Raw genomic sequence first — 60,948 nt, 5'->3', positions numbered from 1 at the left:
GGGATGTATTTGGTGTTAGGGTATGTTCACACGTAGTCAACAAAAACGTCTGAAAATCCAGAGCTGTTTTCAAGGGAAAACAGACCCTGCTTTTCAGACGTTTTTTTACCAACTCGCATTTTTCGCGGCGTTTTCACGCCGTTTTCGCTGCGTTTTTTACGTCCGTTTTTGGAGCTGTTTTCATTGGAGTCTATGAGAAAACAGCTCCAAAAACGTCCAAAGAAGTGTCCTGCACTTCTTTTGACGAGGCTGTATTTTTACGCGTCGTCGTTTGACAGCTGTCAAACGACGACGCGTAAATAACAGGTCGTCTGCACAGTACGTCGGCAAACCCATTCAAATGAATGGGCAGATGTTTGCCGACGTATTTGAGACGTATTTCCAGACGTAAAACGAGGCAAAATACGCCTCGTATACGTCTGAAATTTGGCCGTGTGAACATACCCTAATGGTTGTTTTATATCACAGCGGGCGGTATTAGAAGGGGAGTTACCTACATGTCCTTGGGATAGGCAGGCATACTGGTTGGTTATTGACCTTTGTTAAGGTCATTTAGAGTTATAATTGTTGAAAAATGTTATTTAATTTTATATTGTATTAATAAAGCTGTGGCCGACCCCCGGGTCAACCCCACTTTCAAAGAGATTTATGTGTCGGTGGTTAATTGATTCTGAGATAATGGGGAGGAGACTAGTAGGGGTACATAGGTTGCTATATGCATACAGTCAATAGTAGCAATAGTCTGCATTGTGCAAATCTGAAGGAGCTAAAAGCTAAATCAAAATGGGGCCCCCTGCTGCTCATTCTCTCAATCTACAACAGTTTTTGCATGTGAGAAATAAGGACTCGTGCATGTTGCACTATGCCTCCTTGTACTCATCTGTATCACAGCACCTATACAAATGGCCTCATATTGTACCGTATGAAATCAGATGCATACAAAGGATGTTGTCTTTCTACACAGATTCATATGGAATCCATAAGAAAAACAATTGTAGGGGATTGTCATCACATAACGAAATTGCTGCAGAAAATGTACACAGCATTTACGCGTCAACTAGCAGACAATCCGCTGCGGAAAATTCGTACCATTTCCGCAGCGGATCTGCACCATAGTTTTTCAGTGGCTGTGTAATGGCGATATTTCTTCCTCCTTTGATGTCATTTCCACCCCTTGTAAGAAATTCGGCAGCATTTCCGCAGCACATCAGAAAAAGGCAGGAAATCAGTCTACCTTCCGCAGCAATAATTGACACGGAACTAAAATGACGCACCGCAGGTGAATTTTCTGGACTGAATTTTTCCACACCGCATGGGTGACATTTGTTAAATCACACCCACCTTGATGCTACCGTATTTCGCTATTCCGGACGGAAAATATACAGCAATTCCGTTACGTGTGGACCCTCGAATGCTGTACTACAGGCACCATATGGCAGCATACAGAGTGCTTATGTTTCCTTAATAAGGACTTAAAGATTCTGTGTCCTGCCATACAAGCTACATGGTTTTCCATAATACAGCTCTGTGTGGGAGGCGAATATTAAGTGCCAAGAACTGGATCCTACCTGGACAAAGCAGGGAAACCTGATATTCCACTGATATATCTTATCCGTGGCTACACGTGCCGTATTAGTGAATAGAAATGTCTTGACTCCCATACTCACACTGCATTTGTGACGCCTGAAGTTTCATTACTTTTCTTTCACATTTAGAAGGGTGCAGGTCACACGGTGTATAGAGAAAGCAGAATAGGTGGTATGAACTCACCTATTACAGTTGTGCTATAGCGGGCACAACACTGGTACAGGCAATGGATATGTGATGCAGCTGGAGCTAGGTTCAAAAGCGAATCCGCTGGAAAGAGGATCGCTTAAAGTAACAGATAAGGGAATAGAAAAAATTGGAACTACAATAAAGCGCTGCTAACATCAGGATGGAGTAGTGGAGAATTTATGTTAAAAAATCCATTTATTGATAAGGACTATGTGTTTCAACACAGCACCGGCGTGCGTTGAAACACGTAGTCCTTATCAATGAATGGATTTTTAAACATAAATTCTCCTCTACTCCATCCTGATGTTAGCAGCGCTTTATTGTGGTTCCAATTTTTTCTATTCCCTTATTTGTTTTATATGTAAAATTTATACTATTTATATTATGGAAAACAGTACAAATAAATGGAAAAGTATGCCACCAGATTAATGAGGCAGATTTATTAAAGTATTTACACAAGTTTTCTGTGCCACTTTGCTAAGTCCGTTTGCCACTTTAGAGCTGCGCCAATTTATCCACATATTCTGCTGCTTTTCTACTTAGAAATACTGGCAAGTCCTACTTATGTCCCACTCCATGATATATGGGGCCCAACAGTGGCACTCAAAGCTGGAAGTGCAGCGAGTGGATTGTTTGTACTCCCCATGAAGTGACATTGCTAGACCTGGTGACATACTAGGCTCAGCCCAGGACATATTGTAAATAATTAGGTGCAAATTGTTGCAAATCTGTGATTACTTTATATCCTATAGAAACAATTGTAATCTATCAATAGATCTGTTCTTTTATTAAAGGGGTTGTCTCAAGACAGACATGTATGGCATATTCACCTCTGGGACCCGCAGCTATCTCAAGAATAGGGTTCCTTCCGACTCTGTCCCTGTTTGGAGAGCCGGCCGCTGTTTCCAGAATCCCGACCACCTCCACCGCCCCCGGATGCAGCGGCCTCCTCACCAGACAGGGACGGGGGCTGTGGACACCCCTTCTTGCGATAGGTGTGGATCCCAGAGGTGGGACCCGCATCTATCAGACGTTTCTGATCTATCCTGTGGATAATCTATAACTATCTGTCATGAAACACCCTCTTTAGCGTGTTCTACCATCGATAGCACAGCTGTCCACAGGTTTACAGAATGCTGTGAGAAAAGCAAAAATCAGAATACTTCTCGCACCTGATATTCTGTTGCAATTGTCACTTTAAGTAAAATGACAGACACACCCCATCGTTCATGGAATATAAACTGGCAGTAGATTTGCAGATGTCTCGAGAAAAGAAAACATTGCGAAAACTGCCCATGACGTTAGCAGAAGATGTGTAACCATCTTTCGGGAAGCCACTCTCAAAAACAAACAACTGGTTACAAGGTTCGTTGAGCAGGGCAGCCTGAGAAGAAGCTAAACAGTATTTGGTACCAGGTACAGGTTGGCAATCTGTACAGAATCCAGATTGGAAGCTCCTTAAATTCAGGATCACACACAAACTTTTGGTGCAGTTTTTGGCTCAGTTTTATTAGGCTGTGTACACACAGAGTTTTTTGCAGGAGGAAAATTCCTCCTGCAAAAACTGCTCCAAACGTTTTTTGCACAGTGGTTTGACAAAAACGTGTCAAAACACTCGTCGAGGCTTTTTTTTCCTCTTTCTGACTGATTGAAATGGGGTTTTGGAAGCGGAAACCGCCTCAAGATGGATCATGTCGCTTATTTTTACCGCGACGCAGTTTTTTTACTCACGGTAAAAAAAACTCGTCCAACTCCCATTGAAATCAATGGGAGGCATTTTCGGGCGGTTTTTGACGAGTTTTTCGGTGCGGTTTCCGCATCAAAAAACTCGTAAAAAAAACTCAGTGTGAACAGGGCCTTATGAGCCAAATACAGGAGTCGATATGAAAGATAGGAGATGTTTTAGTCTTGTATACCTTTTCTTCCTTCTGGATCAATGCCTGGCTTTGGCTGAAACAAAATATCAAAAACTGCACCAAAAGCTGCATCAAAAACGGCTTGTGTAAATTCAGCAGGAAAATGTTGGTGATCTGGTCAAGGGTGCACCTAAATGTTGAGCAGTAGTAACCATGTGCATGAATGTTCATACTAGCAATCGTAGCCATGTGTAGGTGCCACTAAGGGTATGTTCACACGAGGGCGTCCGTAACGGCTGAAATTACGGGGATGTTTCAGCCTGAAAACATCCCCGTAATTTCAGCCGTAACGGCATGTGCAGGCGCTAGAACGCCGCGTCCATTACGGACGTAATTGGCGCTACTATTCATTGGAGTCAATGAATAACGGCTCCAATTACAGCCAAAGAAGTGACAGGTCACTTCTTTGACGCGGGCGTCTATTTACGCGCCGTCATTTGACAGTGGCGCGTAAATTACTCCTCGTGTGAACAGACAAACGTCTGCCCATTGCCTTCAATGGGCAGATGTTTGTCAACGCTATTGAGGCGCTATTTTCGGATGTAATTCGGGGAAAAAACGCCCGAATTACGTCCGTAATTAGTGCGTGTGAACATACCCTAAAACTGGCAGACTGTTTAGTGAGCTCCTCAGAGAGAATTAGCCCTCCTTCACGCACAGAATTTTTCTGGCAATTTAAACTGCATCAAAAAACGCTTCTAAAAACACGTTAGAAAAACATTTTTATGGCGTTTTTCATTAGTGTAGAGAAGCCTATGGGAAAAACGCCTGAAAAAAACGCCTTACCCAGCGCATGCTGCTATTGGAAAAAATGTAATTGACCCCAAAATTGCCTTAAAAAGCTTCACAAACCAAACACAGTTGTATGTAGTGCATTTTATATTTTACTATAGACTTTATCGTGACAGCTTGCACCAAAAAAGCAGTTAAACGCGCCATTAAAAACAATGCAAAAAACACACAAAACGCGGTGTGTGTGTGTGTATCCAGCCTAAGGGTATGTTCACACGGGCTATTCTCAGCCGGCTTAAAAATTGGAAGCAGAGCGCCTACAAACATCTGCCCATTGATTTCAATGGGAAATACGGCATCTGTTCCGACAGGGCGTTATTTTGCGCCTCCTTTTCAAATAACGGCGTGTAAAAAGACGCCCCTTAAAAAGAAGTGCAAATCAGGAGCTGTTTTCGCCTGAAAACAGCTCTGTATTTTCAGACGTTTTTGCTCACTGCGTGTGAACATACTCTTAAACCAGTGGTTCCCAACCGGGGAGCCATTAACTTTGTGCAGGGTAAGTATTTTTTTTCTTTAGTTTGTTAGCAGTTTTGTGAGAAATGGAGCCAGGGGAATGCCGGAAGTTGTAGTCCTCTCCTCTTATACCTCCTCTCTGTAATGTCCTCTGATATCCCATAATAATGTCCTGGACATGCTGCTAGTTGTAGTTCTCTCTTTTATACCTCCTCCCTGTAATGTCCTCTGATATCCCATAATATTGTCCTGGACATGCTGGTAGTTGTAGTCCTCTCCTCTTATACCTCCTCCATGTAATGTCCTCTGATATCCCATAACAACAGTCTGGACATGCTGGGGGTTGTAGTTCTCTCCTCTTATACCTCCTCCCTGTAATGTCCTCTGATATCCCATAATAACAGGCTGGACATGCTGGTAGTTGTAGTCCTCTCCTCTTATACCTCCTCCCTGTAATGTCCTCTGATATCCCATAATAACAGTCCGGACATGCTGGGGGTTGTAGTTCTCTCCTCTTATACCTCCTCCCTGTAATGTCCTCTGATATCCCATAATAACAGTCTGGACATGCTGGTAGTTGTAGTCCTCTCCTCTTATACCTCCTCCCTGTAATGTCCTCTGATATCTCATAACAGCCTGGACATGCTGGAAGTTGTAGTTCTCTCCTTTTCTACCGCCTCCTCCTGTAAACTTTCTCTGATATCACATAACATCCTGGACATACTGGGACTTGTAGTCCTCTCCTCTTATATCTCCTCCCTGTAATGTCCATTGATATCACATAATAATAGCCTGGACATGCTGGGAGTTGTTGTTATTCTTATACCTCCTTATTTATTCCTTCCCCAGGAGTAAGCACACTTTCTCTCTGTGATGGTCACTTTACTAGAGGGACAGATGGTCATTTTATCGGGGGGGGGGGGGGGGGGACTGAGGCTGATGGTGGCTTTACTGGAGGGGTCTGATGGTCATTTTAATGGGGGGAAGACGGAGGCTGATGGTGACTTTACTGGGGGGGGGGGCTGAGGCTGATGGTCACTTTACTGGAGGGGCCTTATGGTCTTTTTACTGAGGGGTCATTATACTGTGAGTAGGGGGCTGATGGTCATTACTGTGAGTGGGGGGCTGATGGTCATTACTGTGAGTGGGCGACTTATGGTCATTTTACTGTGAGTGGGGGGCTGATGGTCATTTTACTGTGAGTTGGGGGCTGATGGTCATTTTACTGTGAGTGGGGGGCTGATGGTCATAACTGTGAGTGGGCGACTGATGGTCATTTTACTGTGAGTTGGGGGCTGATGGTCATTTTACTGTGAGTTGGGGGCTGATGGTCATTTTACTGTGAGTGGGGGGCTGATATCATTACTGTGAGTAGGGGGCTGATGGTCGTCGAGTGGTTTCCGCCTCTGACCTCCCATTGAAATTAAAAGGAGGCAGAAAAAACCTGCGGAGAACGTTTGGTGCTTTTTTGTCAGCGTTTTTTGCATTCGCTTCAACGGCTAAAAAAAATGTGGCCAAAAAAAACAGCAAAAAAAAAAAGTCAAACAACCCTGTCAATTCAAAATCTGCCTCAAAATTCCTAAATGAATTTGGAGGCAGATTTTTAGTTCCTGCCTTACAACGCGCGTGATTTTCACGCGCCTCGCACGGACCTACAGTGAAGGAAAAAAGTATTTGATCCCTTGCTGATTTTGTAAGTTTGCCCACTGTCAAAGACATGAACAGTCTAGAATTTTTAAGCTAGGTTCATTTTACCAGTAAGAGATAGAATATACCGTATATATCGGCGTACAAGACGACTTTTTACACCCTTAAAAAAATGTCAAAAGTGTGGGGTCGTCTTATATGCCGGATATTGTCTACATTAGGGATGCACGTTGCAGCCGCACAGCTCAGTATAGTGACACATGAATGTATGGGAGCGTGGCTGCGGCTGTGTAATTCAGCCACAGCCCCGCTCCTGAGTCATGATAAGTTCGCGGGGTCAGGATGATGCAATGCGGCCAGCGCTGCACTAATGAGCGGCGGCACTGGAGACAGAACATGGCGGGCGCGCTACAAAACACCCCCATGTTCTGTCTTCAGTGCCTGAACTGCCGCTCATTAGTGCAGCGCCGGCCGCATCACCTCATGCTGACCGCGCGCGCACTTCCTGTCAGGAGCGGGGCAATGGCTGTATTACACAGCCGCAGCCCCGCGCTATAACGGCGGAGATCAGAGAAACCTCTCATCTCCGCCGTTATTCCCCTGAATGCTGCGATCACAGCTGACTGCAGCATTCAGGGGAAAGTGAGAAGGGGGGATGCCCCTGGATCGCGTCACAGGGAATTCCTGTGACGCGATCGAGGGCCATACCATATATGGGCAGACAGCCCAGGGTCTATTGACGGACCCCAGGGCTGTCTTACCATATTTCATGTTGTTAGGACATACCCAAGTATGTCCTAACAACTGCCTGTGTATTATCCGTCCACAGGTTAATGTACTGGCATATATCTGATATATGTCAGTACATTAAAGTTTAAAAATAAAGTAAAAACAAAGTATTGTTAAATTGTAAAAAAAATACACCTTCACCTTTTTTACAATAAACATTAAAATAAAAAAATGAAATAAACACGGCTTTCATTCACTTATTAATGTGAGGCATGAGGTGCGATGAATTTACCCTCCATGTTCCTCACATTAATAGTAATTAACCCCATCATGTACCTCGCACATTAACCCAATATGACTGAGAAACATGATGGGATTAATTACTATTAATGTGAGGCGCGTTCAAAATTCATCACACGTCGCGCCTCACATCAGAAAACGGAAGAATTTTTTTTTATTACTGTTGGCAAAAGTATCGAAATTGGTATCGAAATCGCAATACTAAACGAAGTATCGGTATCGAAGTCCAAATTCTGGTATCGTGACATCCCTAGTCTACATATTGTCTACACACAGGTTGTGTGTTACCTTGTGAGCCTGCAGTCCGGTACACAGGCTCCCGGGATGCACGGAATCCGCCACGGATCTGAGGGAAGCCGGTATTAGCCGCCAGGGAACATCTCTGTAAGATGCTCTGGCCCGCCCTTTCCTCTCATTCCCTGCCTCTCAGATCTCGCGCGATGAAGCAGCCTATCTGCGCATGCGCGAGTTCAAAGAGACAGAGAGTCCTGGGTCCTGCCGCCGATGGCCATAGTGAAGCGCTCCTGCACGAAATGGTGAGTATATCTTAAATTCTATATTTTAAGGGTAAAAGTTGGGGGTCGTCTTATACGCCCAGTCGTCTTATACGCCGACATATACGGTATATAAAAAAAAAAAAAGAAAATCACATTGTCAAAATTATATATATTTATTTGCATTGTGCACAGAGAAATAAGTATTTGATCCCCTACCAACCATTAAGAGTTCAGCCTCCTCCAGACCAGTTACGCGCTCCAAATCAACTTGGTGCCTGCATTAAAGACAGCTGTCTTACATGGTCACCTGTATAAAAGACTCCTGTCCACAGACTCAATGAATCAGTCTGACTCTAACCTCTACAACATGGGCAAGACCAAAGAGCTTTCTAAGGATGTCAGGGACAAGATCATAGACCTGTACAAGGCTGGAATGGGCTACAAAACCATAAGTAAGACGCTGGGTGAGAAGGAGACAACTGTTGGTGCAATAGTAAGAAAATGGAAGACATACAAAATGACTGTCAATCGACATCGATCTGGGGCTCCATGCAAAATCTCACCTCGTGGGGCATCCTTGATCCTGAGGAAGGTGAGAGCTCAGCCGAAAACTACACGGGGGGAACTTGTTAATGATCTCATGGCAGCTGGGACCACAGTCACCAAGAAAACCATTGGTAACACATTACGCCGTAATGGATTAAAATCCTGCAGTGCCCGCAAGGTCCCCCTGCTCAAGAAGGCACATGTACAGGCCCGTCTGAAGTTTGCAAATGAACATCTGGATGATTCTGAGAGTGATTGGGAGAAGGTGCTGTGGTCAGATGAGACTAAAATTTAGCTCTTTGGCATTAACTCAACTCGCCGTGTTTGGAGGAAGAGAAATGCTGCCTATGACCCAAAGAACACCGTCCCCACTGTCAAGCATGGAGGTGGAAACATTATGTTTTAGGGGTGTTTCTCTGCTAAGGGCACAGGACTACTTCACCGCATCAATGGGAGAATGGATGGAGCCATGTACCGTCAAATCTTGAGTGACAACCTCCTTCCCTCCACCAGGACATTAAAAATGGCTCGTGGCTGGGTCTTCCAGCACGACAATGACCCGAAACATACAGCCAAGGCAACAAAGGAGTGGCTCAAAGAGAAGCACATTAAGGTCATGGAGTGGCCTAGCCAGTCTCCAGACCTTAATCCCATCGAAAACTTATGGAGGGAGCTGAAGATCCGAGTTGCCAAGCGACAGCCTCGAAATCTTAATGATTTACAGATGATCTGCAAAGAGGAGTGGGCCAAAATTCCATCTAACATGTGTGCAAACCTCATCATCAACTACAAAAAAACGTCTGACTGCTGTGCTTGCCAACAAAGGTTTTGCCACCAAGTATTAAGTCTTGTTTGCCAAAGGGATCAAATACTTATTTCTCTGTGCACAATGCAAATAAATATATATAATTTTGACTATGTGATTTTCTGTTTTTTTTTTAAAATATAATCTATCTCTCACTGGTAAAATTAACCTAGCCTAAAAATTCTAGACTGTTCATGTCTTTGACAGTGGGCAAACTTACAAAATCAGCAAGGGATCAAATACTTATTTCCTTCACTGTATGTTAGTCTATGGGGCCGTGCAGACTGTCCGTGAGTTTCACGCAGCGTGGGTCAGCTGCGTAAAACTCACGACATGCCGTTATTTGTGCGTTGTTCGCGCATCACGCACCCATTGAAGTCAATGGGTGCGTGAAAATCACACGCAGCACACGGAAGGACTTCCGTGTGACGTGCGTGATTCGTGCAACAGCAGTAAAAAGTATGAATGAAAACAGAAAAGCACCACGTGCTTTTCTGTTTACAAACATACAGATTGTCATCATGATGGCGGCTGCGCGAAAATCACGCAGCCACGCATCATATGCTGCTGACACACTGAGCTGTTAAGTACCTTTTGCGCGTGCAAAACACAGCGTCTTTTGCGCGCACAAAACGCACACGCTCGTGTAAATCCGGCCTAAGGCCTGATTTACACAAGTGTGTGCGTTTTGCGCACGCAAAAAACGCGGCGTTTTGCGTGCGCAAAATGCACTTAACAGCTGCGGGTGTCATCAGTGTATGATGTGCGGCTGCGTGCTTTTCGTGCAGCTGCCATCATTATGACACTCCGTTTGGATGTTTGTAAGCAGAAAAGCACGTGGTGCTTTTCTGTTTACATTCAGAGTTTGACAGCTGTTGCGCGAATCACGCAGTTCGCACGGAAGTATTTCCGTGCAACCTGCGTGGTTTTCACGCACCCATTGACTTCATTGGGTGCGTGATGCGCGAAAAACGCTGAATAAAAGAACATGTCGTGAGGTTTACGCAGCGCACTCACTGAATTTTTTTTTTCCTGGGGTGCCGAGTCTTTCCTGGGGTGCCGCACATGCGCTACTCAAAGACTAGGACATGTCTGTTTTCACATGTCCTAGTCACAGGCTGCAACATGCCTCACAAGTGCAATTCACAAGCTGAATACATGCCACAAATGCTCCACTGACCCACTTGTAAGATGTGGAAATTGGATTCCCAAGCAGATGGGGCCATTGTATCATCCCACTATACCCATGGCCTAAAAATGTCCTTTGATGATATATTTGGTACTGTATCTTTGTTATTGTATGATTGTTTTACATTTTGGAGTTGCTGCTGTATTGTATTCCCCCACAGTATAGGTGGCACTTTTATCTTGTATGAACCGGTCGAGATCTGATAATGATGGGAGTAGATGAGCTGCAAGGAGAACTGTGTGTCCGACAACGAACATTGTGTGAAACGTTTGATGTTGGCGTTGATATAAACTAAGGTAAGGGAGATACTGGCTTGTTGTCACTTTAGTGCCGGGATGTACGGCCCGGATAACATCTTAGGCTGCGTTTGTTAGGCTCTGAAACAAGGTGATGGTAGACGTGCGTGCGTAGGTGATCATGCCTGGGGGTGTCGCTGTGTCAATAAAACAGTGGTGATCCCAACAAACTGGGTTCAGTGTTGGGAGAGAGTTAGAAGTTACCCTAACTTCATACTGTGAAGAGGAGAGTGGGGTGGCTTTTAAGGGCATGAGAATCTTGACGTTTATCTTGCTGCGGTGCACCGGTCTAGAGAAGCGCTGAGTCTGAGGAAAGGAATGGAACTAAGTATCATACGAGTACTGGTGAGAACCAGGCTAGGCAATATCTGTGCTAGGTCCTGTAGATAGAGCAAGGTCCTGAACAGCAAGCAGTGGTTGGGGAGGTCGCCCACACTGTGAGAAGAGATAGCTAGGCGGTTAGAGGACGCCTTATTAGTTAGCAGTCAGCCACTACCAACTACCAAGGAGCGACAGGCCCGAACTACGAAGATGCAGCCACCATCTTGAGGCCTACTAGGCCCACACATTAAGAGAGGGGTACCCTTGATGCAAATACTGTAGGTCACACAGAACAACAAGCCAGCTATCTTGCCAGCCTGCTTCACCTGTATATAGTTGTAACCATGTGCTGTACCTCATACACTAGGAAAAATGTATATAATATTTGTGGCCTAGTGCACCATCAGAAGGGGCACACAAACTACACATGTTGTTCAAGTGAAAGTAAAATGCTAACTTCCCGCTTAATTTCATATTTTTCCATGGAATCCATGCGGGGGCTTCATCATTGTACCTCAGCTACCCCCACCTAACACACTGGACACATACTGCACATGCTTCACTCACCTGCTGGACACATCACTCACACGCAGCAATCACACGCTGGGCACATGCCACACATACGCTACTCAAACGCTGGACACATGCCACACATGCACAACTCACCAGCTGGACACATTCTGCACACGAACCATGCACATGCTGGACACATGACTCACACGCGGCAATCACATACTGGACACATGCACCACTCATCTGCTGGACACATGCGCGATTTACTTACTGGACAAATGCCGCACACATGATACTCACAGTATGGACATAGGCCATACATTTTCCACGCAGACATAAGACACATGCCGCACTCATATGTTGGACATATGCTGCACAAGTGCCACTGTCACACCTGTCAATCTCACCAGATTTGTTTTGTGAAGTGCTGATCCCTGGGGAAATCCCTGCAGACAGGAGAAAGACATCTCCCACCGGGAGAACGCCACACCGCTTAAAACTGAAAGTCACACCCACTCATCACCGCTAAGTCACCTCCACTTACACAAGCACTTTCCCAAGGAACAGCCAACTCCTGCTACAAGCTCCATTGTGGCCTCCCCCTTACCATGAGGCCTCTTGTGAAGCTGCATCGGCTGCACATGAGGTATGTCCACCCCATGGTGCTCACTCATGTATCATTTATATCAAAGATTTTAGTAAATTATTTACTTCTTCTCCAAGTGACATGGTAAAGCTGTAAATTTTTATACGACTTTCTCTAGCCCACTATACTTCAGTGATATTGGTATTTGTTTTGTGCTGGAGCTCTGGGACTCAACCTACTTTCTCCTTCCTCTTGTAAATCAGGCTGCAATGTACGTAACACATTTTATAGCAGAGATATGTAACAAAATGTCAAACCCTTTTACTATAATACTGGGGTGTAAAGTACCTAAACGTGTTTACCTGGCTGTCCCTAGGTCAATACCTTCTATTGACACCCACACCTTAGGCCTCATGCACACCGCCGAGCCCGTAATCATGGCCCGCGACGTCATCGCACCGCTGCGTCGTTCCGCTGTATGAGGCCTGGCATCGCTGGAGGTTGGCGCGGGAGTGGGACAGGTAATCATATAATATTTTTTCCATTTACAGTGGGCAGTGTTGGGGGCCCTATCTACAGGGGACTGTATAGGGGGCCCTATCTACAGGGGACAATATAGGAGCCCTATCTACAGGGGATGCTACAGGAGGCCCTATCTACAGGGGACTATATATGGGGCCCTATCTACAGGTGACTATATGGGGATGATATAGGGGCCCTATCTACAGGGGATGCTACAGAGGGCACTATCTACAGGTGACTCTATAGGAAACCCTATCTACAGGGGGGACTACCTACAAGGGGCCCTTTCTACAGCGCACTCTATAGGGGGCCTTATCTACAGGGGACTCTATGTGGGGCCCTATCTATAGGAGACGCTACAGGGGGCACTATCTACAGGGGACACTATAGGGGGCCTTATCGACAGGAGACGATACAGGGGCCCTATCTATATTGAACCCTACAGGGGGCACTATCTACAGGGGACGCTACACTGGGCCCTATCTACAGGAGACGCTACAGGGGGCACTATCTACAGGGGACACTATAGGGGGCCTTATCGACAGGAGACAATACAGGGGCCCTATCTATATGGAACCCTACAGGGGGCATTTTCTACAGGGGATGCTACACTGGGCCCTATCTACAGGGGACGCTACAGGGAGCACTATCTATAAGAACTCTATAGGGCGCCCTATCTACAGGGGATGCTACAGGGGACACTATCTACAGGGAGCACTATCTACAAGGGACTCCATAGGGGGCCCTATCTACAGGAGATGCTAGAGGGGCCCTATCTACATGGGACCCTACAGGGGACTCTATCTACAGGGGATGCTACAGGGGACCCTACTGGGAGCACTATGTATAGGAACTCTATAGGGAGCCCTATCTACAGAAGATGCTACAGGGGGCATAATCTACAGGGGCACAATTTACAGGGGACTCTATAGAGGGCTCTATCTACAGGGGGCACTATCGGGGGGCCCTATAGAGTCCCCTGTAGATAGTGCCCCCTATAGATAGCTACAGGGGGTACTATATACAGGGGCCCTATCTACAGAGGACTATATAGGGGGGCTCTTTCTACAGGGGACTCTATAGGGAGCCCTATCTACAGGGGGGGCCTTTCTACAGGGCACACTACAGGGGGCCCTATCTACAGGGGACTCTATGGGGGCCCTATCTACAGAGGACTACAGGGGCCCTATCTATATTAGGCCATATCTACAGGGGTCCTATCTACAGGGGACTCTACAGGGGGCACTATCTACAGGGAAACCTAAAGGGGGCACTATTTACAGGTAACTCCACAAGGAGTCACTATTTACAGCCTGTAGACTACAGGGGGCACTATCTACAGGGGGAACTATAGGGGCCCACTATCTACAAGGGGCACTGTGTGTGTGGTACATGACTTTATAGTGTTTGACACAATTTTATTCATGTTCACAGTGTATGGTACTATTATATTCAAGGGCACAGTGTATGGTACTATTATATTCAGGGGCACAGTGTGTAGCACTATTATACTTAGGGGCACAGCGTATGATACTATTATATTCAGGGGCATAGAGTGTGGCACCATGAAAATTTTATCTTCGTTTATAGGTACATAAATGTTGAAAAAGTGAGCTTCCGAAGACATCTGAGCTGCAAACTGCAGAAATGGGTTGTGGCCAGGCAGAGTCATCATAGAGGTCTGGACCAGATGGAAAAGAAAAGAGAAAAAGAATGACTCCAATCTGAGAAGACGTCACCTGTGAGTCACTAAATGTAAATGTTTATTATCCCTGACTGATCAGTACTGTAGTCACTGTATGATCTGCAGTGAGATGATGGGTGTATCGTTCTTTTTTGTGAAACAGCAACTCCCAGACTATCTTTATTATTGTTCAGGCTATACTGGGAGCTGTATGTAAAGGATTTGCCAGACACAGGTTCTGTGTCGACGCCCGTGGGCAATCAGTCTGCACCTGCTCCTATGTCTGTGAGACTGACTCCATCTTCCACCACTCAGGATGGCAGGCTTAGGAGTGGGAGAGCCTATCACAGCCTGGCCAGACGGAGCTAGTTCCCGCCCACTATCTATTTATACCTGCCTTTCCTGTTCCTCCTTTGCCTGTGATTCTTCTATGCTTGTTTCCTGGCTGGCTGCTGCTGCTTGTACTACTGATCCTCAGCTTGTTATTGACCTTGGCTTTCTGACCACTCTCCTGCTCAGCGTTTTGTACCTCGCTCTCTCCTGGTTTGACTCGGCTCGTTCACCACTCTTGCTGCTCACGGTGTCTCCATGGGCAGCTGCCCCATTTCCCTAGCTTCTGTGTACCCTGTCTGTTTTGTCTGTCTTGCACTTGCTGAGTGTAGGGACTGTCGCCCAGTTGTACCCCGTCGCATAGGACGGGTCATTGCAAGTAGGCAGGGACTGAGTGGCGGGTAGATTAGGGCTCACCTGTCTGTCTCCCTACCCTGTCATTACACTGTCGTTTTTATATCGTACACATTTATATATGCAGGGGTTAACATGAATTTGCAAATGATCTCTGTACTGAGCTATATTAGTGCTTGTGCTGTATATATGCACTGAGCTTGGTTCTGGTGCTGTATGTATATATATATATATATATATATAATGAGCTTGGGTCTGGTGCTGTAAATATGTACTGAGCTTGGGTCTGGTGCTGTATATATGTACTGAGGTTTGTTCTGGTGCTGTGTATATGTACTGAGATTGGTTCTGGAGTTATATACATCATAACAACCAAGCTCAATACATATATACAGCAACAAAGAAAAGCTCAGTGCATATATAAAACTCCATAACCAAGCCCAGTATATAAATACAGCACCAGAACAAAGCTCAGTACATATATACATAATAACAACCAAGCTCAAAACATATATGCATGTACTTAGTTTGGTTTTGGTGCATTATTTATATGCTGAGCTTGGTTTTGGAGTTATATATATGTACTGAGCTTCTCTTTGGTGCTGTATGTATGTATTGAGCTTGGTTTCGGTGCAGTATTTAAGTACTGAGCTTTGCTCTGCTGCTGTATATATCTACTGAGCTTTGTTCTGGTGCTGTATATCTGTATTGAGCTTTGTTCTGGTACTGTATATATGTACTGAGTTTTGTTCTGGTACTGTATATATGTACTGAGCTTGGTTCTGGTACTGTATATATGTACTGAGCTTGGTTCTGGTACTTTATATATGTACTGAGCTTGGTTCTGGTACTTTATATATGTACTGAGCTTGGTTCTGGTGTTGTATTTATGTACTGAGCTTGGTTCCGGTGTTGAATTTATGTACTGAGCTTGGTTCTATTGTTGTATTTATGTACTGAGCTTGGTTCTGGTGTTGTATTTATGTACTGAGCTTGGTACTGGTACTGTATATATGTACTGAGCTTGGTTCTGGTATTGTATGTATGTACTGAGCTTGGTTCTGATGCTGTATATATGTACTGAGCTTTGTTTTCTGGTGCTGTATATATGTACGGAGCTTTGTTCTGGTGCTGTATATATGTACTGAGCTTGGTTCTGGTGTTGTATTTATGTACTGAGCTTGGTTCTGTTGTATTTATGTATGGAGCTTGGTACTGGTACTGTATATATGTACTGAGCTTTGTTCTTGTGCTGTAATTCTGTACTGAGCTTGTTCTGGTGCTGTATATATGTACTGAGCTTGGTTCTGGTGTTGTATTTATGTACTGAGCTTGGTTCTGTTGTATTTATGTATGGAGCTTTGTACTGGTACTGTATATATGTACTGAGCTTTGTTCTTGTGCTGTAATTCTGTACTGAGCTTGGTTCTGGTGCAGTATATATGTACTGAGCTTAGTTTTGGTGTTGTATTTATGCACTGAGCTTGGTTCTGGTATTGTTTTTATCTACTGAAATTGATTCTGGTGTATATATGTACTGAGCTTGTTTCTGGTGCTGTATATATATATATATATATATATATATATATATATACTGAAGTTTGTTCTGGTGCTGTATGTATGTACTGAGCTTGGTTCTGGCACCATATCTGTGCATTAACCAAGAGATTTGTCGCAGATTACTGCGCACGCCGCACAGTTCTCCACCCTTCTCACAGTGCACAGCCTAACTAAATGGGCTAGGTATGCTTAGGCTATTGAATGTGCGCATATAGGTCTATACGTAATGGGTGAGTTAAATATAATGTGTGGGTAGGTAGGTATGTAGGTTTATGTAATTATATACATAGTGTGGAAATCCAGGTAAACATTCTGGACAGAAAATTTCTTTATTTAGAGTCCAAATTAATATAGGGTGTATTTGGAAAATTTTAATTTTTTTATTTGATTATTAGAATAATTTTCCCCGACGCGATACACCGCAATCCCCCCGTTGCATATGTCTTTGTTGGCAAAACAGAGAACCTGATGTTATAAATATGAATCCCACCCCTGACCCTAGGTGTGTATATATACAGTATACACACACACACACACACACACACACACACATACACACACACACACACACACATATATCTTGGCCTCTTTTTATTCATTCCTCACATATCCCATATTTAGAATGTCTGGTACATCATTTGAGCGATTGGTGGGGGTCTCAGTGCTCGGACCCCCACCAATCAGAAATTCTGACATGTCACTATGACATGTCAGAAGTTTGTCAAACATTTAGTTACCCTTTAAGTACAGACACCAGACCACCCCTAATAAAAACAGACCCTCTAAATAAATGCAGACCCCAGCCAAGACATCATATTGCACAGATGAATGTGCTAGCAAGTGGTGCAGAAGATAAGATGAATCCGTTTCCATTATTGTAGTATACAATTGATACATTTGCTCAATACTGCCATCTGGTGTTTTGCTTTTCCTCAACACACAGTGAAACCTTTCTAAAAGACGGCCTCGTGGGGAAGTCCATGCTCTATACTAGATTTTTCTGTAACCAATTTTAATTCTATCATGTGTCTAATATTCCCTTATATCATGTGTTTGACTGCCTTCTACTTTGAGAGGACCACTCCTCTAAAACACGAATGGAATTTTCAGTGGTCGGCTCAGAGAGGATTGACTTTATTTATGTATGTGGTATGGTACTGCGCCATTTTATGTGTGTTTTTCTACGATAATAAAAATATACATACTGTAGTTATATAGTAAGTATGGTTAAAAAAAGACATATGCCCATCTTTCTCAACCTATTGAACTCCACTTATGACACAATAATAGTATTAATGCATATACATTAAATGGAATCAAACTGGGGATAAAGGAACAAGAAAAGGACCTGGGTAATGTGGTTACAAGTAACCTAAGCAGCAGTACTCAATGTCAAGCAGCAGCTGCAAAAGCAAATAGGATTTTAGGGTGTATAAAAAGAGATAAAAACCTGTGATTGAAATGTAATATTACCCCCTATAAATCCCTTGTAAGGGCTTATTCAGACGAACGGGATATACGTCCGTGCAACGCTCGTGATTTTCAAGCGCGTGGCACGGACCTATATTAGCCTATGGGGCCGTGCAGACATGTGCGTGATTTTTACGCAGCGTGAGTCCGCTGCGTAAAAGTCACGACATGTCCATTCTCTGGGCGTTTTTCGCGCATCACGCACCCATTGAAGTCAATGGGTGCGTGAAAACCACGCATGCCACACGGAAGAACTGCGTGATTCGCGCAACAGCTGTGAAAAGGATGAATGAAAACAGAAAAGCACCACGTGCTTTTCTGTTTACAAACATCCAAATGATGCTGCCACACGGAGCTGTCAAGTGCCTTTTGCGTGCGCAAAAGGCACACGGTCGTGTGAATCCAGCCTAAGGGTGAGTTCACACTGAGATTTTTGATGCGTTAACCGCGCCGCAAAACGCGCAAAAAACTTCCGAAAATGCCTCCCATTGATTCCAATGGGAGGCGCAGGCGTTTTTTTCCCGCGAGCGGAAAAACCGGCTCGCGAGAAAAAGAAGGGACATGCCCTATCTTCAGGCGTTTACGCCTCTGACCTCCCATTGACATCAATGGGAGGCAGAGAAAGTGTATTTCGCGACGTTTTATGCCCGCGGCGCTCAATGGCCACGGGCAAAAAATGCAGCGAAAATCGGCGTGCAGGCAGAGGAAAATCTGCCTCAAAATTCCAAACGGAATTTTGAGGCAGATTTTCCTCCTGCAAAAAACTCAGTGTGAACCCAGCCTAAGGCCACATCTGGAATATGGAATTCAGTTTTGGGCTCCACATTGTAAAACGAACATAGTAGAACTGGAGGGGGTTCAAACGATGACTATATTATTAAATGGGATGGGATGGGAGGTGTCGCTTAGGGTATGTTCACACACACTAATTACGGACGTAAATCGGGCGTATTAACCCCAAATTACGTCCGAAATTACGGCTTGAATGCGTTGACAAACATCTGCCCATTGAAAGCAATGGGCTGACGTTTGTCTGTTCACACGAGGCGTATATTTACGCGGCGCTGTCAAAAGACGGCGCGTAAATAGACGCCCGCGTCAAAGAAGTGGCCTGCACTTCTTGGGGCGTAATTGGAGCCGTTATTCATTGACTCCAATGAAAAGCAGCGCCAATTACGTCCGTAATGGACGCAGCGTTGAAGCGCCTGCACATGCCGTTACGGCTGAAATAACGGGGCTGTTTTCTCCTGAAAACAGCCCCGTAATTTCGGCCATTACGGACGCTGTCGTGTGAACATACCCTTACAATGAAAGGCTAGAAAAATTGGGATTGTTCAGCTTGGAAAAAAGACGCTTTAGAGGTGATCTTATTAACATGTATAAGTATATGAGTAGTCAATACGAAGAACTAGCACATAATCTGCTCCTTCCAAGGACTCTACAAAGGACCAGGGGGCATCCATTGCATGTGGTAGAAAGACTTTTCAGATATCAATATAAGAAAGGGTTCTTTACAGTTAGAGTAGTCAGACTATGGAATGTCCTACCCCAAGAGGTAGTAATGGCAGATACTGTGTCAGCATTTAAAACAGGCTAGATGATTATTTACTGACAAATTGAGTATTAGAACAATCGAGCAATGAATGGCGTGTAATTTATTGAGAAAGGTTGAACTTGATGAACCTGTGTCTTATTTCAACCTACGTAATTATGTAAGAGGTAGTTTCCAATTATCCTCATTTTAGTGGAAAAACACTCCTTCCTAACTCAAAATATTTATAATTAATATATGGCGCCAACATATTTTGTAGCTTGTTACATTTGGGGAAATATCAAAAAAGTTAAATGATAAATAATCAACATAAATGAACAAAAAATTAGGCAAAAGGAGGAAAAACGCATCTACGCAAAGTTATCTAGAGACCCTGAAATATTATTTCTTCCTATAAAGACATTTAGACCACTTTTTTATCAATTTAATTAACCCTTATGCATACAGGGGTAGCCAGGAGAGAAAGTGTAAAGCAGGTGTTGGGAACTTCACTGCAACAAGCAGGATCATAGAATAGCAATCCCGCTCGTTTACCCCCATAGATGCTGCGGTCAAGAGTGATTGTGTCATCTAAGCCATTAGAAAGAGGGGGCGGACCCCTGCGACAGCGCATTGGCCCACCGCGATCGCGGGGTGCTGATGGTTGTCATAGTAGCCTGGGGGCCTAGGGAAGGTAAGAGGCAGGGCTTAAAAGGAGCCGCATCCGGAAAAGTCAGAACTATTACAATATAACATTAGATTACGCGCACAGTGAACACCGTAAAAAAAAAAAAATGCCATAATCACATTTTTTTATGGTCACTTTGTCTCGCACATACAAATGGATCAAAGTTTGCCCTGAAAAAACAAGCCCTCACAGCGCTCCATCGACAGAAACATGAAAAAGTTCTGGGTCTCAGATTATGGTGACACAAAATAAATTTTATTTTTAAAAATTATTATTTTTCCTTGTAAAAGTAGTAAGTTGGTATTGCCGTAACCACATTGACCCGCTAAACAAAGTTAACATAGTCTTTTTCCGGACGGTGAATGCTGTAAAAATGAAAAACAATGGAGGAATCTCTGTATATTTTCCATTCAACCCCACAAAGAACTTTTTTATTTAGTAAAAAAATTATGCATTTGCGTCGCTCACATTACTTGTTATGAAAAAGTGGGTGGAGCTTATCGGAAAGGGGCTAGGCTCTCCGCAGTCCAACACATTTACAATAATGTACCCCAAAAAGTTGTGTAGACTATAATTTAAATTTATGTCATCTCGTAGCTGGCATAAATTTCTCTTTTTGGCGCAGCAGAAGATGCGACAAATTTATTAACAGGCGTGTGTGCACCTTTTAATAAATTGGACCCAACTTAATTCTGCGGGCTTCATACCAAGTCTCGCAAGTCTTAGTAAATCTGCCCCTTTATTTATTAAATCACAATGGCCGCATTTATCAAAAGTAACTTCATTTTAGCCAATATCTAAGTTAGAGTTCGGCTTATTTCTTGATTTACGTTATGGCAAATTTATGACTGTGTCTGCCCTCTGATAAATCTGTCACATTATACATCACTGCCATTAGAGGGGTTTTCCGAGATCACAGTAAAATTCACTGACTGCATGAAATGGCCTAAAATAATAAAAGAAGATACGGTATACGTACCTGATTAACCGGCTGCCGCTCCAGTGCCGTTGCTCCGGTAGGCTCAGGTGCTCTTTAGGCCTCATTCCCACGACAGGGTTTCCCAGCCGGGTGCCGGCCGTTCATAAATCGGCCGGCACCCGGCTGCATTAGGAATAATAGACCCCTAATGGGGCTATTCACACGACCGATTTTTTGACGGCCTGGAAAACCGGCCGTCAAAAAATAGGACATGCTCTATTTTCGGCCGGATACCCGGACGCCTGGCTCCCATAGGAGTCTATGGGGCCAGGTAATACACGGCCATCACCGGGATGTGTCCCGAGTGATGGCCGGGTTTTCCGGCGCTTGCGCTCTATCTCCTCCTCCTCACAGCGCAGAGTGCATGTGAGGAGGAGGAGTTGATGCCATTCTGATGAATGGCTGTACACTGTGTGGCAGGGCCGGGGTGTACATCAGGTGGAAGGGAGCGCTGCGCTGGCTCCCTTCTCCTGCTTGTTTTAAAAGCGCCCTGGCCCGGCGACACCTTCGATGGCGCCGCTAGCAGCTGCTGCTGCTGCTGCGGCGGCTGCTACTACTGCAGCGACGCCACTATAGCAGAGCAGGGAGGTATCTCCCCGCTCTGCTATGTGCTAGCCACACTTTAGCTCCTTGAAGGAGCGGAATCCCCGTGTTTTCGGGGATTCCACTCCTGGACAGAGCGCTTGATGTCTCTGTCCATATCTGGGCAGTGACATCAGGGGAAACTCCTGAAGCGGAATCCCCGAACACATGGGGATTCCCTTTCAAGAGTTGCCGCTGATGTCACTGTCCAGATCTGCCCGGCCCGGCACGGATGCAAAACTTTATGCAAACCGGCCGGGCAAAATGGCCGATTTTACCGGCCGGCACTCGGGCGGGACCCGGTCGTGTGAATACCGCCTTATTTGCCTAGCCGCATTGATGACATGGCCGTACATCCCACGTGACTGCTGCAGCCAATAACTCATACCTGCCGACCATCCCGGATTCAGGACAGTCCCGGATTCTGGGTGGTGTCCCGCTGTCCCGGGCGGTCGGTGGTATGTCCCGGTTTCAACTGTACCTGCATCCTCAGGATTCACTGTGTAACGTGACCGGTTTGGCACAGACAGGCATGATGCAGTGACGTCATCGTGTCTGCCTGCGCCGAGTGGTAATAGCACAGACCAGAGGAGCAGAGGGATCTCCACTTATCATGGCAACGGGGCAAGGTATTGTGCATTGGGGCATTTATTGGTCATTATACTGTATGGGGCAGCTATGGGGGAATTATACTGTGTGGGGACAGCTATTTGGCATTATACTGTGTGGGGGGCACTATTGGGGATTATACTGTGTGTGGAGGGGGATATTGGTGCATTATTAGGGGATTATACTGTGTGGAGGCCACTATGGGGGCATTATACTGTGCGGGGGTTTTATGGGGGCATTATACTGTCATGTCTCTGAACTGGGTGTGTATGGGCAGGGTTAGAGGCGTGGCTTAACAGCGGAAACATTTGCCGCGGCACGCTATGGTGTTGTCCCTCTTTGCAATACTTGAAAGTTGGGAGGTATGAATCATTGGCCTCAATGGTACACCACTGGGGCCAGTTTGGCCAAATTCGGTGCAGCATTCATGTGGGGTATATATGGGCACGTCGTCGGTGCAGCTAGGTAAACAATGAGCACGGGAGCGGCAGAGGTTTAACAAGTAAGTATAGGTTCTTTTCTTATTTTAGGGCATTTCCGTCAGTCAGTTATTGGGATCTCTGAAAATGAGACCACTTTTTGTACCACGGTCTGTTGCGACTTTTCTAAAAAGTCGCATTCCATAAATGTGTCTGTATCGTGGCAAAGCTTTAAACCACGCCCACTTTGCGCTCCACTTTTACAAACGTGCATGGCGCAAATTGCAGTAAATTCTGGCGCAAATGGTCAATAGATGTCGCATAGCTGTTAAGACATCATTTTCAAGTAAACTGCACCAAGAAAAGGAGCAGATACATTGATAAGTGAGAGCCATTATCTACCATTACAAAATACTTCTGTTTCTCTATTCAACAACGCGCATCACACATTTCTGAAGTGTTTTGGGCCAGTTGGGACGCTGTAGGCTCACGCATGCGCGGAAGTGAGTCCCCGGCAGTGTCATGGTGAACTGCATCAGGTTGGGTTCTGTGCTCAGGGCCACCGGCCGGGCCCTAAGCACCACAGCGGGGAAGAAGCAACGACCGCTGGTGGCGGAGACGGCAGGTGAGGCCTTCCTCCTCGCGTGCCTGTACGATCTGTCATGTCTCTCGCCCTCCTGCCGCAGTGTCACAGTATGGAGGTCACTGCTGATGTGACCCACGTGTGGTCTCTATGATACCGGAGGCGTCAGGTCAAAGCTTCAATGTACATAACACTATCGTCCCTGCATGTTTAGACGAGCAGAGACTGCTGGGACTTGTAGTTCCTCACACAGCCCATGCTCCACCTGATTGGTCTCATGCTGGTACCATGAATAACACAATTTATAATTTTCTAAATTGTCTTTTGAGGAAAGGTGGGTGACAGCCCTTATGACCACCCTTACAGCACCAAATTTGATTGTCACCCAGCTTTCTCAGGATCCTGAATGGCAAATCTGCCTACTTATGTGTTTATCTCCCCAGCCCTATGTTGCTGCAAAACTGGGCAGATTTGCTATTCAGCAGTTTGGGAAAGCTGGGTGATTGGGGGAGGTTACATAGTCACATGTAATGCGGAATATTGCGCGCTGAGTCCTGAAAAAGGGGCGGGCCTAACAAATGACTGACAGTATTGTTACACGCCCTCATTTATTTTTCTCACAGCACTACTTTACCTGCCCACAGTCCATTGACTTCCACGTGTCGCTATTCCGCAATATTACTTTATTATAGCAATTGAGTGAGCAGCCGGAGAGGAACGTTTATGACAGACTGTAGTTTGTGTCCAATTCACAGACTACAGGCTGCCATAAACAGCAGCAGAACACCTGCTGACAGATACAGGATGATGGCTCGAAATTTCTATTCCTCATGCACATTGCACATGACCGTATTTTTGCATCTGCAATTTCTTTCCTACGGCCCCATGCACGTGACAGTGATTTACACGGATAGCTGCGGGGGGCGCAAATCCGGACCGCAAAACTAACTTGACTTGTTGTGGATTCGTGAGTCCGGATGACACGGATGCACGACGAGTGTTTTTTTTTGCGGTCCGACACACGATGGTCCTGTGGTTTTGCAGACCGCAAAACCAATAGGCTGGGTTCACACGAGCATGTTCGGCCCGTAAAGGACGGAACGTATTCCGGCCGCAAGTCCCGGACCGAACACACTGCAGGGAGCCGGGCTCCTAGCATCATAGTTATGTACGACGCTAGGAGTCCCTGCCTCGCTGCGGTACAACTGTCCCATACTGAAAACATGATTACAGTATGGGACAGTTGTCCCGCAGCGAGGCAGGGACTCCTAGCGTCATACATAACTATGATGCTAGGAGCCCGGCTCCCTGCAGTGTGTTCGGTCCGGGACTTGCGGCCGGAATACGTTCCGTCCTTTACGGACCTAACATGCTCGTGTGAATCCAGCCATACGGTGGTGTGCATGAGGCCTTACAGTCCTGCGTCTGGAATTCTAAGATCATTCTCTGTAAATATCGGTAAGAGAAACAAACCTATTAGGAATTACTATTCACGTCCTAATAAATTATTGTGAGGTTATAAAGAGGTTTTCCATTGTGAAATGAAACGTAATGCTACTTTTTAATATACTTTTTAAATGCTACTTTTTAACATTCAATTTCTCAATGTTTTCAAGATATCTGTTTGCGGTCAGTGAATAGGAACATTCTTTTTTTTTTTTTTTCATCCCCAGTTTAAAAACCCATACATACCAAATACTTCTCACAGCTGAGAATTTGCTATAATTGTATCCAGTCTAGAGAATCTTCTGTGGGTCAAGTACATTGGTAGTAATACGAATCTGTCCTGTGCGTTCACTACAATGTATCAGTTTAGGTAAAATGTATCAGCCTGGAGTCACACAATTGTAGCAAAGTCTTAGTTGTGAGAAGTGTTAAAGGGGTATTCCAGCCTCCAGCATTTTTCTAGATTGTGGGGTGTCTGACCCCTGGGACACCCACTGATTTCCAGAACAGGGGATTACAGCAACCCCCCCCCCCCCCAGCCGCAAAATAACAGGTAAGAGGAAGGGTATGTTCACACAGCTTATTTACGGATGTAAATCGGGCATTTTACGCCTCGATTTACGTCCGAAAATGCGGCTCGATAGCGTTGGCAAACATCTGCCCATTCATTAGAATGGGTCTTACGATGTTCTGTGCCGACGGTCATTTTTTTTACACCCCGCTGTCAAAAGCGGTGTAAGAAAAGACGCCCGCGTAAAAGAAGTGCCTGTCACTTCTTCAGACGTAAATGGAGCCGTATTCCATGGACTCCATAGAAAAACAGCTCCATTTAACGTCCGTAATTGACGCAGCAAGAAGCGCCTCAACATGCCATTACGGCTGAAATTACGGAGCTGTTTTCTCCTGAAAACAGCCCCGTAATTTCAGCCGTTACGGACGCTGCCGTGTGAACATACCCGAATGTGAATGGAGCGGAGGCCGGGCATGTGCGGTGCCGCTGTTTTCAAAGTCTATGGGGCTGACAGAAACAGTCAAATACAGTGACCTGGTCACAGCTATCTCCCCTTATCCTGTCCTCCTCTAGCTCCTCTTGTCACATCATTATACATTTTATATGCATAAAGGCTCAAATACTGGTGGGGTGACGGGTTTATGCAGCTTTATTTATATTCCCCTTTGTCACACAAGCGGCTGATTCAGCGTGCGTTTGGCCATGGACTATGGTTATGTGACATAGTCCTCCTTGAAGAAGTGAGTTTTCAAGGCATTCCTGAAACTGGGAATGTTAGTACAAGTCTGATGTGTGGGGGGCAGTGAGGTCCACAGAATGATTGGAGCACAGGAGGAGTGAGGAGGACAGGAGTGAGAGGATGTAATAAGAGAGGTTGAGAGTTGTAGGTCATTGGCTTAGCAAAGAGCACAAGTAGGTTGGTAAAGGGAGGTGATCTTTGTATGACCGTGCAGCATTGTGGAGAGCTTTGTACACTAGGAGAAGAGGTTTATTTTCACTTTCATTCTACAAGGAACAGATAACCAGTGTAATGAGTGACAGAGAGAAGCGGCGTTAGTATAACCGCTAGAGAGAAAGATCAACCTGGCTGCTGCATTCAGGATGGATTGAAGTGGAATGGCAATTAGCGGTTTACAGTAGTCTAGGTGAGAAATGATCAGGGCCTGGATTATAGCGGGTCAGTGGTGAGGAAGAAAGGACAGAGCAGAGTCCAGTCTTTCTCCTAGACATCGGGCCTGATGTTTTGGGAGGATGTAGGTTTTATAGACTGAGATGGAGACATCAGGCTTAGCTGAAGATGATAGAGAAAACAGAAGGAGCTCCGTTTTAGAGGATATAGAGAGATGGAGGACGTGACAGCAGAGACAGCCGGCAGACACCTACTGCTGTGTTTTTTAGTAGTCGGAGAGATATTCTTGGAGGATGTATATAGTTGGGTGTCATCCGCATTAAGATGGTAGTGAAAACCAAACCTGCTCATGGTCTGCCCAACTAGAATTGTTTGGAGAGAAAACAGGAGGAGGCCCAACACTGAAAATAAAGTTCTATTCAATTGCAGGTAACTGAGATTTTGAAAATGGCATATTTGCAGTGATGTATATTATATGATGGCGTCACGTGACCGCCTAGTCCAGTTCTTCTAGTGCTGTTCCCGTACGTGGGATGAGGTGGTCATGTGACCTCAGTGGGCGGATCAATAACACGGTCCTGGGTTTTTAGGAGTGGGAGACCATGCAGAAGCGTTGCGAATATCCTTTAGGGCATGAAGGGGAGACAAAGTGGCCGCATCTGCTTAGCGCTGGATTTTTCTCCTTGTGTGGCCTTTGCAGAGTTGTTTCCATTGTGTATTACAATTTACAAATGAACTCAGTTTACATTGACAGTCCTTTATGTCCTTCACAGATCAGCATCAAGTCACAAAAAACAACTTCTCCGATGTGCAGAGCGCACGACAAGAACAGGCCAGGCATTCAGTACTGATCGCGTGCTCACCGAAAATCAACGAAAACAAGTTTTTGAAGTATTTGTCACAGTTTGGAAATGTGGCCAATCACTTTTTCTTCGACAGTAATGTAAGTTTGGGCGCAGCGTTCTTCTGCTACATGCGGATTTACCGTAATTATGACACACAAAATATTATGTGGCCAATAAAGGAGTTGGCTCATGAAGACACTTGGTAAACATTAGCGAGCCCAGCGTGGGTCTGCCTCCCTAACCCCAGGCGATCCACTGCGATCAACGGGGGAGTCCGTGTCTGGTCAGATATTTCTCCTCTAGCAACTGATGCATGTATTACATTTATTTATGGCGGCCATTCAAATAAATGTCCGTCCATGTAAAGCATTGATGGGCCGGGTCCGCTAGTGCGGGAGCTGCACTTAGGCTCTATGTTCTGACTCATGGATGGGGGACACCCCTTTAAAAAAATTAGAACCCCTTTAAAGTTATGCAGCTTTCTAATAAACTTAGTTTCAATCTTCATTTTTAAGATGGTTGTTGGATTCTTCTTCTTCTTCTTCTTCACATATAGAGGCTGAAAACTTGCCCTGACCTAGTTTTAGCTAGTTTGTTACACTGTATCAGTATACCTTAAACCTCTCAGTCTGTAATCCAAGACAAAAGATTTGTCTTCCTGCTGAGTTTACCGCACATAGGATTCCCTACACTAATACACTGTAACAAAACCTCCGAGCTAGTAATAGGTCTGTATGAGTTTACAACAATGAACAATATTTCCATCCACTGATACAAAACGGGTACAAAGAAAAAGAGGAGCATTTAGTAACAGCAACCAGATTCCTCCTGAGAGAACCACTCTGGTTGCTGTGGGTAACTGATACTTTTTTTTCGTACACTAGTTGTGTTAAATCTCCCTAAAAGTATGTTTTAAAATTGGTGAAAGGAGCAATTGGGTATCCCTACATTGCGCAGACACCGCTGCAGTGGGATAATCCTCTGTGTCCTGTACATTGCGTAGACACCGCTGCAGTGGGATAATCCTCTGTGTCCTGATGTCCTCTACATTGCACAGACACCGCTGCAGTAGGATAATCCTCTGCGTCCTGTACATTGCGCAGACACCGCTGCAGTGGGATAATCCTCTGCGTCCTGTACATTGCGCAGACACCGCTGCAGTGGGATAATCCTCTGCGTCCTGTACATTGCACGGGTTAGGAGAGAAGGCAGAAGGTGATGTACGGGCTGAGCGCTGCTTTTTACATGCAGTGACGCTTCGCTCTGTCGGACGCCATCGGTAGAGGGATTTTTTTTTAAACATATGCAATCTAACAGCCCTCATATACTTAATGAGCAATAATTAAAAAATAATATCCTCGGGCAGCCCCTATAAGTTTTCGCTCTCAGCTTTATTTACATAAGACCGGAGAAGCCCTTTATCTTACACTTTACATGTCATTAAGACCTTATTCAGGCGGCCGTGTTCGGGCTGTGAGATACCGCGTGTCGGCCATATTTCCTGGACAGAACACAGTTTAGGGAGCCGGGCTTCTAGCATAGTTATCTGTGATGCTAGGAGTATCTGCCTTTTCCATGTGAATACGGTCCCATACTGTAATCATGTTTTCAGTATAGGACAGTCTTCCTGCGGGGAGGCAGGGACTCCTAGCATCACAGATAACTATGATACTAGGTGTCCGGCTCCCTGAACTGTGTTGGGTCCGGGAAATACGGCCGACACACGATCCAGATATAATGGACTGAACACGGCCGTCTGAATAAGGCCTAATTGTTATATTATAGGACTGACTTGTAGGGGAGACCTGTGTGAATTCTTAATATTGTCTCCACAGCACTAAGTATTTCTGCTTTTTTCTTCTTCTAGGGCACTCATGCGGTTGTGGAGTTTGTGGATCTTCAAAGCATAGAATCATTGCTATCGGGAACTAAAATCCCAAACGATGAGGAGCTGTTTGTAGTACCGTATAAATCTAGATATATCAAAGTCAAGACTACGGAAGTGGGTGGACAATTTCCTAAGTGCTGGCCACAGTCCTCTATCCCCATGAACAGTCTGATTGAGAAACTATGCACCGCCGAGAACGTGAGTTGAAACGGCTAAACGCTCATTCAGCTTTTTATTAGGCAATACGTTAAAACGAGCAGTGAACGGGGTTAATAACAGAACATTTTCTTGGTTCCCCATAGTAACCAATCACTTTTTTTCAAGAGCACTATAAGAAATGAAAGCTGCGCTGTGATTGGTTGCTTTGGGCAACAAAAACCGAACTTCCGTTAGATGGTTTAATAAATTTCCTTAAATGGACAAGTCTTCATATAGCCAGGAGTTGAGCAAAGTTCTTATATACATTGGAGGGAGATTTATGAAAATTGGTGCAAAAAAAAAAAAAGTGGAGTAGTTGCCCATGGCAACCAATCAGACTCCACCTTTAATTTTTAAGAGGCCCTTTCTAAAATAAAAGCAGCAACCTGGTTGGCTGACATGGTCAACTACTCCACTTTTCCTTTGCATTAGTTTGTCAAAAATCTCCCCTGTTGTTTCAATTTCAAACCCTTTTCAAGATCTTTGTTTGCTGTCCATGAATGAAAACCAAAAACCTGACCTGACCTTGTACTGCTCACACAGCTTAGTGCTTTGCTCAGAGGTTTTAGTCAGCACAAATGTCTCTCCTGTGCTGACGGGTTTTACCAATGGTGATACATTGTGAAAACTGCAATTGAGTGAAAGTAGGACAACAATTTTTCCATTCACTGATGAAACCAGAGATGTTCAATGGTGTTCGAGTCACTATCATTATTTTTTAAGATTTTTATTTAATAAATATGTCAGACTTTGTACATTTATCGCAATGATCGCATATTTGGTTAGCATTAAAGCTTTGCTTCTCAATTTCAAAGCTGAAAGTTATATGAAAAAACCGTATTTATACAGCTCCCACTGATAGAGGCTACATATGTTATAGACAATTTGTAGCTCTCCAGCAGATGCAAAACCCGCAGTATGCCCCGACTTCTACAGTCTCTAGTCTCACAACAGCTCGAGAGCCATAGGATGGAGACTACTGTCATAGATCAGAGTCACGATGAATACAGAAGCCGGGACCCCAGCTGAGGGTTGACTGGTTGAGATCTCCATCTTTATTGGATAGGTAAACGTTATATTGGATAGAAATCTGTCCTGGGTTCTCAGATCAGCTCTTTAATCACTAAAGCGTAAAGGGGTTGGCTCACAAAAAAATGTGATAAATGTCTGATCGCTGGGTGTCCGACCTCTGGGACCCCCTGCGATCACGAGAACGCAGGTACCAGAGTCCCTTGTGTGAATGGATTAGGGGTGCGTATTCATGGCCACCACTCCATTCACTGTCTATGGGACTGATTGGGAACAGTGCTCGGCTATCTCTGTCAGTCCCATAGACCGTGAATATAGCAGTGGCCAAGCATGTGCACCACGCTCCATTCACATGGGCCCTTTGCTCTGAGGACCACACCAGGTCGGACCCCCAGCGATCAGACATTTATCACCTATTCTGTGGACAGGTGATAAATACTGTTTGTGAGGAGAACCCCCTTTATTGGCTATCGCTGCACTTATGTTACATAAAAGTTTCCAGCCTTATCTTCCTGAAGCTTTTCTCCACCATTGTTTGTTGTGACTCCATGTTTTATGCGCTCATCTAACACCAGCCATAAAGTTTGATTCAGTTCTATGTTTAAAATGACCGGTCGGCTCTCCGGACGTGTCTGTTGTAGTAAATACTTGCATTCCACATTGGATAACCGTGTTGGAGCATTTCTATTGTTTTGCGTGGTGCTATTCCTCTGTTATTCCTCCTGCAAATGTGTGAATCATTTGATAACTGGGTATTACCATTTCCCTTATCAGTTTGGCAAGTCTACAGACTCTGAAACTGTCCAATCAGTGCTGACATTGTATAGGGGGGGGGGGTCTAAGAAAAGATGGATCTGCCATGTCTATGTAGACCAGGGGTCAGCAAACTTCTGCACTCTAGCTGTTGTGAAACTACAACTCCCAGCATGCACTGACAGACAAAGGCTTTCTTATTCCAGCCAAAGGCTGTCAGGGCATGTTGGGAGTTGTAGTTTTATAACATCTGGCGTGCTGAAGGTTGCTGACCCCTGATGTAGACAGACTGGCCACCGGTGCTTATATAAATGTTCGTTTTAGTTTGCTGACAATTCTGAATATTGTCTAATCACTCAGATCGAAGACCAGGCACACATGCTCCTGGAGGGACTCCAGCTAACAGAGGAAAGCATCAGACTGCGCTACTTGGTCAGCTCTTTAATAAGCGACATTGCCACCGCCTACTTCCCTGAAGCAACTGTGCATCTCTATGGGTCCAGTGTCAATTCTTTTGGAAAAATGGGCTGCGATTTGGACCTTTTTTTAAATTTGGATGATATAAAAGGATATAAATCTGGAAAGGTAAGTCCATGTTCTGTGTCCTAACGTCGCATTGTGTGTGTTTGTGTAGGTGCAATGTAGGTATATGAAGAGGCCAGGCACAAAGAAGCTGGTGATTTCATTATTTTTCCCTAGAAACTGTCCCGCTTTTCTTATTGGGCTGTGAATGGGCGCTGGGCTGCAATACCAGACACAGCCTATGGACAAGAGTGGGGCTGTTTCTGAAAAAAATCTCATCCAACCCATTTTTAGCTACAATTACAGGAGTATTCCTATCTAATGTTGTGGGATATCGATAGGATATGCCGTATCAATATGATCATTGGGGGCACGACCATTGTGACCCTCACCGATCTGGAGAGACAAAAACATTGTCCACAAACGGCACTCAACGGGAATGGCAGTGACCGTAAATAACGATTGTTTTGGTGGAGTCTGGTCTACAAGTGGTATGCAGTAAGGGAAAATGTTTTTTAGATGTTTTTATCTTTTGGAGGGGATCTGGTAAAACCGCTTTAACTGTGAGCAAGTCCCATGCAAATGCTTTTGACCTGCTACTATACATTGTATTTTGTACAGAGAAAGGTCCTATTTAGACAAGCGTTTTTCACGTCCGGGTGCTGTCCGAATGTATAACGGAGCGCACACAGACTGAACACTGGCACATTGAAGCCAATAGGCTCATTCACGTATCAGATTTTCTACATGGATTGTCGGTCCATGTAGAGAAAATCGCAGCATGTACTCGTTCTTTTCTTTTTTTTTTTCTAAATTCGATTTATTTAAAATGTTGCAAACAGGATGAAATGGTATACATTGATACATCCCAAATGTACAGTAAAATAAATATGTTCGGTCACAATACGATCTAATAATTAAAGTGCATTAGCAACATTCAAAATAGTTTTTTTTTTTTTTTTCTTTTTTTTTTTTTTATACAAAACCATCATTAAAAGAAAACAACAGAACGGGTTGTCTATGCCGCTAATAAGATACATGAGTGGGAAAAGAGCAAATTATGCCGTGTGAGGTAAAAGTCCTCCAAAGCAATGGACGCACAGGTGTCTAACCACGGGCTCCATACTTTTATAAAATGGATCTGGACAACCTCGATGTTGATGAACCAACTGCTCGTAGGAGAGGACAGTATTTACAAGTGTTTTCCGGTGTGAAAGAAAGGGTGGCCTGTCTGCCATCTAATGCATTGCTATAACCTTCCTGGCTAGAATTAAAGATTCCTTCAAGAATATGTGTGTGTAATGTGGCCATTGCTCTTCATCTAGAATGCCAAATAAAGCGACCTTCGGGGATCTAGGTATATTGGTAGGTAAAAGGGATGTGAGAAGGTCAAACAGGTGAAAATGTAAGGGCAGTCCCACATAAGGTGCCAGAAATTTGCGTCCAGTCGGTAACACCTATGACATGCCGACGTGGGTGTTCTACCCATGTTGTGTAATCTGGTGGGTGTTAAATAAGACTGATGTATAAGGCAAAGTTGAATTAGTTTATTTGTTGCCGGGAATACTGACCGGTGAGAGCTCAACACATCAGTCCTATCGTCAGGGGTGAGATCTGGAATTTGCATCAACCATTTAACATATATTGGCAATGGCGTCGAGTCCGCTTTGGTTGAGAGAAGATGTGTGTGTATAATGCGGATATAAGGCCCTTAGGACCTTGTGATTTCAATATACCAATAATAGGATATACAGATATGGTAACGGTACTAGGTGGGAATTGGGATTGAATGGCGAGGTATCTGTACCACTGTAGTGGAGGGAGGTGGTGAGTCTCCTGCAATTGAATAAATGTGAGGAAGGAACCGTCATCAAACACATCCCCAACCTTCATTACTCCTAGGTCTCGCCAGAACTGAGAATCTGGAATGGTTTGTATCGACGGCAAAGTGGGATTATTCCACAAAGGCAAATATGGAAGAGGATCCCTAAAATGTAGCATTAGCTTTAGGGGCGCTCCATACCGCCAAGGCTACTCTATGCAGGGGAAGCAACGTGGTTGACCTTATAAATTGAGGGTATTCTAAGTAGCTAATCCAGATGTTTCCAGCCACCAAGGAGGCTAGGTAGTAAGTCGGGTCTAACAAGGTGTATCTAGAAACCAGTCTCCCAAATCACGCAACTGGCCTGCCAAGTAATATATGTATAGATCTGGGAGCGCCATTCCCCCATCTAATTTGGGGCTTAGTAGGGTAGTTCATTTGAGTTTTGATCGAGAGGAGCCCCAAATAAACGTTATAAGCATAGAATTTATAGAACGAAAATACGATTTGAGGGACTAGAACCGGCATATGTTGCAATATGTACAGACATTTAGGCTGAACAACCATTTTAACCAGGTTTATGCGTCCAGCAACTGATAATGGTAGTTTAGACCACAACTTCAATCCTATGTGGGATAATAATGGCTCAATGGTCTCAGCCTTCACTCCAGTGTGATACAAAACCCTAGGGATTCCCAAATATGTAAATTTGTTAACCACAGCTAAGCCACACTGTGCCACTAAAGAGACTGGGGGTGGATTGGAGGCTGTGTACATTATAGCAGATTTTTGCCAGTTGACCCTCAACCCTGAAAACCGCGAAAAGGAGTCAAGTGTAGTAAAGGCATGACCTAAAGACTCCGTAGTATTAGATAAGAAAAGGACCAGATCATCTGCGTACAGGCACGCCACACTCGTTTTCCCATCCCACTGTATACCCGTTATTGTACATCTTAATCGGATTTCTATAGCGATTGCAAAAAAAGCTGGGGAAAGGGGGCAACCCTGACGCATTCCTCAAGCGAGGGAAAGAGAGTCAGAGGGGGTGCCATTGACCAACACATTGGCCCTCGGGGATTTATAAAGAAGTTGGATCCAGGTTCTAAAACCATGTCCAAAGCCAAACCGCTGAAGGCAAGCTACAAGGAACAGAATCGAATGCCTTCATGGTGTCTAATGAAGCTATAGCCCAAGGCATGTTATGAGCTCTACCCACCTGTATGATTGTACACATTTCATGTTGATGGCATCAGGTTTCCCAGGCATAAACCCAGTTTGGTCTGGATGAATGATTGTTAAAATAACTTGGTTGAGCCTTCTAGCAAGTATTTTAGTTAGTATTTTATAGTCTACATTAACTAATGAGATTGGCCTGTATGAATCACAGTCCTCAGGGTTTTTAATGAGTGAGGGTCAGAAATGTACAACATGACTCCTCAGCCGCCACACGGCTCTCCATCTCCTGTTACGAGTGGGCTGTAGTTTTTTTAAAATATATATTGTGGACCGAAGATGGCCACGGAGATGAGCTTTGAAGGTGTCCCATTTTAGGGTATGAGGAATAGGGAGATGATGAACTTGTTAGAATTGTACAATTTGATCTGGGACAAGATCAGAGGGGCCAATTCGTTTGAACCAAAAAGACTGCAACTTCCAGTTTAGCAACAGCCGTTGACCCGGAAAATCCAATTTAACAAGTACAGCACTAAGGTCCGAAATTCCTCTACGGTCATGGGAGACCGAGGATACATAGACAAAGTGGGAGAACCAAAAATTTAATAAATTCTGGATAAAGCATGTCTCCCAGAAGAGTGACCAGTGTATTCCGAAGTCTGGGGATGACGGTATCTCCATAGATCGATCCAACCCACACCCTCTATCAGCTGACATAGAGGAGTAGCGGGCGTCTGAGTGGAATCAGGACCCCGTGAGAGGCGATCCACAGGTGTGTGTATTACCTGGTTAAAGTCACCCATGCATAGAATATAAGAAGGAATTGATAAGCAAAGGCAATTGCAGCCTGAAGAACAGAAGTGTTTGCATGTGGTGGATTATAAACGCAGAGAATAACATACGGTTTAGTATCAATTTCAGCATATACAAATCTGCCAAAATGGTCTCTACGTGTATATATATATATGGGGTTCCAACGTACAGATCTATGCACTAGGAAGGAATGCATGAACTAGTTTGGTCTGATTCTTGCACGAGATTGCTCGGAGATGCTAAAAAGAAATCTGGAATTTTTTTTTCTTTTTTACAAACATGATGACTGATGGTACACAGATGTGAAAAACGGACACACACAACGCACCCTGACCCAATACTGATTCAACACTGATGTCAAATTGACAGTTTTTCCCTGATGAATCCACACCAGGGGTGGTCTACTTCAGACATTTTTTTGTTAAAAGGGTCCCCTGAATATAACCTGATCAAAGGGTGTCCTGCACTGACTGCCCAGTGCCGCTGACAAAAAGCATGTAAAAGAGACTACAGAAGTATAATCTGAAAAGTTGTGTCCTGCAAAATGTGGATTTATAACCACCCCTGAATCTGCACGGATGATGGTTTTTTCCACCGTTGGTTTATGGATTTGTTTCATGAATTGTTCTTTGTGTCCACAGACCACCAGCCCGTACACTGCAGAGTTTTGGATGAGGCGGGTTTCCTCTGGAAGAGCGGCACAACAGAAGATCCTGTCTGTCATTGGAGAATGTATAGACAATTTTGGCCCCGGATGTAACGAAGTACAAAAAATCCTAAACGCCCGCTGCCCCCTCGTACGGTTTACCCACCAGTCCTCAGGCCTCCAGTGTGATCTGACAGCAGACAATAAGTAAATACACCGTGATCTATACGTTCTATATGCTTTTCTGAAATCCCGTTTTCACAGTGCTGCTGAACGCTGATTTGTGTGGCCACTTTGTAGTGTTTGTGCTGTGGTTTTCCCCCATTGACATCAACCATATGCGCCATCTATAAAAAAACAAAAACCTCTGCCCCTTTGGTTTTACATAGAAATTGTTCTTAGTACATTTCCTTATTTTTGTCCTAAAACTGTAGGAAAAAAAGTGATTTATTTGAATGCATTTCTTTGCGGTGCTGTAATAGTGTAGCTCTTTGCCTCCCCTTTACCACACTGTGTGCATGAAGCCTTAAGTCTTACGACTAAGCATGGTGGACGCCCAGTGATGTAAATATTTTTAGAGCGGTCAACCCTCTTTAAAGAGGCTCTGTCACCAGATTTTGCAACCTCTATCTGCTATTGCAGCAGAACGGCGCTGCAATGTAGATTACAGTAACGTTTTTATTTTTAAAAAACGAGCATTTTTGGCCAAGTTATGACCATTTTTGTAGTTATGCAAATGAGGCTTGCAAAAGTCCAAGTGGGTGTGTTTAAAAGTAAAAGTCCAAGTGGGTGTGTATTATGTGCGTACATCGGGGCGTTTTTAATACTTTCACTAGCTGGGCGCTCTGATGAGAAGTAACATCCTCTTCTCTTCAGAACGCCCAGCTTGTGACAGTGCAGATCTGTGACGTCACTCACAGGTCCTGCATCGTGACGGCCACATCGGCACCAGAGGCTACAGTTGATTCTGCAGCAGCATCAGCGTTTGCAGGTAAGTCGATCTTACCTGCAAACGCTGATGCTGCTGCTGCAGAATCAACTGTAGCCTCTGGTGCCGATGTGGCCGTCACGATGCAGGACCTGTGAGTGACGTCACAGATCTGCACTGTCAGAAGCTGGGCGTTCTGAAGAGAAGAGGATGTTACTTCTCTTCAGAGCGCCTAGCTAGTAAAAGTATTAAAAACGCCCCGATGTACGCACATAATACACGCCCACTTGGACTTTTACTTTTAAACACACCCACTTGGACTTTTGCAAGCCTCATTTGCATAACTACAAAAATGGTCATAACTTGGCCAAAAATGCTCGTTTTTTTAAAAATAAAAACGTTACTGTAATCTACATTGCAGCGCCTATCTGCTGCAATAGCAGATAGGGGTTGCAAAATCTGGTGACAGAGCCTCTTTAAGGACCCGTCATCCCCCTTGACATGTCTGTTTTAGCAAATACTTGCATTCCCAATGAAACGACAATTTGTAAGCACCTATTTTTTTTTCTATATTTTTGCATTGTGCCGTTTCTCTGTTATTCCTCCTGGAAATGTATGAATTAATTGAGAACTGGGTGTTACCATTCCTCTTCTTAATAAGGTGTGTTCCTACTCCGTTTACATTGTCGTCCCTGATTGGGCAGTATCGGACTGTAGGGAAACGCCTTATCGACAAAGGGAATGGTAATGCCATGTTGTCAATTTATTCATACATTTCCAGGAGGAATAACAAAGGAACGGCACAACGCAGAGTTCTAAGAAAAGATTCTCTGGAATTGTTATATTATGGAGAATGCAAGTATTTACTAAAACAGACATGTCAGGAGAGCGGACCGGTCCTCTTCAATGATTCCTGTCCCTTATGACTTGGGGACTCTCCCACCTTTCATTCTGATCTGAAAAAATCAGTTGATCGCTACGCAGTAGATATGCAAATGGTTGAATGACTTGCGTCATTTATTCTGGTGCACACACACGCAGGTTTCTGTGCAGTGACAATGAAGTAGAAAACCAACCGTTTACATTGTCGTTTTTTTAGTCATTTACATACAACTTGTAAAAATTCGCCTGGGGGTCCAATATGTTTGGGGATTAAACATATTTAGATCAACGCATGGAAAAAAAAGGGACTTTTATACATGTGGTTTCTTCTAGTATTGCGGCTGTAGTAACACCCTGTTCTGTTTGCATTTTGGCCCCTGTCCGATTTACCTCAGTGGCCAAATTTTACATTGCAATGAATGAGAAATAATTTCTAAATAAGTGGCTCCCTCTGCTGGATTTGATGGAATACTACTATTTTATTATTAACCATTTACACAATTGAAATACATGTAGTTGAATTTCAGTAAGTAAAATACGTGACGCTAATACCAAACCAACAAATAAACTGAAAATATATATATATATATATATATATTTTATTTTTTTAAAGGCCATTGCGTTAACCTCACGCTTTCCTTTTTCTCTTCTAGAATTGCGCTCCGGAGCTCTGAGCTTTTGTACATATACGGGAGCCTTGATCACAGGGTGCGAGCTCTGGTTTTCGCTTTGAGATGCTGGGCTCGTATCCACGGGATCACCAGCTGCATTCCTGGACATTGGATCACAAACTTCTCCCTCACCATGATGGTCTTATTCTTCTTACAGAAGAGAAACCCTCCCATTATTCCAACACTAGACCAGCTAAAAAATATGGCCGGTAAGGAGATTTTAGTTAATTTTAGATTTTCTTTATTTTATTCCCCAAACCATGTGTAATTGGAGGACCGGTATGTTAGTTGGACATTTTGCATCCACGCTACTTGAAATTAGTTATTTCATACACTACCTACTTATACAGTACGCCTTACGCCATGTTCACATGCTGCAGAACGGGTGCATGAAAAAGAACTCCAAATGCAAGTGAATATAATTGGTTTCCAGTTCGCAGGCTCCCTTATCGGTTTCGAATTTTGCGCTGATATTTTGTGGATTTTACCCATTTCAGTTGAGTGCGTAAGTCCACATGCAAGTCCAATGCAAATTTAGTTCTGCAGATATCTACAGCATATGAACACAGACTTACATAATACTTCCAACATTGGGCAATGACTTAGGAGCACTATCCGATAATACAGGTCACTCGGGGGAATTACATAGTCTCATGGTTTTCCTGGGGGTTAGTGGTGTTTGTAATCTGGAACTGGGGTACCGTATATGGCGGCGTATAAGACGACCCCCAACTTTTACCCTTAAAATATAGAATTGAAGATATACTCGCCATTTCGTGCAGGAGCGCTTCACTATGGCCATCGGCGGCAGGACCCAGGACTCTCTGTCTCTTTGAACTCGCGCATGCGCAGATAGGCTGCTTCATCGCGCGAGATCTGAGAGGCAGGGAATGAGAGGAAAGGGAGATCTACGGAGGCTTACAGAGATGTTCCCTGGCGGCTAATACCGGCTTCCCTCAGATCCGTGGCGGATTCCGTGCATCCCGGGAGCCTGTGTACCGGACTGCAGGCTCACAAGGTAACACACAACCTGTGTACAAGACAATATCCGGCATATAAGACGACCCCACACTTTTGACATTTTTTTAAGGGTGTAAAAAGTCGTCTTGTACGCCGATATATACGGTATTTGCTACACGCTGCCATAAAATTATGCCAAAAACAAGCGGTCAGCCGCCATACAGATGACAGCGCCAAACAACTGGTTACGCCAACGACTAGTGGTACGAAGAGCCTGATGAAGATCTCCTGACCGAAACGTCGCACGCACTAAGCCTCTGACATCGAATACAATAAATCTAAAGAATTTAAAAACTACATTTTGTGTGCCGAATACTTCTACCATAGAAACAGTAACGAAGTGCAGGGATTGTGAATAGACATCCCGTGGAATGTTTATTCACTGTCTAAACACTTCAGTATCGTTAATGTGTTAGTATAAGATCTAGCAGGATCCCTATGCGCTGTGTAAATGAATGGAGAGAAGTGCATGACGCTGATTGGTCACTGATTGGTCAGCGTCATACACTCCTCTGTACAACGCCCACTTGGTCTAAAGTAAAAACACGCCCACTTGTGCATTAAGAAACTCATTAGCATAAATCTAAAAACGCTAATAAAGTGGTAAAAATAGATCGTTTTTTTAAATAAAAAGCACTGCTGTCACCTACATTACAGCGCCGATCTCCTTATATAGGAGATAGGTCACTTATAATGTGGTGACAGAGTCTCTTTAAGGCTCTGTTCAGACGTGTCGTATTTGCTTATGGCAAAGCTGACACATTTATTAGAGGCTTGCACTCAGGTTAGCCATATTCAATAAGGGGTTATCAGAATAGAGGGATGCCGCGAAAATAAATAGCATGCTACTCATCTGTTTTTCGCACCCCGAGATGAAATCCCTGATGGAATTTTTGTTGCATGTGAACAGATTTATGGAATCCCCATTCACTTGCATTGGAGACGGAAGGTGTCATGATTTTTTTTTATTTTTTATTATATTGCTTTAAATAAAATATAAACAAAAATTTTATTTATTCGTGTTGTCACGTTCAAACTTTTACTTCTCTATGGGGGCTGCCATTTTTATTTTCATCTCTGTGTCGATTAACGACACATACAGAGATGGAATACGGCACATACATCCCCCATAGAGAATCCGAACGGGAGCCGTTGCATTCTCAGAAGCGTACGCCGTCTGTGTGGGAACAGCGCCAGACCAAAACGAAGCTCGTTCGCAGAGCAAAATCCGGTGCCATTTTCATGTGGACCGGAAGCCGCTGCCGGACAGTAAAATGACGACTTCCGACCACGGCTTCTGGCCATATGTTTAGGCGCAAGGAATAGGAGCGTAGACCAGCGGAGGCGGCGGCAAGTAATTTATGTTTGTGTATGTGATGTGTGTATTATGTTCGTGTGATACTGTCTGCTGAGCACTGTATCTAATCCTCCTACACTGTGCAGTCGCTCAGAAAATGGCGGCACACAGTGTAGGAGGTTTGAAGATTCGAACCCCTCCTTCTCCTGGCACTAGCCAGAATAAGGGAGGGCAGTGACCATGCTGCAATTTTAGGAACTGCTCCCTCTAGTGCCCAGCACATGGAAATGTTACAAATTAGAATTTATAATATTTCCTGACTTGTTAAAAAATTGTAAAAATGAAAACAATGAGTAATCACTCAAATAGTAATTATTTAACTGGGAAAAAAAAATTTTTTAGCGACACATTCCCTTTAAAGTGTACCCTCGACTTTAAATAACTTTTCATAAATCAATAGTACAAGTAAGGATAAGAAACTTTTGTATTACATATTATTACAGAAAAATGCCTCTTCCTCCACTTACGAGACTCCTATCTTCCTCGCCCCTCCTTTTTAAAGAGGATCTGTCACTGGTTTAATAATTCCCTATCTTCTAACTAATCTAATAGACGCTGTGATGCTGATAACTACAGTGTATTTTTTTTCCAAAAAAACGTTTATTATTTGCAAAGTTATGAGCATTTTTCTAAATGTGCTAATTTGGCTATACGATATCTCCGGTTGTTTCACAGCTAGAACTGCGATCCTGGTGTCCTATGAAAAATTAGAATCTCCTCTTTTATATGCCACCATATTATACAAACCACTGTTCTAGGTGGTTCACAGCCGGAGATATGACTATTTGAAGTGATCCCCCTTCCCTCCAGCCTCAGTGTCTCACACTCTGTGTGAAGCAGCTTCATGCTGATAGGACAGCGTTAGAGGCTGTGGGGTATTTCCTATTTGTCTAGTATATCCTCATTTGCATATTTAGAAAAATGCTCAGAACTTTTAAAATAATATTTGGGACACAATTTTCACTATCATTATCAGTGTGACAGCGTTTATTATATTAGCTAGGAGATTGGGCATTACTAAACTAGTGACAGATCCTCTTTACTGTTTACTCACTCAGAATTCACTAATAAAATCAGTAGAGCAGAGAGGAGACAGTCACTGCTTCACTGAAAGGTCAGGTTACAGCAATCCATAGAAGTCTATGGGGAGGAGGAGGAATCAGTAGACTAGCTGCTATGATGACTCCCATACACAGCATACAGAGGAGATCCTGCTCCCCTATCTCTCTCTGACACAGAAGCAGCCGCATGGAGGATATCATACAGCAGTAAGAAGCAGTGTAGCTGTGGATCCAGCACAGGGTTGAGACAGTAGAATAATGACTAGAAGCTGCAGCAGCGTCTCTTTGCTGCTTCTTTCTCCCCCTCCAATCTTCATTGTGCAGCTGTAATCGGATCTCTCAGTAAAGTTAATAATCCGTCTCCTCTCTGCTCTGCGTATTCTATCAGTGAATTTAGAATAATTGAACAGTAAAGGAGAAGGGGGAAGAGTAGTCTGACAAGTGTCTTATCTTCACTTAACGACCGGGCAATTTACCCGTTAGACAAAGGGGGGCCTTCAAAGGGGGCCCCTCACCCCACAAAAGTCAAGCCCTCACACAACTCCACCAACAGAAAAATAAAAGTTATGGGTTTCTGAATATGAGGGCGCGTTTTTTTTGTTTTTTTTTTTTAACAAATTGGGGCAGATTTACTAAAAAAAAATGCACCAGATTTCTGGCTCAAATTTATAAAGTCATTTTTTGTAATTTATCTGACTAGCGGCGTGGCTTAGTGGGAAAGGGGCATGGCTTAAGATTAACCAAATTGCACACAATTTGGCCGCTAAGAAAGTAGTCTAAAGTAAGCCAACCAAGAGGTGGTATAAAGTTAGGCAGAAGTGTCTAAAATGCGTCAAATTTATCATCCAGCCACTGCGATGAATTTGGTGCATATTCTCTAATTCAAAAAAGCCTGTGTCGATGGGGAAAAAAACTATGGCTCCTGGAAGGCAAGGAGGAAAAAATAAAAATGGAATAATTGCTGTGGCGGGAAGGAGTTTATCAGCCGCACAAAACAAGCTGCTTCTCAATCTGATTTGACAAATGTCAGCAATAGATTGTTCCGTTTCTGCAATATTTGGATACTGGGTATTGCGCTCTGAGACTGAATTCAGTGAGTCACTTGTCAGAATTTTAACAGAATGTGACAGGTTGTCAAGCGCCGTCTGCACAGTCCATTCTTGTGGAACAGCCCAGAGATATGATTCATATGTCCTGCTCACAATGTAAAATAGTTCATATGGACAAGCGCCACAAGGTCTCATCCTCACGCTCTAATTCATGCACTGAACGAAGTGTAAATCATATACAAATAGCTGCTAATATCATTCACACATGTATGTAAATGTATTCGGAGCTGCTTGGAAATGGAGATATGTGATCTTGGAGATTTTTTTAAACTTCCTGTAAATAATCGCATTGAAGAGAATTACAGTCAACTTCCCCCTAGTTTGAAATGACTAAGAAAAATGGGGGGGAGGGGGCTCTAAAGGGGTTTTCTCAGATTACACATCACTGGGATATGCTATCAATGCCAATCGACTGGGGTCCGACCACAGTGACCTCCACTGATCGCTAGAACTTGGTGCCAGCAGCGCTAGAAAAGTGAGGAGCAGTTTCATTTCCTCTTGGCTCCACTAGGCTTTTTCTGGGCAGTTCGATGGTGTGTGATTTAGAGGTGGGCTATTTTTTACCTAAATTCCTTATTCAGTGATGGTGGTGCCATATATAGAATTTTTAAGTCCACAACCGTATTACATTTACAATGCATTCGGAAAGTCTTCAGGCCCTTTAAATTTTTTCACATTTTGTTATGTTGAGACCTTGTGCTGAATTTTTTTTTTTTTTAAATATATATAAGTTTTTTCCCCATCATTCTACACAAAATACCCCATAATGACAACGTGAAAACAGAATGTTAGTAATCTTCTCCAATTTATTGAAAATGAAAAACTAAAATCTTGCATTGACATTTGTATTCAGACCCTTTACTCCGCACTTAGTTGAAGTCCCTTTGGCAGTGATAACGGCCTCCAGTCTTCTTGGATATGATGGCACAAGGTTTGCACACCTGGATTTGGGGATTTTCTGCCATTCTTCTCTCCAGGTCCTCTCAAGCTCTGTCAGGTTGGGTGAAGACCGTCAGTGGACAGCCATTTTCAGTCTCTCCAGAGATGTTCGATTGGGTTCAAGTCATGGCTCTGGCTGGGCCACTCAAGGACATTCAGAGTTGTCCCTAAGCCACTATTGTGTTGTCTTGGCTGTGCGCTTAGGGTCATTGTCTTGTTGGAAGGTGAACCTGCGGCCCAGTTTGAGGTCCTGAGCACTCTGGATCAGGTTTTTATTAAGAATATCTCTGTACTTCGCTCTATTCATCTATTCAACTCTTACCAGTTTCCCTGTCCCAACCGCTGAAAAACACCCTCACAGCATGAGGATGCCACCACCATGCTTCACTGTAGGGATGGTATTGGGCAGGTGATGAGCAGTGCCTTGTTTCCTCCAGACATAACGCTTAGAATTGAGGCCAAAAAGTTTAATCTTGGTTTCATCTGACCTGAGGAGAGGCCTCTTTCGGGTCACTCTGCCGTAAAGCCCATATTGGTGGAGTTCTGCAGTAATGGTTGACCTTCTGAAAGTTTCTTCAATCTGCACACAGCATCTTTGGAGCTCAGCCAGAGTGACCATTGGGTTCTTGGTCACCTCTTTCACCAAGGCCCTTCTCCCCCCATTACTTAGTTTGATAGGACGGCCGGCTCTAGGAAGAGTCCTGGTTATTCCAAACTTCTTCCATTTAAGAATTATGGAGGCCACTGCTCTTGGGAACTTTCAGTGCAGCAGATTTGTTTTGTAGCCTTCTCCAGATCTGAGCCTCCCCACAATCCTGTCTCTGAGCTCTACAGGCAGTTCTCTCCTCCTCATGGCTTGATTTTTGGGATGTGTCTTTCCAAATCATGTCTAATCAAATGAATTTACCCCAGGTGACTCCAATCAATGTGTAGAAACATTTCTAGGATCTACAGAAATGGGAGAAATTTAGTTGTTTTTTTTTTATAAATTTGCTAATAGTAGTGCAAAATGATGGGGAAAACGTGATTTTAGTTTAGTTTAGCCCAATGCCTCAACATAACAAAATATGAAAAAGTAAAAGGGTCTGAAGACTTTCCGAATTCACTGTACACCAACATTTGGTCAGCTCTTTAGTCTGCACAAGTTGGTTAATAGTGTTCTGCTCTGCACATGTTCGATTTTTGGAGGCCGAGTTCCCCCTTAACCCTCCTTTGTAGTTGTCAGACTAATACTGAACTCTGACCGACTTTCCTGCCTTTTATTTCAGGTAAAAAAGAAAGATGCATCGTTGATGGCAACGACTGCACATTTGTGAGCGATGTCAACAAAATTAAACTTTCTGCAAATACAGAATCCCTGGGTAAGTCACTAAATGGGGCTGAGCTGTAGACAAGAGAAGCCGAGTTTCTTGAAAAATAATTGTACTTTTTTTTATTATTTTATTTTTTTTGTCTCCGTCTCGGTCAACCCTTTTAAACTAGGGCTTTATTTCTCATTCTCCAAAATGGTACTCTTTTTGGTGTTCTGCAATGACAATGTTCTGTATACCGGGAGGCACAACACTTGGTTAGCATTTCCAAATGCCATTTACAGAGTAATTTACCCAGTAAAAAAACAACAACAATAGATTATGACTTCATTATCTCATCTTTCCTCAGTTCTCTTGTACTTAAGTTTAGTCTGAGAGTGCTGCTGCAGTGTAAAGCAACCTATTCACTTGTTTGTTATATTTTTTGTCATTGTTCGCTGGTAGCTTCACAAATGTGTGTTTTGCCATAAGAATAGCATGCTTTTTCAGATTGGAAGAGGGAGATCGAGGGTATGTGCACACACACTAATTACGTCCGTATTTGACGGACGTATTTCGGCCGCAAGTACCGGACCGAACACAGTGCAGGGAGCCGGGCTCCTAGCATCATAGTTATGTACGACACTAGGAGTCCCTGCCTCGCTGCAGGACAACTGTCCCGTACTGTAATCATGTTTTCAGTACGTGACAGTTGTCCTGCAGCGAGGCAGGGACTCCTAGCATCGTACATAAGTATGATGCTAGGAGCCCGGCTCCCTGCACTGTGTTCGGTCCGGTACTTGCGGCCGAAATACGTCCGTCAAATACGGACGTAATTAGTGTGTGTGCACATATCCTAAGTGGTAAAAGAATGACTCAAAAACAAAAATTCCCCCTTTAAATAGTAATCCTACTGGTTTTCAGACAGCCGTAATGTGGCTGCATTTTAGCGTCCGTATTACAGTCCCAATAGCCGGATCTCTCCCGCCTTTCTACTGAACATAGTTCACCAGAACATTTTAATCCAAGTTCGGTGTAGAAGAACCGCGGGAGATAAAGGTGTTTGGGCCATAGTTTGGTTGCCAGAATACAGCTGCATTATGGGTACTAAAACCAGCGTTACTTATTACATGGATGGAGGTAACATTGCCGTGTGGGACAATTTTGCTGAGGTTTTTTGAAAACCCTGTTTCTCTGCTTTCCCATTTTTTTTTTTCTCCTACTTTTTGGACCAGCTGCTATCAAGATGCAGTTGCTGAGTGGTGACATTTACTAACTCGCTGATGAACATGATGGGAGAACCAGATGGTACTTGGAAGATATGTGAAAAAAAGTCATTTTTTTTCTGTTTTTTTTTTTTAGATATTCTGCTTATTGAATTCCTGGAATTTTATGGAAAGTTTGACTTCAAAAGCAGCTGCATAGATATTCGCAAGGTTTGTATATTCTATGTTGTAGCTGTGAATGTACCACTAACAGAGTTCATGTACTTCGTATCATCAGGGGAAGCTCTGTAGAGGCATTGAGACAGCAAGGAATGCTGGGAGATTACAGCACTGAGGCCTACAGAATTATGAATGCAGCTCTGCACTTTAAGACGGGTTGTACTTAATTCTTTGTCATGTGTAAAATGATGTCCACAGATGAACTCACACTTTAAAATAGAAAGCAGCCTCCCCCTGACTATGAGCGGAAAAGCTGCCGAGCGGATACGGGCACATTGCCCTGCGAATTGCTGTTCCTGCAGGGAAAATGAAGCATTTTTAGGCTGAGTTCCAATGCAAAAGGGTGAGATCTGCGCCAAATTTGCAACAAAATTCTGCGACAAATCCGTGACGTGTGAATTCAGGCTTACACTGTGGCCTATGAAATAAAAGGAAGAGCCATTCCTTGTAGCATCGCTCTCTGGCAGGAGCATTTCAATAAATCACTACAGCAATTAGGAAAGTAAAAATGAAGCAGCAATTTTAGCCCAGTTTGTTTTTTTGATCTCACGCCAAAGACTAGCATAAATAGCAGCCTGTATTCTGCTAACGAATGCCAAACTGAAATTAATTACATGTCATCGATACGGCCATATTATGGCTCCGTGCAGAAGTTCCTGGGAGCATTGATAGGCTTTACTAATCTCCCATGACCGGATCCAATCCGATCCTCCGCACCACAAGTCCGGTTCATGTAAGTAGCCAGGTTTTAGGCAATCTCGTAGTATAGTTTTGAGCATATATGGTAAGTCACTGCAGACTATTGTCGTTTGGTTAGTGCTGCACGGTTATTTTAGAGCGTAGTTTGTCTTCATTATTATCATTCATGCATTTATTGTATTCCTATTTTTAGGGCATAGAAAAGAACAAACCAGAAGCTGCCGCACTGTACATTCAGAATCCATTTGAACAGACACTAAACATAAGTAAAAATGTCAACGCCTCCCAGGTGCAAAAGTTTGTGAACCTGGCACAGGAGAGCACCTTTATGTTACAAGACCAGGTGAGAGAATCTTCTAAGAATGGAAAACCCTGGGGTCTTGCTTCAATATTGCTCATTAAAAACACTGAGAAAGGAACCACCACCAAGAGGAAGAAGAAGAGTTTAGCCAGTGAAAGAATCGGCAGTCTCCTGGACTCTCTGAAGGACAAGGGTAGCACAGGAAAAACAAAAACAAACCATTGACCATGGTGGTTGGTTTCACTGAGAATGCCAAGCTCCGAACCAGAACTTGTACCAGACTGGTCCGGCCATTTAATGACACCATTTTATAGACCTCAAGTGCTTTTTGACTGTTTTAGTTCTTCAAAATCGATTTTATATTTGAATCTGAGATGTAAAATACAGGAGCCGTCTACAATGGCAGACCAGCTGTTATATGGTGTATTTATTACAGTCTTCTGGCCAACCTGATGTTTTTTAAAAGGGCACTGATCATGAAGACCAATGGCCCCGCCATGGAAATGGGTTGATGAAGATGTATGGATGCTGTAGCATTTACAGTATGTAATAGACTGTATTACAGTGAGTAGACAAGATTGTCAATTTATTAAAATTATTCTTTATATTTTCTGCGTTGCCTGATCAAATGGAGGGAAGGGTACATACACTGAAATGAGAGGGGCCTCATAGCGGATCTGTCCACTGTCCTGACATGTCTGGTTTAGTAAGGCCGGGTTCCCACGTAGCGTAAACGCTGCAGAATTTTTGAAACCGAATTGTGTGGAGAAAATTCTGCAACATTTACAGTGACCGCAAAGTAAATGAGATTTAGCAAATCTCAGCCACACGCTGTGGAACAAAACGGCAGAAAAGTCACGTGAAAAGTGTTCTGTGGCGCGACGTTCAATTCCGCAGCATGTTCATAAATGCTGCGTATTCTGTGCAGAGATGCTGCGTGTTTGGGCTCTGGACTTGAATGTGGAGCATAAATTCTGCACTAAAATACATAAGTTCGTTATTGTATAGCGTTAAAGCCCCTGGAACTCCGCAGGTGCACATATAGATTGCTTTAATAAATACTTGACCCTAAATCTATGGGGAAAACCGCTGCAGAAAAATTGCATAGTTTGCGCAGCAATATTTGGTGCAGATTTCTGTGAGAGATTTTGAATATAGAATTCAGTTTTGGGCTCCACATTGTGAAAAGGATCTAGGAGAACTGGGGAGGGTTCAAAGGCGGGCGACTAGATTATTAAATGGGATGGGAGGTGTCGCTTACAATGAAAGGCTAGAAAAATTGGGATTGTTCAGCTTGGAAAAAAGATGTCTTCAAGGTCGATTCCGCTATTGATTCCGTTGGAAAACCGGAAACCTGCCGGAATGGTGACGAACGGAAACCATCAGCGATGTTTCCGTCACCATTTCTATCAATGGTGACTTAAACGGAAGCTGTGGTTTCAGTTTCACTTTCCGTTGCGGGGTTCACCCGACGGAAACCTCAGACGGAACCCCGGAACGGAAATGAACGGTGATGTGAACAGTCCCTAACCTGTATAAGTATATGTGTGGTCAATACAGAGAACTAGCACATGATCTGTTCTTTCCAAGGACTCTGCAAAGTACCAGGGGACATCCATTGCGTGCAGAAGAAAGATGTTACAGACATCAATATAGGAAAGGGTTCTTTACAGTTAGAGTAGTCAAACTATGGAATGTCCTACCCCAAGAGGTAGTAATGGCAGATACTGTGTCAGCATTAAAAAAAAGAAAAAAGGCTAGATTATTTACTGACAAATGGCATTGAGTATTATAACAATCAAGCAATGAATGACGTGTAATTGATTAAGGTTGAACTCGATGGACCTGTCTCTTTTTTTCAACCAATGTAACTAAGATTTACTAGCATTTTAATGAGATTCTGCTGCAGATTTTCTGTTTGTGGGAACATATCGTGAAACTTTTTGCAGGAGCATCTTTTCTTAGAATTCCATGTTATCCTCTGTTATTCCTCCTGGAAATGTATGAATAAATTAATAACTGGGTGTTGCCATTTCCATTGTCAATGGGGAGTGTCTACACCCTGACACTGTCAGCACAGATTGGATAGTTTGTGTTTGTTACTGATACGTTATGTCACTACAGAGGAACATCATGTTGTTGAATTCAAAGACCTATTAATTACTTATTCCTGTTTGGTGGGGGCCTGACCCATGGGCCCCATGATGCCTAGAATGAAGAAGTCGTGACTCTCGGTAAAGAAAAGTTGTCTCTCTTTTTTTTTTTTCCTGAAAAAAACGCTGCTCCCGACTGTACTCTGAGTTGCAGCACATTTATTTAATTCCTAACACTGCCGCTACCCGTGAGGGGCACTGTCTTGGAAAAAAGCCAAAAGGGACATGGCCCCTTTTGCTTTAGGCAAAGGTGGGGGTTCCAGAGGTTTGACCTGCACCAATAGGAAATGCCATAACATGACTGATCCCTTTAGCCCTTCCCCTGCACAGCGGCGCTCCCAGTCTCCTGCCGTGCTGGAAATTGCTACACCGCTCCATTCAAGTGAACAGCGGCTGTGAGTGTCGCTGTGCAGGTAAAAACTCTGACGGAGTTTTGTGGCTCTTAAAAGGAACCTGTCAGCGTGTTAATGCTGGTCTATCCGTTAGCAACATGACATTGCGACGGGTAAAACCGTTTTACTGTAAAGCCACAGCATTTTAGAAATTATTTTTTTCTCAGGTTTTTATTTAACGTTTTCAACTTTATCAATCAGGGGTACAGAAAGGAAAGGGGGAGGGGGCAATGGAATGGGGGGGGGGGTGTTACAGGGAAATATACATGTATATGTCAAATCAATATCCAGAATGCAAAGTATGCGGAAATTGTTGTACACAATAGACATTATATTACCAGAAATAGGACACGGTGTTGTAAGATCTGTAAGTAAGCGGTGTATTCTAGAGAAAAGAGTGTTGTTCATAGTGCGCTCCTTGATCCAGGGGTCCACCTAAATTATTATATAAAGAAAGGAGGGGGAGGAACAATTGTGGTTCGGACATCCAGGCCTCGTTGTCAAGTTACCACTGAATAAAATGAGGTCAATGTTACATCGTAACAGGTGTCATTCCTGAAAGGGATTCCTCTAGGTACCAGGGTGTTAGACCAAAACTACTCTTCTAAGTTTTATCCGGTCAGGACTTCTATCCAATCCACACGGAAAATAAATGACTGTTTCTCAAGGAAAAGCCTGGTGGTGGAAGGAGATGACCAGATCCAAACGTGGAGAACAGTTTTGTGCGCTGCCGCAGAAATAAACACTACTTTTTTTTCTTGAAGTCGTATGTTATTTGAAAAATCCTAGTTTTAACACCGGCTCACAGCCCGTGATAAGTGCCGGGCTCCGGAAGATGTTTTTGTTGAATGACTCCCCTCCGGTCCTCTCTCTGGGCCTGGCATTTATTAAAACTGTGATTTCTCTAAAATGACGCAACACTTCAGACTAGGGCTGGGCGATTTTGGCAATAATTAAAATCTAGATTTTTTTTTTTTAACACTTTGGGCAATTTTCGATTTGAATCTCGATGTTCTTATTTTTTTTTCTGTTTATTTAGCAATAATACCAAGAGATAATTTAATATGTTTTCTTTGTATAAATAACTTTTTAACATATATTGCTATAATTATTGTACGGAACTTCACAACTTTTAATCTCAGCAAATACTTTATTTTATCATAAATACCATTGGATAAATGTGTATCTAATTGATTATAACTTCTGTGTTCCCCAGCAGGGTACAGGTTAACAGAATCCATAATCAATGAGGCACTGTGTGCGCTAACATCCCTTTCTGCCTGTCACCACCTCAGCCAGTCTCCGACATTGCCGGATTCACATGACCGTGATTGGACTGTGAAAAATGGTCCGTGTGTCCGCCGGATTTCGCGGCCCGATCACTGTACGTCTGAACGCCACTCCTGGTATCATAGACATTTAGGCTACAATCACACCGATCAATCAAACCGATCAATGGTCAGTTTTTTTGTGTCCATTTTGCATCAGTGTCTCCAAATTGTCATACATTTCCAGTCCATCTTTCATGGGCGTAAAAAAAAAAAAAAAAGAATGGGTGGATGGGTTTCATTCGTCAGGGTAGATTGTGCCCCAGTGCCCACTTATAGTGACTGCCCACGTGTAGTGACGGGGCCTATATTGCCCATGTAGACAGTGCCACACCCCGTCTTCCCCTTGGTGTTCAGCCTGGGATTCTGTGTTTTGGAGGGACCTTAGAAGAACATGGAAGCCTGGCTACCTGGAGATATGGGGGGTGGGTGGCTTAAAGCTGGGACTAAACAGAAGGACTGGTGATAAAGGTGGATAGACAACGGGGGGGGGGGGTGTCTTGTATCACATGACTTAGGCGCTGGTCCCCGTCTATCATTATTGATACAAGTATGTAATAAATATGCTACATTAATGTAATACCATGCTGCACAAATGCATAAAACACCCTAATAGTCTATATTCTGCAAAATACATTATCTACCAATATTTCCAATTTTGCTTTAAATAGAAAGCGAGTGATCGTGATTTGAAAGAAATTATTTTCCATTATAAAGTTTTAGAAGTTTGATGTGCGCTGGCAGTTATGACAAATTGGATCACTACTTTAGGATGAGATTGATATGAAGAGAGTCAAAGGTCTATTAAAATATCTCATTCTCTTGTACAGATTGGGAGGAGGGAAAACACTTAAAGGGGTCTTCCCATCTTGGACATTTATGGCATATCCATATGGTATTCCATGTCCGATAGATTCGGGTCCCATCTCTGGAACGAACCCTCACGTATCTCCATAACGGACCCCCTAACCCCATCCTACCTTATCCCGCTCCTGCTGCTCTCCGGCCACTGTCTGACCAGGCGGTCGGGAGTTCAGAAACCGCACCTGAGTTCTGGAAACTGCAGCTCGATGTGCTAAGCTGCTGTCATAACACCTATTCACTTCTGCGGGAGTTACAGAAACGGTTTCCGTACTCCTGACCACCTCGTCAGACCGGGGAGCAGGACCAGGTAGGACAGGGGGCCCCGTTCTAGAGATCGGTGTAGGACTTGCATTTATCGGACGTTTATGGCATATCCTGTAGATATGCTTTAAATGTCCAAGATGGGAAAATCTTTTTTAAATGTCACAAAAATGCACAGCCGAGGGCTGGAAGCTCCAATGTACAGGAAAAAGGTTTTAACGCTATGGCCTCTTTAATCTCAGGATTGATGGTGGTCTCAGCAGTCAGACCCCACTGATTGCAACACCTTGTGATGGGACACAATGACCATTAAAATCAATGGTTTGGCTTTGCAGGACAGAACAGGTCCAGAGAGGGAGAAATGCTCTGTGTGGCCGCTCGCCACACTTGCCAAGAGACAAGTTCTTAACTCGTAATTTCCTAATAGGTCGTGTGAAGATGGGTTTCCTAAACTGGACAACCCCTTTAAGTTTCCTTCAGCACAGATGACTATAAGGCTTGGCTATCTCTGCATCATTGTCCATTGTCATGGTGGCTTTGGTTTTAGGGAAGACGTTGACATGAATGGAGATTGTAAATGTGGGGGGGGGGGGCATAACTTTTCATGTTATATGTTTTAAGATTCATTTATATTAATTTATAGAACCCCTTTATCTCAATCCTACAATGTATACATCTAACATGACAAAAAGTGTACACTGAATTTAATTACATCTTTCAGGTGAGTTGCAAACGCTTCAAATAATGTAGAGCAGGTTTAATGTTTTCTAAAATAACAGCAATAGATGTCTTTGGACTTTCTAATATACGCTCGGTTGCAGAGATATTCCCTTAATACCCTTTCGTTTGTGCCATTTATTTTATTTTCTTCTGATTAAACCACCTAGTTTGGTACAAATGCTTGATAATACTTGACTAAATGAGCCACAACACAGAACTAATTAAAATACCTGAAGCTGCAAGTACGATTAAACACCACACCTTGTGTATGGATTGAGAAATGAGGAACTTTTCACTTTGCTGGGGAAGATCAATCCAATAATTCCACCAGAGGGCGCACCTCTAACATGACTTCAATAGTAAACACACTAAGCATGTTAAGCAGCATGTAATAACTTCTGCAGCCTTACCGCTTACCAATAGTAATATAAAGGGTCAGACATACCATTAGTGCGACCTGTGCAGTTGCACAAGGGCCCTTTAAGTAAAGGGCGCCCGCTAATACATTAAAAAAAAAAAAAGCAATAGTGGTTCCTAATGTCTATTAGATGACACATAATGGGCTATACTCCATCCTAGCTATATGTTAAAATTACTGGTGGACTGGAAAAGGATGAGGGATTTTTGGGAGAACGATGAATGAGTTGCCTTATGAAATCAAATTAGCAGTTTGAAATAAAGAAGGAGCCCATATACAGTATTGGCACAGAAGTCCGCTGTTGTATGTGTCTCGACCCTGGTTTAGCTGCTGTGATGTCACAAGTGTCTTTTTCAGGTAATCTGGCGTAACATAAGTGGGATACAGCTAGATAACTGCTGTGAAATCATTTAGGTAGTGTGTGTCTGACTGGGGACGCTACTGTGATATCACAAGTGATTCAGTCAGGTAAGCTGATGTAATATCACAAATGTCTTTCTGTCCGGTAAACTGCTGTGACATCACAAGTGAGTTTCAGTCAAGTAAGCAGACATTTCAAATTACAAATGACCTTTCCAGGTAATCTGCTATGACATCATAAATGTGGTTTCAATCAGGCAATCTGCTTTGACATCACAGGTGGTCGTTAGTCCCATAAGCTGATGTGAGATCACAACTGTTTCTGTGTGACGCTGCGGTGACATCACAAGTGGGTTTCAGTCAGGGAAACAGCTGCTAGCAACTACGCTAGGGCTCGACCACACTTAATGGAATTGCCGGAAAAAATACGCAGAATACAGTAGCAGCATAGTGGATGAGTTTTAAGAAATCTCATCCACACGCGTAAAATTTCCAAGCCGAAATTAACCTGCGGTGAGTATTTTTCGCACCGCAGAAAGTCAATAGCTGCTGCGGAAAGTGTCAAGAATTGCTAGATTTTTCATAGGCGATGACTCCATCTCCTAACATTAGGATAAAGGCAGCAATTTATGCACTATTTTCTGCCGCAAAAAACGCAGGAAATGATACGTTTTTGCCGGAGCGAAAAGCCTTTGACTTTCAATGGAATTGCTGCAGAAATGTGGACAAGCCCTTAAAGGTAAATTGCTGTGACATCACAAGTGGGTTTTGGACACATAATATACTGTGACATCACAAATGTGAATTACTCATACTCTGCAGGTAAACTGCTGTGACATCACAACTAGTTTTAGTCTATAATAAGAGTTTTCAGTCAGGTTATCTGCTGCAATATCACGTGTGTTGCAGTCAGGTAAGCTCAGAGTTATACTGTATATACCATATGTACCATCAAATGAGGATGTGGAGCAGTGGTGTAGCTATAGGGGTCGCAGCGGTCGCCGTTGCGACCGGGCCCCTAAGCCTGGGGGGCCCACGGGCCCCCGTTGCCATACAGCATGTTTCCTAACGAAATCTTCTGTGCCGTGAAGCCGGAACTTCCTGATTACGGTCACATGGTACACTTAGTGTACCATGTGACCGTGTTGTCATGTGACACGTCTTCCAGACAGAGCAGAAGAGTCGGTGCGGAGGACTCCAGGTAAGCTGCAGTGTAATGTATTGTGTTGTAATGTATTGTGTTGTGATGCCTTGTAATGTATTGTGTTGTTTCCGGTGGAGAGGGTGTTAAATCACAGCCCCCCCTCCTCCACCGCAAACTGCACAATCCAACACAATACTGTATAGTACACATGTGTATGAGAGGGGCTGCGGCTGTGTAATACAGTCACTGCCCCGCTCCTGAGTCCTGACATATGCGCGCCGTCAGGATGATCCGATGCGGCCGGCGCTGCACTAATGATCTGCGGCACTGAAGACAGAACATGGCGGGCGCGCTACAAAACACCCCCATGTTCTGTCTTCGGTGCCTGCGCCACCGCTCCTTAGTGCAGCGCCGGCCGCATCACCTCATGCTGACCGCGCATGCACTTCCTGTCAGGAGCGGGGCAATGGCTGTATTACACAGCTGCAGCCCCGCTCTATAACGGCGGAGATCAGAGAAACCAAAGCTGACTGCAGCATTCAGGGGAAAATGAGAAGGGGGGATGCCCCTGGATCGCATCACAGGGAATTCCCTGTGACGCGATTAAGGGACATACCATATATGGGCAGACTGCCCAGGGTCCATTGAAGGACCCCAGGGCTGTCCAACCATATTTCCTGTTGTTAGGGCATACTGAGGTATGTCCGAACAACTGCCTGTGTACTCTATACATACACAGGCTAATGTACTGGCGTATAGCTATAGGCCAGTACATTGAAGTTTAAAAATAAAGTAAAAACAAAGTAATGTTAAATAGAAAAAATACACACACACTTTTTTTTACAATAAACATTAAAATAAGTCTCAATACATAAAACATACACATAATCGGTATTGGCGCGGCCGTAATAACCTGCACAACTATTTTTTTGCATCATTTATGATGTGTACTCTGTAAAAAAATAAAATAAAAATTGCTTTCTATCACTTAGGCCCCATTCACACGACCGTGCGGGCACGGCCGGTCGCCGACTGCCACCCGAATTTTCGGGCCGTGCTCCCATACAAAGTATGGGAGCACGGCCCGCAAAATCCAAAAGAACGGACATGTTCCATAATTTTCTGAACATTTCTACGGCACGGACACCCATCCGTAGCGCTACGGAAATGTGTCCGCGCTCAATGAAAGTGAATGGAGGTTATTTACGGTCGTGTGCATGGGGCCTAATTGTGAGGCACAAGGTGCGATGATGAATTTAACCTCCATGTGCCTCACATTAATAGTAATTAACCCCATCATGTACCTTATATTAACCCATTATGACTGAGAAACATGATGGTGTTAATTACTATTAATGTGAGGCACATTCAAAATTCATCACACCTCGTGCCTCACATTAGAAAACGAAAGAACTTTTTTTTTTATTATTACTGTTGGCAAAGTAAACGAAGTATCGGTATCGAAGTCCAAATTTTGGTATCGTGACATCCCTACACTGTGGGTCGCGTCCCCCTGGGGGTTCGTGAGTCACTCACCGAGGTCCCGGTTCCAATCAATGCTGGAGCAAGACGCTGACATCTTGATCCAGCATTCACTGTGCCCTGAGCGGCTCGACGCAGGCAGGCGGAATGTAGCGACATCATCGCGCCTGCCTGCGCTGAGTCACTCATAGCACACACTGGAGGAGGCGAAGGAACAGGGATAGGTAAGTAATTATGCTATTTTTATATTATGCACATATGGGGGCATTATACTGTATGGGGAGCTGATATTGCGGGGGGGGGGGGATTATTCTGTATGGGGGGCTGATATGGGGAGCATTATACGGTATGGGGCTGTTATGGGGGGCATTATACGTTATGGGGCATTATACTGTGTGGGGGCAGCTATGGGAGCATTATACTGTGTGGGGACATTATACTATGGGGGCTGTTGGGCAAGGCGTCTGAGCATAGGCTCGCACAGGGGTCTGATGATGATGATGATGATGGTGGTGTTGGGTAGGGGTAGGGGTAGGGGGGCCCAAGCTGAATTCTTGCACCCGGGCCCTTGAGCCTTTAGCTACGCCCCTGATGTGGAGCACATATGCTGTCCTTGCACAAGGGCCCTCTGTTGTTGGTAGTCATCGTCCCCCCCCCCCCCCCCCCGCCCCAGTAATGGATACATTAGATTTATAGATCCCCATTACCTTCTATGGCACTGCACATTGCAAAATATTTAATGGTGACACATTTATACCAAACAGTCATGGTCATTAATAAAAACCTAAAGAAATAACTAGAGGTGAGAAAGAGGGTCCCCAAGTCTGTTCCTCATCATTTTACAGTTCATATCAGTATTCTGAGCCCTAGACATATTACACGTAATCTTTTTTTAATTTATTTATTTTTTTAAACTTGTTTTATTGAAAAAATTACAAATGACCGGATAATCCTAAAAGTACCATAATAAATAAAATAACAGTTGTGATTCATCACAAATACATAAGGGCCAGTTCACAGAGTTCTTTTACACGTTTTTTGACGCGGAAACTGCGTCGGAAAACACGCCAAAAAACGGCCGAAAATGCCTCCCATTGATTTCAATGGGAGGCAGAGACGTTTTTTTCCCGCGAGCGGAAAAACCGGCTCGTGGGAAAAAGGGACATGCCCTATCTTCGGGCGTTTACGCCTCTGCCCTCCCATTGACATCAATGGGAAGCAGAGAAAGCGTATTTCACTGCGTTTTAGGCCCGCGGCGCTCAATGGCCGCAGGCGGAAAATGCTGCAAAAAACTCTGTGTGAACGCAGCCTTACAGTCCTGTGCAGTAACAGCATACTACTCCTACTTCTTTACATATTGTCGATGAGAGATATAAAAGAAAGAGCATATACAATCGTAATCTAATGAAAATCACCGCACGCGGGCGCAGTAGAAACCGCAGAGATATAAGGAGGAACAAGACTTGTAGCAATAAAATGCAACCCTACATATTCGTTTCAAAGAGAATCATCAGGCAGTCAATAAATCCTGGGGTAAGGCTGTGTTCACATAACCGTTCCTTTCCGTTGAGGGGTTCCGTCTGAGGTTTCCGTCGCGTTAACCCCTCAACGGAAAGGCAAGCGGAAACCTAAGCTTCCTTTTCCCTCACCATTGATATCAATGGTGACGGAAACATTGCTAAAGGTTTCCGTATGTTACCGTTGTGACAGGGTTCCGTCATTTTTGACGGAATCAATAGCGCAGTCGACTATGATTCATTAGCGTTTTTTCGTTTTTCCATAAAAAATGTCTGTCCATGTTTTTTGGATACGTTTTCCAGAAAATATAAAAAGGGATAGTGGCAACCCTGCTCGACACCCCCTAGAGTTACAACACTACTGTATTTGACTTGGGAGTTAGGGTCTCTTAATCTCAATAATAGTGTGGGGGGGGGGGGAATATCTCTTTTTAAATGCAGTGTAGTCTTGAAGGGGTTGTCTTGGATTTAAAAGAAGAAAAAAAAAATCACTAACTGTTCAATCCCCAGCACTATGGTGGTCATGGTCAGTCTTTGTTGACTTGTCCTGCATGAACTGCACCTCACTACTGCAGGACAAGTAAATAAATACCGACGGGGACCACCAGAACTGGAGCCGCGGGGGACTGAACAGGTAAGTATTGTTTTTTTTTATTCGTTTGACTTCCCGTTTCTGGGAATCTTCCTACAAGCAGTTGTGAAGAGGTTTCTCAGCAGTACTTCCTAAATCACAGATATGGAGCATGGAAGAAGGGATAGAAGCTCCATCTGAGGGGTCAGCGTCACTCTAGGACCCATCGGCTGGGAGTATATATTAAATATGGCTTGTCGGAATGGTTGTATGACCAAATAGGTCTACCAAATGTGGAGCATTGTGCCAGCCTCTGTATTGCAACACCAACATAGATCAGATGCCGGGCCTGAGGAATCTTTTTAGTTGAGCATATTCTAACCATGAACGGGCAGGTCTCCTGAATCGCTGAAAACAAGGGAAGTCTAGTAAATCCAGCCACCACCTGCATAACCTAGTCCCCCTGGAAGTCCAAGACAGGAAAAATTCTTTGACTACGGCAGAAGGAAAAGCTGAATTGTCAAATAAAGGAGCCTGGGGTTGCGACACAGACCCCATGAACAAGCACTTTATCCCAAAGATTGAGAAAGTGTTGAGTTATTAGGGGAAAGTTGTTGGACAGTGGTCTTTTGTGCGGCAGGATCCAAGGTAAAGATCTCGGGAACAAAACGGTGAGGTATTACTCTATTCCTACCCATTGCTTGTTGGTATTATTGTAGGACCAGTCGACTGATCTAATAAAAATAACGGCCAGATGTTGTAGAGCAAAGTCAGGAAACCAGTCCCACCGTCAGCTGTGATTATTAGTATTAGGTCTGCATAGGTTGTCAGCCTCTGCATTTAAAGAAGAATGCTCTCATTCACTGCCAACAAGCAGAGATAAAGAAAAGGAAATTGAAACACAAAGTTTATTAGAAAGGTAAATAACTTTTTTTTATACCATGATTAAGCGATGATTACATAAATCCGGAAACCCTGTAAATGATTGCACACAAGTTTGATTGTCTACTAAACATCCCTGACTAGTATATTATGTTCCATCAACCCCACAGTCAATTATTGTTGCTCCTTCCTATGTTGGTGTATATTTTTATGTACAGCTGGTACGTATTAAAGGCTATCTCCACCCTGGTTACGGGTGTAAATGGATGATGTAATAAAATGATAGAATATAATTTCCTATAATGCAATCTTGGGTTCAGATGGATTCCTTGTCAAATAACCTGGAAAGCCGAGCAAGAGTTACAGAGTTAGTTTAAGATAGAGTTGACCTTTAAATTAAACACATTTTGTTCACGGGCTGTAAAACAAGATCATGATGTATTACCTGGGGTAACTTTAGCTTCTAACTTAAAGGGGTTGTCCGAGATAAAATGACTATGTATTAGTGCTTGTAATTTATTAAAGTAAATACATTTGTATTATACTTACATTTTCCAAAGTGGTCCCGTTTCCAGATCCTGCCGTGGGGTACTTGACGGGTGATGTCACTCTCTGCCGCTGTGTTGATCTTCAATCCCTTTCCGGGTATACAACACGTCACGTTTATAATTGCTCTAATGCAACATGATAACTGGAGCAACTT

The 60,948-nt window shown here is 43.8% G+C and overlaps 1 protein-coding gene across 1 annotated transcript; it reads left to right on the top strand.

Annotated features, from left to right (window-relative positions):
- Positions 1–23,572: 23,572 nt before the first annotated feature.
- On the top strand, positions 23,573–48,763 carry MTPAP (mitochondrial poly(A) polymerase). Its single transcript, XM_075828710.1, has 9 exons — positions 23,573–23,719; positions 27,537–27,706; positions 29,476–29,694; positions 31,837–32,061; positions 36,448–36,659; positions 38,916–39,142; positions 45,688–45,780; positions 47,071–47,144; positions 48,046–48,763. The coding sequence occupies exons 1-9, from the start codon at positions 23,617–23,619 to the stop codon at positions 48,376–48,378; spliced, it is 1,656 nt and encodes a 551-aa protein (XP_075684825.1). The 5' UTR covers positions 23,573–23,616; the 3' UTR covers positions 48,379–48,763.
- The last annotated feature ends 12,185 nt before the right edge of the window (positions 48,764–60,948 follow it).

The sequence above is a fragment of the Rhinoderma darwinii genome, chromosome 5 (assembly GCF_050947455.1).
Source record: "Rhinoderma darwinii isolate aRhiDar2 chromosome 5, aRhiDar2.hap1, whole genome shotgun sequence".
NCBI classification, from domain to species: Eukaryota; Metazoa; Chordata; class Amphibia; order Anura; family Rhinodermatidae; genus Rhinoderma; species Rhinoderma darwinii.
This window is presented reverse-complemented; position numbering and strand designations above follow the sequence as displayed.

Bases quoted from the DNA above. Each gene is read 5' to 3' on its own strand.
- MTPAP (XM_075828710.1), top strand. From the start codon at position 23,617: ATGGTGAACTGCATCAGGTTGGGTTCTGTGCTCAGGGCCACCGGCCGG. The intron at 32,062-36,447 runs GTAAGTCCATGT...TTGTGTCCACAG, and splicing joins AAGGATATAAATCTGGAAAG to ACCACCAGCCCGTACACTGC. The intron at 45,781-47,070 runs GTAAGTCACTAA...TTTTTTTTTTAG, and splicing joins TGCAAATACAGAATCCCTGG to ATATTCTGCTTATTGAATTC.